This window comes from Calonectris borealis, chromosome W, assembly GCF_964195595.1.
Source record: "Calonectris borealis chromosome W, bCalBor7.hap1.2, whole genome shotgun sequence".
In the NCBI taxonomy this organism is placed as follows: domain Eukaryota; kingdom Metazoa; phylum Chordata; class Aves; order Procellariiformes; family Procellariidae; genus Calonectris; species Calonectris borealis.
In genome coordinates, this window is record NC_134351.1 from 22,102,335 (window position 1) to 22,174,423 (window position 72,089).

Genomic DNA, 72,089 nt, shown 5'->3' on the forward strand with positions numbered 1-72,089 from the left:
GCTTGTTAATTTGAGCTGACTTCCTAAGGAAGTCGGGCTTATCTGATAATGCTTATCTGTCCTCTTACCCCTGCAATAACCTTTGAACATGCTGCCCAGGTTCAGTTCACTCAGAACAATGAGGTGAGGTCTCAGCATACTATGTCCTTACAAGCTTGATGAAACTCCGCAGCTGAATGGAGAGACCCGACTGGGGAAATGGCTGCAGAGTGAAGTCAACCTTTACTTGACTGCAATCCAGGCCTCTCTAGCGTGCCTTCTCTGATGTCTAATAAGGCTTAGAGGGTAAGCTTCAATCTGTAAAAACATTTGGCTAATATGTAACAACAATAAATCATGAACAGGCTTGCAGATATCCAAAAACATATTTAATCTATTTTTGGTAGTATTAGGATTCACTGTGTTTCTCAGAAGAGTTTGTTTTCTATTGTTACCATCTGGAGAGCAGTGCTGTATTCCTAGTAGTGATGGATGTGCTAGTATTTAACCATGTGCTTGGTGGCTAATTGATATGGTCAAGGACTTCCAAACTCGGGAGTTAGACAGCCAATTTTCCTTTGAAAGTGTCTTTATTCTTCTGAAAAACTCACGCTGGGAACGTCAAATGCAACAGCTGGTTTGGGGATCACTCTCACATGTTGTACGCTGGGCAATGTGTGGCAAATGACTCCAGTAGGACTAACAGTTTCCAAATTAGCCTATGGATTAATTGAAAACAGGAATAATTCAGTGAGAACAAAAGGCAAAGTGTGTAAAATGTATATTTAGCTTGAAAAAACCAAAAAAATGTCATCTAATAAGTTCATTTTTCCTTGTGGTAAAAATAAATCATTGATTCCTACAGCGCCTCTTTGCTTTGTTCTGCCCTTTCAGTCCACTGCTCTGCCTGACTGCTCTGCCTCTTCAGTATCACTGCGCTTCTTTTTTCTCTCCAGCCTGGCTGTCCCAGCAGGAAAATTCTTCCCAAGTCTCTCTATAAGCCACCTGGTTTGTTCTTGTTTGGTGTTTTTTTGTTGACATGAGTAACCTGAAGGAGTCCTACATTGTACTTCCCAAATCCTTCTCAAGATTGTATCCATTGCTATGATTAAACTATTTGACATCTGCTTCTTCTGTATATTTTCATTATGTTCTAAAGGCAGATCTTAAGGGTCTCCGTTTCTGTATATGTATGTGCGCTGTGTTGTGCTGTCCAATGGATACTAAATGCTTTTGTAAAATCGCCCTTGAATTGTGATGCTTGTTCATGGATTTCTTAAGCAAATGGCTTCAAACCTTTCTGATCCCTGTCCTGTATGTAGTTGTCATGCATCACCACCACCCCACCCCCCCCAGTCAGGAAATCCTTTTCAAAGAGTTTTCTCTCATCTCCTTGCCAGGTGAGGGTGCTTCTCATTCTAATCGCTACCTGGAAGTACCCACCAGCTCTCCCAGTCTGCGGCTTGCTTATTTGTATTTCCATAGTGTTTAACAGTCCTGGGATCGGAAGAAAGGAAGATCTGGAAATACTGGAAAGCAGGTGCAGCTGCACATTGGCCTTAGACTCTGAGCCAGGTGAAATGTTTACTGCTCCAGCTGGGGTGCACCTCTACTCTTGTTGGTAACATTTCTTGCCAAAATGCTTGCCTTTGTAGATGGTGCTTGTGACCAGGAGCTTTCAAATTCGGGAGTGTCGGTCCTTGTGTTGAGCTTGTGTGTTGCATCCTGACATTTCACTTCACCTTGCAGCACAGAAGCAGCCTGGGGTGGCCGCAAGGTAACTGCGGTGGCTTCTCAGCATCTCAGAGGTGATGCTGCTGTTTGGTGGCTAGAGGAAGCAGTGAGGAGGGAGTTTTGCTCCTCATGCTTGGCAGGAAAAAACCCAACAAAACAAAGTTTGTCTCAAAGGACTGAAAATGTGGCCTTGTGCACTCCTGCACATTTACTGTATAATATCTTAACACCCTGTCTTTGTTTCCTTTTCCTCCGCTGCAGATTAGGAGGGTGCATTGGTGCAGATAGGCAACTTTTGTATTATTATTTTATCAGCTTTCAGAAAGAGAAATAGCAGATTCTTAAATTAATTCCTCAGAACTGGGGAAAGCCAGATTCCCAAATGGGATTCAGCCTTCATTTATAAACAAGTTTTAGTGATTCATGTCCTGCAAATCAACGTGGAATACTGCCATGTTATAAAACAGAGGGAAAGCCTGCATTTAGATTACTAAAGAGAGATTTTTGTCTCAACTTTGGGAATTTTTTTAAGGAGGTGGAAGAATGTACTCTATTGAAAAACAGCCAAGCCCCCTCAAATAAATCATGTTAATTCTACTTCCTTTTTTTTTATTACTCAGCTAGCTTTAAAGTCAAAGACCGAAGGCTGTGGGATCAGCAAAGCTGTTCTAAAGAAAGCCAGTTTATCTTCTGTTTCTGTGTTCATTGTCTTTACTGTCAGCTGTATTGGCAATTTGCTTGGTTTCCCAGAAATGTGTACTTCTGGCATGGTCTTTCAGATAGGGGAATTTTTTTGAACCTTTCTGTTGGCAATAATAGGCCGTGTAATTTGATATATGCATTTTTATCTGGATATAGGAGTGTTTTCTTTCACTTTGAAGGTTAAATTAGTATCTTTGGACAGAGTGTTCTCCACCTGCAAAGCAGAATAGTTTTTCTTCTATCAATAAGGTTTTGATCTTGGCACATACTTAGCACCTGCATTTCTGCCTGGCTGTATTTGGGATGATGGCTGTTCAATATTGCTGAAAATACAGTCTGCCATCAGTCTCTACAATTTTTTGGTGTTGTGCTATATAATCATTTTCCTTGAGAACTTTTAATGTTCCATTTGGTGGTAAATTATTGTGATGATACCTTTAACTGTGGAGGAAAAACAAATAAATTTTAACTTGAGAAAATTTATTGACAAACAGATTTCTTCTATTATGTTAAATACATATGTTTTTAATGGTTTCATGGTTTCATCTAGTATGCTCCGCTTACAGTTTCCCTAAATCTTTTGTCTAAGCTGACTTTTTAACCTTTTCTTTTTAGGTATCTGCTTGTGGAACACAAAAATAGGCATGAAAAGTGTGGCCACTGATCCTCAATGCATAGATTTTTTTTTTTTAAACCAAATCTGGAGGGTTGTGATTGGCAGATCAGACTGCTGGCAGAAAGCAGGCCAGAAAGATTTTTGATTTTTTTTTTTAATCTGGTTTGTTTGTTTTCAAAGTGATTTCCAAGCACTTGACAATGAAATGCATTTGGAGACCAGAAAACTCAAAAGTAGAACAGAGCTTTGGAGAACTTCTATGCTTAGAGAATTGAGCTGTTACAATTGACTAAGAAAATACTTTTTTTTCTTTTTTCTTTAAAGAGAATCAAGCATTTGGTCAGCTATGCTTTAAAAAAGATACGCAAAACCAGTTAAGCCAAGAAATACATAATACAGAACACAGTCAGTAGGAGAGATACTGGTTATCTTCTGTTTTTCCCTTTGAGAGCTGGTGCTGCGCTTGTTTTCTCAGCTTGTCACAGAACCTTTACCTTCTTTACAGCTGACAAGGTTTTGAAGGAAAGTTGTCCATAGATATTTTCCCAGGCGAACATTATTGACTTCGGAGTACTTTTCCTCTCTTATCTGTCTGATCCACCAGTAGGTGCACTATATGCCTCAAAATATCTTTAAAAGTCATTTAAAAGTCCACAGTTTGTATTGAGCTGTTTTAAATAAGGGCCACCATCCATTGGCTTCAGTAATTAAGAATCTGAATCTAATTGTTCCTTTGTTAGCTTATCTGCATAAAAAGCAATTTAAAATTACTTCTTTCTGACCACAGGCACAAGGGTCAGTTCCTCTGCACAACATAAAGCCCTGAGCAGAAGTCAAGACATCTCCATGTACTGTAGCTTCCAACAGTTATTGTGGAATCCTGCTTTTAGCAGCTGCTCTTAAATATGGGCAATTATATACTGAAGCCTGCCATGCCTTTGCTGTTGGTATGGCATGAATTTGCATGTGAATACTTTTTTGGATACACACATGATGTTGTTCCTTAGCATAGATTTATGGGAGGCTTTTTCCTTATTTTAAAATTTCAAAAGTGAAAGACCTTTTCAGGCAAGGTCTATAAGATGAATTTGCTGTGCAAATATACTCATGCTAAGTCAGGAGGTTTGCAGTCCATTTGAGGATGAGATTGGAGTCTGAAGTACTAGATAAACAGCTACGTGGCAGCTTTATACAGTAGTATCCAGGGCTGGATCACAAGCTGAAATTGAGTCAACAAGGACTGAATGTTGAGAGAAAAGCAAATATGGCATGGGCTGTGTAAACACATACTATGCATAGGTTTGCCTTAGAAAAGTTCCTTCATTGTGCTTGATAATGCTCAAGCCTCAGGGGGCAGAAATATTTCAAAGTTGACAATACAGCAGATTTGGTCCACAGAAAAATGTTCCAGGAATGATCAGAAATCTAGAAGCTGGGACTGGGAAATAGTGAAAAAAAATTGGAGGTTTTTAAGGGAGGAGATAGTAGAGACCTGGTATCAGTCATCTTCTATGTAAAAGGTTGCTGCAAGGCAGATGATAAACTGTGCTTTGTCTGCTGGAGATAGGACAAAGTAATGTGCTTAAAAGGGAGCAAGAGATAGTTGTGTAGCACATTGGGAGCACTAATGATAGTGCTGATGGTTTTTAAGATGGACTTCTGTTAAAAATGGTTTAGTTACAGTTGCTCTTTCTGGTGGAGAGACTGGGCTGACCCCCTTCATCTCATTTTTTAAAAATAAAGACTTACAATGTAAAGACATTTATACTTAGCAGCAACTGCTCCTGTTGCATTCCAGCCAGCCCTGGTCAAGGTTTTGCCTTCCTCTGACAACGTTGAGCTCTCTTGTCCTAAATAAATGTCTCTAACTCCTGTATTGTCCTATGCCATTTTAAGAGTACATCTGCCTAGAGGATAACATGCTTTTCATATCTCTCCGGAGTAAGGAAAAACCTCCATGTCTCGTTTGAATTAGTCTTGAACTGATGGAAGGCAGCTTTCATCCAAAGAAAGTGAACTTCCTATTTTAAAATTACTTCAATTATTTTGTAACTTTATAATTAAAACAAGCCTATAAATGGAGGTCTTTTCTCCTGATTAATGGCTTTGAATTGCCAATTTTTCAGCAAGCTATAAAATGTGTATGAGAAGACAAGAGCCAGGGAGTCTACGCTTCTTACGAAAGATTGTGGTTTACAAGACACTCATCATGCTCTGCATGAAAGTACATAGATTCCCTTCGGTGCCTGACTCTGAAACAGAAACTAAAACTGTGCTCGAGTTAGGAGAATTTGGTATGACTTGAATTTCTTGTAATTCACTGCTATAATGTTACTCTTAAAACTTCTGCAGTAGGGGGACTACTCAGTAAACTATGTATTGAAAGAGCGTGCAGAAAATCGGAAGATTTTCTTGAACCACGCACACATGTAGTTGCTGAATCTGCCTCAGAAACCTGGCATGACCAAACAGGTTTTGCACAATCCTGTACAGATAATGTGTTTAGAAAGTGAGAGGTTTGGGATTTAATTAACTTCACAATGCAGTTTTCTCTCCTTCAAGTGGCATCAGTGCTTTCCCTTTTTTCTATTCTTTCCTTGGCTTTTGCTAGCTAACAGGGGACTGTCAACTAATTTTGATGTAAAACTTGAGTTTTGATTATGGGCTTTTCTGCAAACCAGAAATGGCCTTTGAAGAAATACCTGAAGTACTCACAAACAGTTATAATTTACATGTACATATCAAATGGAAATCGGTCATTTTGTTCATGTAAACCCCAGGTCTGCCTGAGTGGTCTTCATGTTTTTGATGAAGTGAGAGGTTTGTGAGCAAAATTTAAACCTGGAGCTGACATCTTGGTTTTTCATTAGTAACATGGACAAATATAATATGAAGCCCCTGAGAGATGCCAAAATGCAGTGGGGGACTTCTGGCACTGAGTTTATTATAAGTGCTGGTAGGTTCTTGATTCATCTTTACCTGAACGTGGATTTGTCAACCCTCACTCTTGATTTGGCCTTTAACAAGTTACATGGCATGGTTATTACAGTTTAGGAATAAATAAAAAGAAGAACTGAATGTGTCTGGGGGTAGTATAGTTTAAATTAGTATGTGTTTAGCAAGGTCTTCAGGTGGCTTGAGAACATGGTGAAAATAAAATAATTGTTAAGTTTTAAGGGTGTTTCTTCCCTCCAGATGTAACACTGACCTTTACCATAACATCTCTCTCAGCTCCTGTGCTGCCTGGGCCTTTCCCTCAGTCTGATTATTGCAGACCAAGAGAAAGGAGAGAAGTGGCCCCTTGTGAACAGCTCTGGATTATTTGACATAGTGCCGATACATTTCTCCTTGCACAGTGCAGACAGTTTGGTGAGGGATAGAAGAGCATTTGTGGCATTTCCAGCTGTCCCCTGAGGGAGACTTCCTAAAAAAAAAAAATATATATATATGGTTGTATTGCAAGGATGAGGGAGCATCCTCCTGGTAGTGCAGAGGACTTCAGTGAAGGGAGGCTTCTTTTAAAATTACAGAGGCTTTTAGACAAAGTCTGTTATTCTGACAATGATGTACATCTAGCTTTGGAAGAGACTTCTAAGACAAGGTCAGGAGCCTTTCCACTTGAGACTTTTAAAAGAAGTAGCCTGGACAAAATGTGAGTTTTAGAAAACTGCTCTGTAGGAGACGCTGGCTCAGCTATGTTCTTAACGTGAAAATGGCCCTTGCTACATGGGAGTTGTGGTCTCTGGGAGGGTGCTCAAGTCTTCAGAGCTTTCAGGTGGCAGGGAAACAATGCATCGGGGATTGGCTGGGCTTTAGGATAAGCTTTCCTGCAGTTTTCTTTCTGAGAACAAAAACTGATGGTGGCTGATGTGTGGGTGGAACTGAATGTGTTCCCCAGATCCCACTGAACAGTTGAGCTTCTCTTTGGAAAACATGCGACCCATTAATCTTCAAAGAACACATTAAACATAATATTCTAGATAATGTTTACCCTAAGGTAAATATTTACAGCAACAAGTATCTTTGGGTAGAGAAATGGCTCTCTTTTTTTTTCTTTTTTTCCTCCAGAAATTATTATTTGACACTGGATTGAACCAGTGATCCTGGGTGATCAGATCTGGTTCTGCAGTGTCTCGGGCATCCCATAACTTTGAGTAGCAACAATATGAAGAGTGAGCAGATGGGAGAGGAAAACAGATGGGCTCTCCTGTCCCCTTAAACCCATATCCGAAGCAGGGGACATTTCCATTCATGGTATACAGGACCATTTGTGAATGTGACATTTCATCTAAATTGAAGAGACCTCTTCTAGGGGAATACCCTGCCATGTCTATTCTGTTCTGGCCTCAGGTAGTCCTGAAGGAGGCCTGTGGACAGTTGAATTTTACATGTGTCTGATTCTTGAGGTTATCTTTGAAATGCCTCGCTGAAAACATATGCATGTGGTTGGGACAGTGAAAAAGGTTTGCTTGTCAAACAAAGAAAGGAAAGGAGTTGCTATGCCTGGGAGCAGCACTGAAGAAGAAAAGTAGATGGAACAAAAAGTGGCATTTGTGGAGCACCAGCTCTGGAATTTCAAAGTCTTTTTTGTTTTTGTTTTTAATTTTAGAACTGACCAGCTTGTTGGAAGATGACATTTATTCCTGCTTGAAGCTGCTGTTCTGAAAACAAACAGTAGAAGAATGTGGAAGAATTCAAGCCTCTGCTGCCTTTTTGCACTAGCTATTTTATGTTTAAGAAGCTTAATATATAGCCAAGAGATAGGTGAGTTTATTGCAATGTAATTCGCTAATTACTTTTTCTTTGTAGCTTCTGTACTGACACCATTTAATTACATTCCTTTCCTACCATATGTATGTTCAAAAACCATCACCTCTGTGGTCCCACACCATCCTAGGGATGGAGGTACTACCAGGCCTCATCTCTGCTTTCCAGCACCCAGTGGCATCTTGTAAACCAGTGCAAAGTTGGGTGTTAAATTCTCCATAATGCAACTGTGATAGTCTGCATATGCGGTTGGTGTAAATGTCCGCATTGAGACCTTCTTGCTGTATATGTCGTCTGTCTGTGACAATTTCACACGTTATCATTAATTGCCCTTCTGTCATTAATTGCCCTCCATGTGGGACAACAGAGGAGAGCAAAAATGCTCATTAAGTTTATCATCAAAGCTTGCGGTTTTGCCATTGGCCCAAAGCCTGCTTATTAGGCAAGGCTAGGAACGGGTATTGTGGAAAAAGACAGCTGCCTGTGTCGTTGTACACAAGTATAAACCCAGATTTTAGGTACTTCTAGAAATCTGGCAGTCTGTGGCTGTCTATAATCAGGCACACAAATCATTCAACGGTTTTAAAATATTGGCCAGACATGTGTGCAGTAAAAATGTAAAAAGAATGGCTATATATGTGAACAATAGCAGTTGTTTTACAGTTGGTCATTTTTGACCTGCAGTTTGTGGCTGTATTTCTTATATGATTTCAGGTTCTCTGGGGTACCCCCAGAATTTGAAATGTGTAACACACAATTTACGTAAAATGGCCTGTACTTGGGATGTCTCTTCTAAAGGAAGACATGGACAAACTGACTTTTGCTACACTACCAAGTAAGTCCCCTGTATACCTGGTTGAAAACTACTGAACTGTGATGAAAGTATAGTTATTCCTCAGTCACTGCCCATGGAATTTGTGATGCTGTTGTTTCCCAGCATCTCCCCATCCGTTTTCCTTGGGTGGTGCTCCCTCCAGGCACTGTTAACTCAGGCAATGGTGGGGTTTCTGGCAAAGTCTTGTTTCATGCTAACAATTCTCCTGCTAAAATCTCCTGCTTGCTCTCTTCAAAGGACTGGAAGATGCTCTCATTTACTCAGACTTCTCTGTGTGTCTGCCTAGCCCTTGCTCACAGTTTTCATAAGGGACATCTTCATACCAGGTTCAATCCAAAAGGAAATGATAGTTGGAAGAAGCAAATCCTGATGTTATGGGCCAAAGCGGTAGAATATATGACATAAGTGTTGAGATTCACATGTGGAAAAGCATGAAAAATCTCTTGGTGGCTGTCTTATAACCTTTATGAATTTAAAGCTGTCTGGAGAGCATTGTATTAGAGGAAACGTGAAAATGATTCCACAATTACAATAGCCTTTCTGAAGCAAATGGAAGTTGAAAATTTCATGAAACGTTAAAAAAACCTTAAATCTTAAGTATGTTTTTCATTAATGAGAACTACATGTGCAATTCCCCATGCTGTGGATCTGCCAAATACTTATCATGTGCTAGGGATGAGTTCAAATCCTTTTTGCATCTTGATCCTGCTCCCAATCCAGATATTTGTACTGTCTTTTTTCCTGTAAATTCTGCAGGCAGCCCAGACTTGTCCTTGGGATGCCAGGGCTTGGCTGCACTTCTTCCACCTACATGCTTGATTTTCTGTGTCTAGTTATTCCTCCTGCATTGTCAGCTATCATTTCTATTAAAAAAACCCAACATATATATGTGACATTGCAGCCAGAGTTCAGGAGTGCAGAGTTCATGAGGTACTGCCCTCTAAACAAGAACAGCCTTGTAGCTGCTGCTGTTTCTCCTTAGCAAAGCAGAACAGGCTTGGGTCCCTGAAGCAGAGAGGCTGAGGGCTGAGCTTAGTACAGACCTCCCTGAGGGAAAGAGATTTTGTTTTTCAGTTGCCCAAACATCCTCTAATAATATCTCAGTACAGGAGAGGAATAGTCTTTCTGAGCACTCAAGTCTCAGCTGGCCTTCACTAGCCCAGAGTCTTTTGCATGAATCTTAAAAGTTCAACCCAAGCTCTTGACTCCAGCCAATGGGAGCTCCAGGGTCCTGTTCCTGTTCATAAATAACAGTCCCTCAGCAGGAAGTCTGGCATTGTTCTCTTTGCTTTCCTTCCTCCCATCATTCCACCAAGAGGAAGATCTGGATTTTTCCAAACTTTTTTCCTTTCTAGTTGCATATCAATGATAATGAGCAAAGGGACTTGACCCATCCATTATTGTTACCTCCAGACAAAGGCCAGATCACATTGTGCTGAGCACTGCACAAACATTATGCGCAGACTGTATTTCCATCTGGGATCTTAGCAATTTTCTCCCCTGCCCTCTGCTCTTTCCCTACGAGCTGAGCAGCAGAAAGGAGCTAAAAGATTTGTTCTGAGATGGGGACACAGATGGGTGAACCTGCTATTTGCGCTCATATGCCATCACTTTAGGAAGAAATGGAGGGAGAGGGAGTCAGGAAACATAAAGGGAGGGGGAGGTACTGTTGGGTTTTGGGTTTTTTTGGATTTTGCTTATTTTGAAATACTAATTCGTGGTGACTGGAGGTTTCAGAAATGTGTCTTTTCATTAAAAAGTCAGTTTTTCACTTTGAGGTGTTCTCTTAACAACTGGGTAGCTGCATTATACAACTAGTGCATAGTCTACCACTATGATAAAAGTGACTTGAAAGACGAGGGAATGCCTGTTAATCTGATACTAACCAAAGCCCATGCAAGTCTTACTCCTTCACAGACTTGATATGGAGCGCTCTGTTATATTACAGAGAATTTGTGCTTTATTAGTGTCCTAGGAATAGGACTTAACTTGTCTTAGCTTCCTATCAGTTGAAATACCTGCTTTATCCTCTCTGTCTTTTCAGTGACCTCCCCCCTCCAGTGTGTTTTAAAACTAGGGAGAAAAGGGTCGAGATTCCAGTCCCAGAGAGCTCTACCACGGTGACAATAACCACAAACAGCATTTCTGCTGTTTTTGCTACCAAAGAATTTGAAATTCACAAGAAAGACATCTGTAAGTATCAGGTTTTATGTGTGTACATAAGGCCTTTATACTATGATTAACAATGCTCCAGAAGTGTATATGCTTGCAGTTTTCTTTGGCAGTGTTCCTGTATGTAAAATGTTGATGTTCTGAGTCCATATGAATCTACCATACATAATAGGTTGGTTTTTTCTCCCCCTTCAGGGGAAAGAAAACCCCTCTATCCATAGATCATAGCAGAGAAATCAAGGGCAGAATGTGAGGAGGAAAACAAAGTACAACACCATTACATCCCCCTAATCACTCTTAGCCTTTGTTTTCCTAATTGTAAATTAGGAAGGATTTGTAAACAAGTTCTTAATCTACATACTGAAGTACCTGCATGGGGCGTAAAGTGCATTTGCTCAGACTTGACTTGGGAAAGGCAGAATAAACTTCCTAGTGCCTGTTCTCCCATCTTAAATGCTGAACCGCTACAGAATTAAGTAGTTTATTCCTGCGATTTCACAACATTTTAAAGGCAGTTATATCATATGTCACTCCTGACAGGATCATATTTTCTTAATATATGCCCAACAATCAATTCTGTTCAAATGTATATGAAACTGAGCAAAATACGTTTATGCTTGGGAGGTAGGCTGCATCATATTGTAGTCATAGATAAATTAGACTTTTTCCCACTTCCTTCCTTCCAAAGGAGGAAGTTGTAAGCTGAAGATGGCATTGACACCATCTGCCACGCTTGCTCATAATTTAGTCTTTGGTTTCGGTTTGCCTGCTTATTCCTTTAGTGCAGTCAAAATCTAGAGTTAGTAGCACTTCTTATCCATGGCTCAGTTTTCTCTTCACTTGAGAGCAGCTCAGGAACTTTAACAAAACACATCTCAAAAATACGTGGGAAACACACTGGGTTCTCCAGCATCTTGCTGACTCCAGGCAGGATGGGTCTCTCAGGTTCCTCACAGGTTATCCCGGGTAGTGTGTTGACTGTGCTGAACACTTTGCAGTCTCTCAGAGCCTTGTCCAGGACCGAAGTTGGATAAATCACACATTTTAAAAACAGGATTTATCCTGCACCAGGCCCAATTCCACTTGAACTGCCATAACCTTTGCCTGCTTCTCAGCCTCTTGCTCCTCTTGCTTCACCACCACCACCCATTCATAGAAGAGATGCTTCTGTTTAATCTCCCTGTCCTGTCCCCATCACCATGTCATGCCTTTAATATTTCTTGTAGCTTAAAATCACATTCCTCATGATCCTCTTCAGAGCCTCATGTGAGCTTCTTCTACCCCGTGCTTCTGCTCTCCTTTCTCCCTACTCTCGCTTTTGTGTGAGTCCTCTCTTCCCTGCTGGTCTCCAAAACCTACTTCTTCCTTTGGGGGAAGACTCCCTAGATGTGTTCTCGTGTACACTTCGAAGACTGTCACCCTGTTTCCTTTATCTCTGTGGCATTGAATGAAGGTTGTGAAAGATATGGTCTTCCTTACTATGCATTACGAAGAGTCATATTCATGATCAGTTACTCACACATCTGCACGCTGAGATGTTAGAAGAAAATACTACATGGTGACTCATCAGCACCTGTGCTTTCCTGGGAACTTTCATGCTCAAGTAATGACAGAGCCCATCTTGTTCTAATTACAGAGGTTGAGTTACATGTTTGTATGGCTACTAGCCAGTTCAGAGCAGAGAGATGTGGCTGTTAAACACCTGTAGGGCTGGTGTTGCTGACTAATGACTTGAATATAGGCTTTTTTTCCCCTCTCTTTTTCAAGCATTTGTTCCTCTCACTCCACACATTCTTAGTTTAACACCTGACTTTTCAACTTCCACATTAAATCTGAAGTGGAGTGATAATGGATCAGTCTTCCCATATGGACTGGATGCTTTTTGGCAGATTGAGATACTCCGTAAAGAAGCAATGGAAAAAGTCACACAAGTAAGTCCTTTTCTTCCTTTATGAAAAATATATATACGATTTTTGCCCCCGCTGATATTCTGGAAGGTCATTTGAAGAAAGATGAGAATAATGCAGATTGTAGAGCTTTACAGAACCTGAGTGTAGTCATACTGCTGGTAGGTAACTTCTTGTTAAGTTTCAAAGTTATGAAGACAATGGATGTTATACTGTCAGTACTTATTCACAATCACAGCATTTTTATTTTTATTTTTTTTTTAATCTAGTACAGGTTTTTTAAATTAGAACTTGCTTATGAATTTGGCAGATATTTTACACCATTATCTCTGCTTTACTTCTCCAACGGTGTCTCAAGTCTTGGTGGTCTTTGAATGTTCAGTTTGCTTTTTTTTTTGCAACCACAGTTTTTCCAGGCCAATTTGTAGCTCTGTTCTATAATTTTTAGGAATGAAGAAAAGATAAAATGTGCAGCCTGGGACTAATATTTAGAAGGGTTTCATTTTGGAAAAGTTGGAACATTTCCCTGCCTGGGAGAGGCCTGGGATACTGGGATGCAATATATACCGTTTCAAATGCTTGGCGAGCTTCCTGCTCTCCCTCAAATGTCTGCCCTCTAATATTTCTGGCTGGCAGTCTACCTGGCTGGTGGGCTGTTTAGCATCTTAGGCTTTTGTCCAAGTAAATTCACAACGCAACTGAAAGTTAGATGGGATACTCCAACCATCTATCAGGATTTTATGATTTACTTCACTTAATTTGCCATTCTGTTGATACCTGGGATATTATATGTCATTGCTAACAGGTGTTCGTAAACTCTCTCTTGGTTGTTTTTTTGGGAAAACTTTGTAGGTGACTTACTATTCAAAACTGACTCATGAAGACATCATTCTTTCTTGGAACTGGACATCAGATATGCCTTTGGAGTGTACATCACACTATGTGAAGATTCGCTGTTACATTAATGTAACACAGTTTGTTGGCCACAAGGATTGGAGTGACTGGAGCCCAGTAGAAGAGATCCCTGGTATGTTTGTTCCCTCGCCACCACGTGGACTTTGATCGCTTTATGAAAAGTAAGCCAAAGCCAGAGGAAAAGTGTTAGGCAGTGATGGCCTGCTGCTTTTGGGGGTGTTTTGATTAGAGAAATAATGCAATCATTAGTTAATGAAACCTAGTAAGCATTGATTTATATGCACTGGAGTGCTCCTGAGTCACATTTTAGCTGATCAGCACCAATTATATATTTATAGCAAATTGTTCATGTGGGTTTGTTTGGTTTTGTTTTCTGTTCTTCCTTCTCTGCTAGGAAAAGATACCGAGTCCAATGGGAGTGGGGTGTTTCCTCAGGACACTGTGGTGGCAGTAGGTTCAGATGTGACAATTTGTTGTATCCATGAAGAAGGACAGCAGATACAATGGATTACTTATGGATCAGAAATATACCCAATGATACATCTGAGCAGTCGGAGCAGTGCAATCAGAGTGCTAAATGCCAGTGCTTCAGATACCAGCGGGACAAATGTAGTGTGCATACTGTCCGAAGATGAGATGGATGGAACTGTCTTGTTTGTAGGATGTATGTATAATTATGTTTCCTAACCTTAGGAAAATCAAAATGATTTTGAGACTCTTGGGGTTCTTCTAGGAAACAGATACTATTGTGGCTTTTTTTTTCCTGGCCTTTGGTTTCTGAGGATGAACTGGGATTTTAATTGTTTGACTGATTTCACCATGGAAACTCCAGCACATGGAGAAGACACCAGGGCTGGGAGGATGAGGAGGTACCCATGTAAGCACCTCTTCTCTTAGAACCTGGCCCAGTGCTGCTCTCCTTGATCTCTTTTCCTAAGGCACTTCTTCATGATCTGGAATACTTAGTAGTTTATTGCCATATGAAGATTCGTCCTCAGTCTCTATCACTTTAGGTTTACATCTACTCCAGTTTGGTCCTTGACAAGGCAAGAGTAAGAGCAAGAATTGTAAGTGAAAACATTCATTTACCAACCAGTCAAATGAAGACAATAAAACAGTTAGACTTGCAGCAACAACAGATGCTCATCCAGGGCAGTAGCTCCCTGGGAGCTAATTACAGCAAAGGAACCCAGCTGACAATTCATCTTTCCTGGAAAATCTTCTAAACATTCTTTTAATATTTTCTTTAAAGATACTAAGTCATTGTGTATCTTCTCTGTGTAACCATGCCAGCCTCAGAAATCTCTTCCAGATACAGATACCTCTTAAAACAAACTATTGAAAGTACCTGGTTCTTCTTTCCCATAATTGGTCACTTCAGAGCTTTGTGTGTTTTTCCCACAGGGGTTTTGAGAGTTATCATATTCCAATAGCTGCCCATTAGAATCCTGTTTCCCATTACAAATGCCTGCCTTTGAACTTAGAGTCCTTGGGGTTGAGGGAAAGGAGAGGAGAGACTGGACTCATTTTGAAAGTGTGTTCCCAACCCCAGCTTGTGCCTCCTGTCATTGATTTTGTGTATTAAGTGTGTGATAGCAAATGCAAAACAGAATCCAACCCTTTATGACTTCTCAGTGAGATGCCGTTTTTACATTATTTGTGCAGTATTTGCTGTTATGGGAGAATCTTCCAGGTAAATAAGTCAGTGGTTCATGAATGAAGGCTGTGATAATCCCATAGGTTTTTCCCATACAGTGGTTTTTGAAGAGCTGGGATGTGGTGAAGTCTGTTTCCTGCCAGTGTTTCTTCTTGTGGTACCTACTTAGTGGGAAGGGGACTTGTCAGGATGCTCTTGCTGATGGAGAGACATTTTGGGAAGAAAAGATAGAGGAAGTAAATGTGTATGTGCACCACCTTGGTTAAGCCTAGGTCTGGCAAAAGAAGTGTTCTTTTTGGCCCGCTGCTCATAATCTGAACTAAGCCTGCCACTGTGGCCTCTTGTATTAGTGCCCCTTCTCTAGGGCAGCTACATGGATATTATTGTGCTACCTTTTGGGGAAAAGTGTATGAGACTTGAAATAAGTGCTCTGCTTAGTCTCACGTTAGCATGGTTACCCTCTCTGTTGGGAGCACTGTCCATCTTCTCCAGGAAGGCATTCAACACCGCTCTAGTATGGGAGCAAAGAACAAGATTTAAAAGAAAAAGATGGGCACTTCCAAAGCAACAGTGAAGAGGACAAGCCATTCGGGGCTTGCTTTAACTTTCAAATTCAGGGTGGAATTCATGCTAAAGGGAATATCTCCTTGACATGACTTGCTTGGAGAATTCAAAGCAGTGGTGGGGCTGGCATGTAATAAAATGTGACGCACAGCTGACAGCATTCCTACATTGCTCAGCAGCTAAACTGACACTCAGAATTTTGGAAAAGTCTTGGCAGAGTTTCAGTGAAACACTTCCAGGTCAGAGCCTGGAGCTTGTGAACATATTTGCATGTGATTTACCAGATTACCCACCCACTTAGAAGCTTAGAGTCAAGTGTCAGTCAGATGGGGCTGATAATAATTATCCATCTGTTTTATTGGGATTTTTTTGAAGCATATTATTTATATGGTTGGAGCATAACTATTACCATGTATTTGTGAGGCACACAATCTAGACCCAGCAGAAACAAATGGTGATGCTTTCAGGAAGCTAGCAGCCCAACTGTCACACTAGGATGGCAAAACATCAGCTGTTTTGGTTTCCTTTCATGCTACAGATGCCCCTGATATTCCCCAAAACCTCAGCTGTGAAACGTCCAACTTCCTGATAATAAAATGCACCTGGAAACCAGGCAGACCCAGTGGACTATATGGAAAACGAAGAACAAAGTACAGTTTATTTGAAAGGTAAAACAATTCAGCACTAAAAGGAGTAAAAAGGTAGAACTGGAGTATATCCATTGCTGCCTGTGACTTACTGCACCATGCCTGCTTAAATGAGATAGTCTCCATTTTTTAGAGCCTAAAATACTTTTCAAGAGTTCGTGGAAGTTGGAACTAAACTCCAAAAACAAAACTGGAGAACCCTAGTCTAGTTCTGCAAAATTGCAATGGGAATTAAGGGTAGCTTTCCCCAAAGACTTATGCCGTATGGACTTATGACAAAATAAAGGGCTAAGTGTGTCAGACTGCTGCCAACATGTGGATAGGAATATGAGAATACAGGGAGATGGTGGGAGTCATTCACCAATATTTTTTTTTTATATGCAACCTGTGTCAGCTCATCTGTCAGACATTTACTGAGCTTCTGCTATGCAGGATGACAGAAACTCACTGAGGAACAATTGTAAGACAGGCCATGGGGCATCACCCAAATGCTACTAGGGAAAATAGTAATAAGCCTATACCCATTCTCCTCCCAGCATCAAGAACTAGATAGTGTAGAGCAGGCAAAGTGCATGTTACCTGGAAAACATTGAAAGGGACAAATAACGCTGGCATCATCCACAGAAAGAAGTGAAGGCTGATATTCTTCTAGTTTGTCTTACATTCTAGGCTGTGCAAAGCCTTAAAAGCAAAGAATCATTGTTTTGGAATAGCACTTGCAAATGGGATTCCTTGGTGGTTGCGATCAGAAGTTGGTGAGGAGTTAAAATTCCCATGGCGAGGAGGCTTCCCCGTCATGCCAAAGGAGCAGTCAGAGAAGGGAGCCAGGAGAGGCCCGAGTCACACAAACTGATGGGAAGTAGAGTCTCATGGTGGCTTTGAAGCAAGTCAGAGGGAATGAGGATAGAGTTATGGTCACATGTGTCGTCCAGGATGCTAGTGCTAAAAAAAGTCAGTGGGTAGGGTGCAAAGAGGTGGACAAAACAAAGCAGGTATTCAAAGGAAAGGAGCTCCAGTCACTGGCTGCCCATATTCAGCTCATAAACGAGGATGTAGTTCAGACTTGTTTCGCTCAGCTCAAAGCTGTAAAGAGATGAATGTGATGCATTTCAGGGTAAATATTCTCATCCTTGTTCTCAGCCCACACTGAGCTATTGAAATGGAGAGTATGGTGTGGAGAGAGCTCAGAGCTCAGCTAGAACACAATAAAAATGCCCGAAGGAAGAAATTAAACTTGTGCTACTGAATAAGAGGTTTATGCAGATTGTAATTAAAGCAACTTCTACATATGTACATACATACAGATATACACTTTGGATTTTACCCCTAAAGATGTAACTCTGGTCTTGGCTGTTACCAGACTGCCTCTCCTGCTTTTGATTTAAAAACGGCTAGGACTAGTGGATGTATCCCAGGTAACAAACCTTAGTACTGATTTGGCAGGGTTGATAGAAAGACGTAATGCATGTCGCATCTCCCTAGTTCAGAAAGCAATTAAGAACATTCTTTAAATGCAAATGTATGCTGATCTGAACAAAGATACTTTAAATAAGAATCTTAGTTGTGACTTGTGAGGTGGTTTTACAGGACCTACCTCTTTTCCAGGCTTTTGAGAAGATGGAAATGTTATGCTAGTGGAAGAGAAGAGTTTCACGTGAGAACAGGGCAAGTCATGACTGATGCCACTTTAACCTACGTTGTGGTGTTAGATATGCCTCTGCGATCAAATCATTCTGTAAGCCATGTGTCAGTGAACCCATCGTTCTTTACTGTGTTTTCAGTCTAGACTTCTGACTGTTGCTAGAAATTATCTTATTAAAAAATTAAGTTGTGTCATCCCCACTTTTTACTTTGTAGAATATCTGGTAAAAATGTTTCATGTGAAGTAAATGAAATGAACAGAGAGCGTGTCTGTGGCTTTCCAGTACTGGATGATCAAAAAACCTATGATTTCATATTAGGCGTCTCCAATCCTATCGGGCAAACAGAGTCATTGCTTCTGGTTGATTTAAATCAGAGAGGTAAGCACTTAAGAATTACAAAGGCAAAAAGATATGTTTACTGCATGCTAACCATTTGTTTGCTTTGGGTTTGGAAGAACTCTGACATGGTATGCTTGTCATTATTTTGCTTTATTGTCACCAGTGTTTTGCCATGTTTGATAATTTGAACTTAAAAAGAAGAAAAGAAAGCTTAGGACATGTCCTGAGGCAAAGATTAGGTGTACAGGGAAATGCCAGTTCTCCACAGCAGTGCTACCAGATTGGATACACTGCTGTGTGGATAAATGCTACTTGCAATCTAATAATTAGCCAGCTGCTGTTTATATATTACTTCATATTCTATTATGCATCAATAATTAAAATTTAGGTGTAACTTTATGAACTGTGAATGACCCTGTATTTCAGTGCCTGCTTATAGGGCAAAATATTATGCAGGTTTACAACAGCAGGATTTGGAGCATAAAAAAAGTAGCACTAAAAGGTAAAAGGTAATAGCAGGAGTATTACCTGCTATTGGTAAGAGCCATGATCATCTGCTGTCATGGTTTGTAGAAAGAAATAACTTCTTTCGTTAGACCTTCAGTATAAACAAGGAAAGGGAGAAGATGACCACCTTTCTGGTGCTGTCTTCCCCGTCCTTTTCCATCTGCCTCCACAACCACAGCTGAAGATTCAGGGGTTCCTAATGGTTACAGCATTCTGCTGTTCTCTCTGAAAAACTGAATTTGAAATTTAAGATGGTGCGGTTTTTTTGTCCATGTTCCAGTTCAACTAGCCTGAGATTAGAATTGTCAGAGTAAATTGACAGGTCCTAGAAAAGCATAATTTGTTTCTGTTAATTATAAACTGGGCTGGTTTTCACCCAGTTGATACGACTGCTATTTCCTATTTGTTTCCTTTCCTTTCTTTCCCTCACTGTCCACTTAATTCCCAACATAGAGTACATATTTCCTTAAGGGTAACCGGACCATTTCCAACAGTACAGATTTTTTTTCTCTCATAGCTACGAATAGTAGTACTGAATATCATTGAAAAGTTCCATGAAGGGAGTTTTGGGGGGAGAGAGGTCATTCAGGAGTCCTACCCTGTCCTAGTCTGCAGATTTTAAGTTCTAACTTACAAAGTTCCCAGAAGGTGAAAAAGTTGGGTGAATTTCATCCGTTGCTGTGGTCCTCTGAAATAGCCCATATTTCACTTTTTTGATAAAGTCAGTAGGAAGGGAAATGTTTTTCTGTGTCTCCAACTCCTCATCACACATGCCAGTTTACTCAGCCTTAAGTAAATCTGTTCCCATGTTTAATAGCTGAGAAGAGCATCAGGAATGAGACTGCTTGCAGGTGCCTTCCCAGCACCAGCTGTCCTAGTTGCTGATTGGATCATTTATTTATCCATCTGATTTTCTTTGATCTTTTAAAATCAGATTTTTCTGAACTAAAATGAATGTTTTTTTTTCTTAGAACTGAGGGTTTTTTCTTTATTTTTTAAGTTCATCCAAAAACTCCAGAAAAGTTAACTGTTTCTGGGAACAGCTCTACAAGTGTCCGTCTGCGTTGGTTTATAAATGGCAGCTTTGCTGAGATCAGGCTTCTGTGTCAAATTGAAATTAGCAGTGGTCACTCTGAGCAAAAACTGGTAAGTGTTGCTTTTCATGGAATTTTTTTTGGCTCAAATGTTGATCTTTTTCACTGAACTAATCACATTTCAAATTATTTTCTCTTTAAGAGCTTCATTCTGATCATCTTATTAAATGATTAATGTGGTAATGACTAGAAGTTCATCTACTAAAATCAGAAAAAGTTCTGCTCATCTCTGTTGTTACCTGCTTTTTTTTTTTTGTTAGTTTTAAACATTTTAGTGGAAAGTCAAATCACCCACCATATTATTTGGAACTTGGAGAAGGTGCATAGTGCTTTATGCTGACCCTTTAGGTAACAGTCCTTGTGCTTTGTTCTTCCTCATGCAAACTGTATGAACACACGCTTGTTCCAGGACATACTGCTGCCCTGCAGACTTCCACGGTGGTTGTTGTGGATTGCCTCTTACAGTCTGTAGTTGAGTCGTCCCCCCAAAGAACAGTTCATTTGTTTGCTGTCAGCAATTGACGTGCATGTGGCTGTAATAGGGAGCTGCTAAACCTGCTTGTATGTCAGTGATGTAGACACAGGATAGGGAAGGATTCTCCCTCCCACTGGGCGTGTCAGTAGGTAATCCCTAGTGAAGACCTCTGCAGCTGGAGAGAAGGTGGTATTTCTGGGTGGAGTTCAGATTTTCCAGCATTCAGGCTTCCAGCTGCTGCCCGGCTTTGGTGCTCTGCATCACTGACTGGAGCTGCATATTTACTCTGCTGACTGTCAGAGGAGCTTAGGATACTAATTTAGACACCAGCATCAGATACTGAGTGTAGGTGGTGTGAATATATACTCTTCTTCCGTATTGCCTAACTTAGTGTGGGGGTGATCTGTGTCACTGGGGAAGCCTAATGGCAGAACTGCATGTTCAGTTGGCCTGAGGTTTACCCCCAAATTCTGTGTTTGCGCGTTCAGATGGAGTATCTCCGACTAGCTCAGGTAGGCACATGCTGAATTACCAGGTCTTGGTGCACAGAGCCTGAATTTGTAATTTGAGCACATTAACCTCAGAGGCTGCTTTTCACAATGCTTGTTCCTCAGTTTAATTTTTAGCAGGGGTGTTCTATTACCCAGTTGCATTTAGTTGCATGTTGGGCACTTGAATAAAGTCCCTCAAGCCACAGAAGTGATGCAGCTAAGATTGAACATAATCATTATATACATTGTCCCTAAAATAATAGGGTGGTAGTAATGCATGCTCTATAAGAGTATTTTTAAAATACTTTCAAAGCACTTGCAGAGTGTGGAAGCTTTAAGCTTTTATATTTTATCTGTAATGACATGTGTTAAGTAATACCCAGAGATTAGGTACTGCAAAGAAAACCATAGATATCTTGGGAATTAACAGGAGAAGGAACTGGCTTTTAGATGTAAATAACAGCTCTGACAGATGAGCTGTGTTGGATTTTGGTGTAGTAGTCTGAGATACCCTCAACCACAGTTGTCTGCATTTCTCTGCTCCCAACAGTTACTGCTTCTGGAGCAGTCAGCAGGGGAAACAAACACCCCCAGCTCAATTAGCTTAAACTGCTAAAAAAGTAGATTTGCACAGTTCTGTCTATCCAGAGTTACACTGCTCGAAGCCTGGGGCACACACTTGCTTGTGAACTCTGCTACCGGGTCAGTAATCTGGGGCAGTGGGAGATGATAAGGTCTTACGCTGCTACAGCAGTTTGATTCACTGCACTTGTATCAGAGCCCTCAGTTACAGATACTTTGAAACACAGCAAACAGCTTGGTAGAAGCTTTTACAGCAGTTATGTTGTCTCTGGTTGCTTAATAAAAAACTTCCAAGAGTTTTCTGTAATAAACAAAAGTAGCTGTGAAATTGTTATGGGGTTTTACATGGCATTTTGAGGATGTTTTCAGAAGCTTTTCCATCTGTATGAAAGATTTTTGGCTTTTTTGATATTTTTCAAGTTGTCATTTGGCTTTAGAAAAGCACAATTAGTTGCAGCTTAAAGTCACTTGGAGTCCAGGTTTTGGCAGCTGTGATGCACGTGTTATAATTAGATTCATTAAAAAATATTCCCAGGCTTAGGGTTTCTTTAAGTAGTCATGAAACTGAAATACTCCCTAGATTCGCACCGTTTTAATAACAGGAGAGACTAGTCCTGTAATAAGAGCTGTGAACAGAGATCACCTGGGTAAGACTTGGATACCATCTTTTGAAGGAAAAAGGACTGCCTAGGAAGAAGACTTCATGATAAGCATCTTGTTCAGATGGACTGTGCATGTGTCTTAGGAAAAAGGCCTTTGTCCACCCAGTTTGATGTGCATGTGCACAGTGGAAGTGCAGGTTCTGAATACCAGAGGTGAAATCCTGGCCTGCCTCGTGTGAGCAGAAGTTTTGCTGCTCATGGGAGAGAGGGGGACTAGATGGGATAGATGGGAAGCAGCAGTCTGCTACTGTGTGCAGAGTGCATCCTGTTGAAGGCTCATCAGTGTTTTATCTCTCCTTTTCATGCTTTACATCTCAAAGGTGCTACCTACTGTGATATTTCAATTTCTGTGCTATATATGACTTTATTTTGGCAGACCTCTGAAAATTTTTCCTTTGTTTAGGGTGACTGCATATGAAATATTTTCCTTTTTCATTAATTTCTTTGTAGGGCTTGACTGCAGCTTTTTTTCACACTGTCAGTATTCTTGGGGAAAAATATCACCTTTTTTAGGTGTTGACTTTCAGCATAATCTATGAGCAAAAAATATATAAGTATCATGTCAAATTCCATACATTTTTAACAGCACAATGTCTCCATGCCTGGTGGAAAATTCTCAACTTACACAGCTCAGCTGAACGCATTGCATCCATATACCAAATATCAGTTCAGGGTGCGTTGTTCGGCTGCTGACCACTTCTGGAGATGGAGTGGCTGGAGCAGGATAGAGGAGCACACAACACTGGAAGCCCGTAAGTTTATTTAATTCTTTGATGATAAAATGTTGAACTTGTGAAGCCATATATTTTAAAATTAGCCATCTAAAAAGCTAACTTTTTGATAGATAGTAAATTGTCTACTATGCAACTTGGGAAAAAAAAAATCTCCTTTTTTTTTTTTTTTTTTTTCTTCTTAGCTCCTGCAAGAGGACCAGATATCTGGAGAGAGAGAAGTCCTTCTGGAAAAAGTCTAAAAATCTTCTGGAAGGTAGATAGGACACTTAAAGTTTTAAAATATTATGTAATCTAACTCTATGAAAAAACTTTTTTTTTTTACACATTTATAAATGAGTGAAGTTTACAGTCAATAAATCGGATTGCTTTTCTTAACTTTTTATAGAACCACCCATTGAGACAAATATTTTTCCCCAAATTAGAATATTATTAAAGTTTTATAATTTAATCATTGCATTGAGAAGCATTTCACATGAAGAATTAAATTTTTAATACATTCCAGCTGAAAATTAAACATTTACAAACTTATGTGTTAATTCTCAAAGTCACACTTGAGTAACTGTCTTTTCTGCCTTGTAGTCCTATACATTCATCAGACTAGATCAGGACATTAAATTCATATTATCCTATGTCTTCTTTTGTTTATTTCATTTTTATTTTAATGCGCTCTTTGTCCGTTCATAGCCCTTATCCCTTTCTGAAGCCAATGGAAAAATAGTGTCTCATGAAGTGTCCTGCTACCTGCTAGAGACACCACTGGAGTATAAAGAAGTCACTGAACCCTCAAACAGTACTGAGATAAAACTTGGAAAAAATGACTGTGTAATTACCGTTGTAGCCAAAAACCATGCAGGTTTGTCTCCTCCTTCAAGGATAACGAGTGTGGAACTTCTAAGTGGTGAGTGCTCCCAGTAGAGAGCTAAATACCTTCAAAGCTTGGAGAATATCTGGGCGAGTTTTTTTATTGAAAAATAAGATGATACATGCTTTTTTTGTTTGTGTTTGGTTTCTGTTTTTTTCCCCACCCAAATCTACTGGGTGGGGGAAGAAAAAAATTGCTGCTTTGCTTTTAGGGTAGCATCTTGCCAATTAATTGTGCTCTCTGCATAAAAGGAGGGTGATAGTGTGCAGTCTCTGCAACTATGTTGCACTTTTCTGGAGAACTCCCAGGAACAACAAGGATGAGGCTTCAAAGCATTAGTGTTGATCTCTGATGTTTAGGGAGCTCAGTTTATTTCTATGTGTTCTTGTTGAGACGTTGAAAAGTGTTACATGTTAAAGAGAATCAGAATAAAGGTTTGGGAGTGTTGTGTGGCTTTTTAAGAGGAGAATTGTCAGTTCAATGCCTCTGAGCTCTGCAGGAGAATGTTAATTGGGCTGGTTGGTAAAGCATTGGCATCCTTGTACTAGGAGCTGGGGTCTGAAAAGGAGGTAGGACTTTAGTTTCCCAATTAAAACACTATCATTCTTGCTGTGGGCTTTTGTAAAGGGAAAATAGCTGAGCCAGATAATGATTTTCTGCTCCTAACACTGAGCTTGGGGAGAAGATAATATTGCATGTGGCTATTGAGAGTCCATGCTTCCCTGCACGCCAGGAAGAGTGTAATCTCCCAAAGCCCAAACCTTCAGCTCCAGATCTGGCTGATGCTCTGCAGGGAGAACAGATTTACACAGCAAGGCCCCTCTGCTTGTTTGCCAGGAGCATGTATGGTGCTGCTTATCCTTCCCCACCCAGAGAACAGGTATCACAGTTGCCCATCTTGCAATTCAGGTTCTGATAAGACAGTGCCAACTCTCACAGGAAGAAACATGCTTTGACTGAGATTCACTTTGAGAGAAAAACCGAGTTTGATTCTATGCAAAGGAAAACCATTGCTCTAATGTTTCTTGTGCTTCTCCAAAACACCAATACCTAAAATATATTCTTAATCTGCTCCTTGGAGGGAAAAGTAATTGTACGGGACAGTTGAATGAATGAAAATGCTTTTATAGCTCTCCTTCAGCAGTAAGAGAACTAGACTCTGGGAGTCGGGGAGGTCTCTGCAACAGGTTTGTGGTGTGGGACAGCTGATAGCAGCTGGAGCTTTGTGTTCATTTATAGCTTTCTCTCGGATGTCTGAGGTTCCCTTTGGTGTTACCCAACTTGTACTTGTTGAAAATTTGCTCCCAAGTTGGTATAGGAATTATCTGAGTCACTGACTGGAGTCATGAAAGATGACTCATTCACTGAACTGGATGACATTTCTGCCCAAACATCTTTTCTGGCTGCTTCCTGTGTACAGTCTGTAAGTGCTTTTAATGTCCATAAGAGAGCAGTAGCTCTGAAGCTTGAGATCTGCTGTGAAAACACAAACAAAGGGTACTCTGCCTTAATTAATTTGTCACTGTCTCTGAAAAGTGCTCTGCAGAGAGTCGGGGCATATAATCTGGCTGTTACAGGCTCCCCTACCACAGTACTGTAGTGCTACTAGTTATTTCTGCTACTCTAGGTTGCAGCTATAAATACACCAAAATGAGCAGTACTGCCCTGGGTGAATTTCTAGTCATCTAGCTCAGGAAATAAAAATGAGTGTGGTGTAGTTAAGCATTTTTTAGAGAGTATGTGCTCACTGTCAGTAAAAAGCCTTTCCTGTAAATAGGAAAAGTAAAGCAGTCTAATTAGAAATATGCTCTCTTCCAGCATCATAGAAGTGTGGTTTCACTAGATGCGTAATAGTTTTTTAGGGAAAAGTATTGAAAGACTTCTGGAGTTGACTTGTCTTTCTAATCATGTGTGTCTGTCTTGCCATGAGCAAGCTAGAAAAGGATTGTACACTTGGCTATATGTTAAGATTATTTGGAAATAGACAGTCCTTCAACATTCATGGCACGTCTGTGAAAGTAAAGTTTTCACAATATTGCATCTTAAGAACTGCCCTTGCCCTTCAGCCTTCCATAGTTTATGGCTTTAATAATATGAAATAATAGACTCAATAGGGAGCATAAAGGAGAACACTGAAAAAGGAAAAACTGAAACCCTGAGATTTCTTTTTGCAGATCTGTCGTGGGGCCACAGCTGTAATGGTGGCCTTTGGAAAACATCCCTTAGCTCTGCGGGGTCCCATGTGACAGACAGCTGTGGAGGAAAGCTGCAGGAATCAGAAATCATTCCCAGATCTGATCACTTCAAGGACATATAAACCTTTGATAATCAGAAACAAAAAAATAGACTAAAGGAAAAGCAGGTGTCGTGGTTTAACCCCAGCCAGCAACTAAACACCACGCAGGCACTCGCTCACCCCCCGCCTCTGGTACGATGGGGGAGAGAATTGGGAGGGCACAAGTAGAAAAACTCGCAGGTTGAGATAAAAACAGTTTAATAATGGAAATAAAACAAAGTAGATCAGTAATAATAACAATGATAACAACAACAACAAGAGAATATAAAAAGCAGGCAATGCACAATGCAACTACTCACCGACCGCTGACCGCGTGTCACGAACGAGGGACGAGCCCCCCGCTCCTGGTTTTTATACTGAGCATGATGTCACATGGTATAGAATACCCCATTGACCGGCTGGGTCAATCGCCCCAGCTATGTTCCTCCCGCCCAGCTTCCCCTGCACTTGGCAGGGCATGGGAGGCCGAAAAGTGCCCGGTGCAGCACCACCCAGCAACAACCAAAACATCAATTGGCCATCAACGCTCCTCTCATACCAGACCCAAAAACACAGCAACTCCCTGCAAGCTACTGGAAAGAAAGTTAACTCTGTCCCAGCCAGAACCAGGACAGTATCCATCCCTTATTCTATACCATCTACGTCATGCCCAGGTCTCACATTTCCCAATACATTACAATTAATCACCACCACTTTTCCTGCCTTTTGATATACACACACAGATATCATTCCCTTAGTCTATGGTCCATCCCTTTAAAAAGTCCATTGAGTTCATTTAGTCCGTGACTTTGGGCTCCATCTCTCATAACAGTCTTTCAGGGCAGGAGAGGTGGTGAGTGGTGTTGGACTGTTGCATGCTGAGGCCAGTTCTGGTTCCATTATCGCAGCGCTCGTCTGGTTCTATCATCGTTGCGCTTTGCTCGGTTTCATCAGACTTCATTCTTCATTAATCTGGGTGATTCTTACTGTGATACTGTTGATATGACATATAGCAACCATAGAAGTGATGACATACAGTATTATATAGCAATTAACATAACACAATCCAGTTCATTGGCTATTTCCACCCAAAATCAAATCCCCTTGAGGTACACACCGGACTTGCCCATCCTTTCGCATTACCCACCAAGTGCACCCAGGTCCTTGAGCAAAAGCAATCCCACGAATGGGTTTTCCCTTGCCAGAGGCAGGAGTAACCCAGACTGTCTTCCCCAGCATATTTCTTATGTGCACGACAGGGACTTTATCTCCATCTACAGTACGTAAGGGTTTGGATTGGGCAGGGCCAGCTTGAGTGACAGATCCCCTGGTGTTGACTAACCAGGTGGCTTTTGCTAAATGTGTATCCCAATGCTTGAATGTCCCACCACCCATTGCTCTCAGCGTAGTCTTTAGCAGTCCATTGTATCGTTCGATTTTCCCGGAGGCTGGTGCATGATAGGGGATGTGATAGACCCACTCAATGCCATGCTCTTTGGCCCAGGTGTCTATGAGGGTGTTTCGGAAGTGAGTCCCGTTGTCTGACTCAATTCTTTCTGGGGTGCCATGTCGCCATAGGACTTGCTTTTCAAGGCCCAGGATGGTGTTCTGGGCAGTGGCATGGGGCACAGGATATGTTTCCAGCCATCCGGTGGTTGCTTCCACCATGGTGACCACGTGGCGCTTGCCTTGGCGGGTTTGTGGGAGTGTGATAAAATCAATCTGCCAGGCCTCCCCATATTTATATTTCAACCATCGTCCTCCATACCAGAGAGGCTTTACTCGCTTGGCTTGCTTGATGGCAGCGCATGTTTCACATTCATGGATAACCTGTGCAATAGCGTCCATGGTCAAGTCCACCCCTTGATCATGAGCCCATCTGTATGTTGCATCTCTTCCTTGATGGCCTGAGGTGTCATGGGCCCACCAGGCTAAAAGTAATTCACCCTTATGTTGCCAGTCCAGATCCACCTGAGCCACTTCAGTCTTAGCAGCCTGGCCCACCTGCTGTTTGTTTTGATGTTCTTCAGTGGCCTGACTCTTGGGTACATGAGCATCTACGTGACATACTTTTACAACCTGGTTCTCTACCCGGGCAGCAATATCTTGACACAGTGAGGCAGCCCAGATGGGTTTACCTCTGCGCTGCCAATTGTTCTGCTTCCGCTGCTGCAACCACCCCCACAGGGCATTTGCCACCATCCATGAGTCAGTATAGAGATAAAGCACTGGCCATTTTTCTCGTTAAGCAATGTCCAAGGCCAGCTGGATGGCTTTCACCTCTGCAAACTGGCTTGATTCACCTTCTCCTTCAGCAGTTTCTGCAACTTGTCGTATAGGACTCCATACAGCAGCTTTCCACCTCCGATGCTTTCCCACAAGGCGACAGGACCCATCAGTGAACAGGGCATATTGCTTCTCATTTTCTGGTAGTTTCTTATACAGTGGGGCTTCTTCAGCACGTGTCACCTCTTCCTCTGGGGATATTCCAAAATCTTTGCCTTCTGACCGACTGGGGTTTCCTATTCGGGCCCGTTGTGTGATCAGTGCGACCCACTTACTCCACGTAGCATCGGTTGCATGATGTGTAGAGGGGACCCTCCCTTTGAACATCCAGCCCAGCACTGGCAGTCGGGGTGCCAGGAGGAGCTGTGCTTCAGTACCAACCACTTCCGCAGCAGCTCGAACCCCTTTGTATGCTGCCAATATCTCCTTCTCAGTTGGAGTGTAGTGGGCCTCGGATCCTCTGTATCCCCGACTCCAAAACCCTAAGGGTCGACCTCGAGTCTCCCCTGGTGCTTTCTGCCAGAGGCTCCAGGTAGGGCCATTCTCCCTGGCTGCGGTGTAGAGCACATTCCATACATCTTTTCCTGCCCGGACTGGCCCAAGGGCTACTGCCTGAACTATCTCCCTTTTGATTTGTTTAAAGGCTTGTTGTTGCTCAGGGCCCCATTTGAAGTCGTTCCTTCTTCCAGGTCACTTGATAGAGAGGGCTTACGATCTGACTGTAATTTGGAATATGCATTCTCCAAAAGCCCACAACACCTAAGAAAGTTTGTGTTTCCTTTTTGCTAGTTGGTGGGGACATGGCTGTTATTTTGTTGATCACATCCATTGGGATCTGACGACGTCCATCCTGCCATTTTATTCCCAAAAACTGGATCTCCTGTGCAGGTCCCTTGACCTTACTTTGTTTTATGGCAAAACCAGCCTTCAGAAGGATTTGGACTATTTTCTTCCCTTTCTCAAAAACTTCTTCTGCTGTGTTGCCCCATACGATGATGTCATCCATGTATTGCAGGTGTTCTGGAGCCTCACCCTGTTCCAGTGCGGTGTGGATCAGTCCATGGCAAATGGTAGGGCTGTGTTTCCACCCCTGGGGCAGTCGGTTCCAGGTGTACTGGACGCCCCTCCAAGTGAAAGCAAACTGTGGCCTCCATTCTGCTGCCAAAGGGATTGAGAAGAACGCATTAACGATATCAATTTTGGCATACCACTTGGCTGCCTTTGACTCCAGTTCGTATTGGAGTTCTAGCATGTCCGTCATAGCAGCACTCAGTGGCGGCGTGACTTCATTCAGGCCACGGTAGTCTACTGTTAGTCTCCACTCTCCATTGGACTTTCGCACTGGCCATATGGGACTGTTAAAGGGTGAGCGAGTCTTGCTGATCTCTCCTTGGCTCTCCAGTCGACGAATCAGCTTATGGATGGGAATCAGGGAGTCTCGGTTGGTGCGATATTGCTGCTGGTGCACTGTTGTGGTAGCAATTGGCACCTGTTGTTCTTGGACCTTCAACAATCCCACAACAGAAGGGTCCTCTGAGAGACCGGCCAACGTAGACAGCTGTTTAATTTCCTCCATATCCAAGGCTCCAGGGCAGCTCTACCAAAAGCCCACCGGTACCCTTTTGGGTCCTTGAAATACCCTCTCCTGAGGTAGTCTATGCCAAGGATGCACAGAGCCTCTGGGCCAGTCACAATGGGGTGCTTCTGCCACTCATTCCCGGTTGGGCTCACTTCGGCCTCCAATACAGTTAACTCTTGGGATCCCCCTGTCACTCCAGAAATACAAATGGGTTCTGCCCCTTTATAGCTTGATGGCATCAGGGTACACTGTGCACCGGTGTCTACGAGAGCCTTATACTCCTGTGGGTCTGATGTGCCAGGCCATCGAATCCACACAGTCCAGTAAACCCGGTTGTCCCTTTCCTCCACCTGGCTGGAGGCAGGGCCCCACTAGTCCTGGTCATCATATTCGCTACTCACTTCTTGTAAGTACAAATCAGAAGTCCTTTCATTAAGTTCAGGAATAAGATCATCCTTTCTACTCTGTCTGGGGAACTGCTCACTGGAGACTGGAGCAGCAGTTTTCCTGGGAGAACCCCCTTGTGTGATTCTTTTTCCTTGCAACACACATACCCGTGCCTCTAGGGTCAAGGTAGATTTTCCACCCCACTTCCTCATGTCCTCTCCGTGGTCACACAGGTAAAACCACAGGGTCGCCCGGGGTGTGTACCCACGATATCTCCTCTCTTGAGCAGAGGGACACTGACTCCTAATGGCTGAGATACTGGTCCGTGCAGGTGGGGAGTAAGACATATCCTCTTTGAGTTGCTGGACCTCCCGAGACAGTTTCTCCATAGCAGAGACGCAGGCCCATAGGGAGGAAGAGAGACTTTTTTCATATTGATGGACTTGGCCAGCCAATTCATCCACTGTTTGTTCCTCTCCATCTTTCCAGGTCATTATTGGCAATGAGTTTGCATACGACGCTGGTGCGCTCCGTACAAACTTCCGCCACATGGGTCGGGTGCATTTGACTTCATCTGGGTCTTTGGATAACTGCTCGTTGTTCGGGTCATCATAAATCACCTCCAGCATGGCTAATTCCCTCAGGTACTGGATACCTTTCTCCATGGTGGTCCACTTGCCTGGGTGACATATAACATCTTCCTTGAAGGGATACCTTTCCTTCACACCTGACAGTAGTCACCTCCAGAGGCTGAGGGCTTGTGTCCCTTTTCCAATCGCTTTGTCAATGCCCCCTTCCCTAGAAAGGGATCCCAGGTGCTTGGCTTCCCTACCCTCTAATTCCAGGCTACTGGCCCCCTTATCCCAGCATCAGAGCAGCCAGGTTACATTGTGCTCACCTGGAGGAGGACTAAAATCTTTTCGCATATCTCACAGCTCACCCAGGGATAGGGATCAGGTGGTTACCATCTCATTTATGGGTTCTGCCTCTTCCTCCTCCTGTTCTCCTGATGGCCCTGGTGCATCTTCATCCCTTACTAAACGAGCTGATTTTCTTGCGTATTTTCTTTTTTGTATAGGGGCGACTGATACTGGCATGGGTTGGTTCCCTGTCGCAGGGAGTGGAGTAGCCGCCGTGCCTGCCGTGGGGGTTGGGGTAGTCGCAGTGCCTGCCGTAGGGGGTGGTGTGACAGCATACTTTTTCCAGATATTCTACTAATTTTTCAGGGTTCTGCACTTGTTCAGGGGTGAAGTTCCAGAACACTGGGGGTGCCCACCGTCCTAGGCATTTGCCCATGCTATCCCACTCACCCTGCCACTCAACTATCCAGCCTTGGGGCAGATCTCTGGATCATATTCTTAAATTGCTTATTAACCTTGGACAAAACCAAAACAATATTCCCAAGGAGTACCAATAGATGTATCTTAACTACCCAGGGATGTTCAAGGTACTGGCAAGTTATCTTAATGAAGGAGATGATATCCTAGAGGAAGGTAGCGAGGGTGCCATTCTCTATTTCCTCCATAAAAAATCTCTCGGAGGAAAAGGTATAATTGCTAATGGTCTCCATGAGGTGGTACCCGAAATGCAGAAACGGCTTCATTACAAATCCCAAATACCAAATAACCCCCAATGCCAGCGTTTTAGTAACAAATCTCCCAGGTAAAACATCACTAATCACTGCAGAGCACAGCAGACTACAAAACCCAACTCCAATCTTTAACAGGCACAGCAAAAACAAGAGCATGGTGCAGAGCAGATAAATTAATAGCGAGAACGGATGAATCAATATTGTGACCAGCAACTGTTAACAGATATAAACTCCTTAATACGCTCTAGTTAATCTGTTGTTATCTCAACCCTTTGTGCCCCACGTTTGGCACCAAAAAGGACTGTCGTGGTTTAACCCCAGCCAGAAACTAAACACCACACAGCCGCTCGCTCACCCCCCGCCTCTGGTAGGATGGGGGAGAGAATCGGGAGGGCACAAGTAGGAAAACTCGTGGGTTGAGATAAAAACAGTTTAATAATGGAAATAAAACAAAGTAGATCAGTAATAATAATGATAACAACAACAATAGCAGAATATACAATGCAGGCGATGCACAATGCAACTGCTCACCACTCACTGACCACGTGACACGAGGGGTGCGAGCCTCCCCCCCTCCTGGTTTTTATACTGAGCATGACATCACATGGTATAGAATACCCCATTGGCCAGCTGGGTCAACCACCCCGGCTATGCTTCCCCCGGCCCAGCTTCCCCTGCACTTGGCAGAGCATGGGAGGCCGAAAAAAAGTCCCTGGTGCAAGCACCACCCAGCAACAACCAAAGCATCAGTGGGCCATCAATGCTCCTCTCATACCAAACCCAAAACCACAGCACCTCCCCCCAGCTACTGGGAAGAAAGTTAACTCTGTCCCAGCAGGAACCAGGACAGCAGGGTTTTTTTATTTACGCTTGGTAGACTGGAGCCTCCGTAAAGTTCACCAGGGACTTGACTTTTGCTGTTGATTCTCAGTGAAAAATCGTTGTCTGTGGTTGGGCGTGTGGCAGCAAGACACTGAAAGAAACACAAAGCCAACTGTTTGATGAAATGACATCAGGAATTTAGAGCTGGAGGCTCCTGCCAAATTGGTGTCAAGTCAGATTTGAACCTGACATCTTCTGTAAATCCTTACCTTGAAAAAGTGCTTTTTAGCCAGTCCTGAACTGCAGCACTTCTCATCATCATGCTTAAGGCTGGCTGAGGGATTTGCTGCAGGCTTCGTCTGATTTCCAGCACTTCAGAAAGCACAGTTGAGTGCACCGCTTCAAATTTCACAGTACCAGGAGTGCGTCTCTCATTCTTAGAAATTACTGCAGTTTATAAAACTTTTGTGCTGTGGCTGGAAGGCTTTGGACTACAGATAAGTGTCTGCTCTCTGATGGATTTTTGTGTTGTCTTTGTTGCAGACAATGTCAAAACAGATCGGGCTGTGGCAATGGAGAATGGAATTTATATTTCTTGGAATTCTTACCCCAACATGACCTGTGGCTACACAGTAAAATGGTGTCATTCTTCTGGGTCTGAACCCTGTAGTGTGGACTGGCAGAAATTTCCTTCAAATACAACAGATGCAGTGATAAAATCTGGTAAGTCAGAAATCGTTTTTTGTGAGTCTTTCTGGTTGAGAGCCTGAGCAGTGAGTGGAATGAGAGCAGCACAAATGCTATAGATCAAGGATTGTTGCATTGCTGTGTTCTTGTATATATAAATGAACCCCTTCTTGGTACTGTGTTTGTTTTAATTTCTTACACAGCCTTGCCAAATCCAAATATCAGTCTTGACTTAACTGTTATCATCCTAAGTTTATTAACTGTTTTGAAATTACCTCTTCTAGCTACACCCAACAACTTCCTAACTCAGCCTAATGCATAACAGTTAATCTAGGGTTTGGGGTTTTATTTGGATTCTAAACATAAACAGCGCTGCTCAGGATGGGGGGAAGACTAATCCATTGATTTTACATGAGGCAGATTTTTTTTAAGTATGACCTCCATGTGTTGGCTTGCTGTTAGCAATTGAAATCTCCTGGAACAGGGCACATTCCAGGTCTCTAGGTGCTGGTGGGCAGATCAGGGAAATGAAACTCAGCTGTGGTGGGACTAGTAGGAGCAGAAAAGGAAAGAGAGGACTGAAGAAAGATGTAGGATTTTTCTCTGCTCTCTAAAAGGGTATATATTTTCTTTTTATAAGAGTTTAGTATATGAAGTCTCCATTAGAGAAAACAAATTGGAGCTGTGTACACAGGAAAGTTGGGGGGGGGAGTGACCTGGAAGGGGGCAATAGGCTTTCCTGCCTGTAATTACAACACTGTGTCCATGTTGTTTTCATTTGTGCTGGCTAGAGCTTGCTTTTTCGAAGAAGACAATGCTGTGTCTGTTCTAGGATGCACTGCTCTAGTCCTGAGCTCTTTTCTGGGATGCTTCTTGCAGCATGTTGTGGGAGTTACCAGGTTGCTAGGGCTTGGCTCAAGCTGGCAAATTCACCTCTGGGCTTAGTCCTGCCAGGAGAATCTCTCAGGCTGGACCTGAACTTTTGCAAAACCCACTTGACTTCTGTAGAGGTTCACAGTAGCATCTTGTTTAGAAAAAATCTTGAAAGTAGTGTACACTCCTGACTTGAGGAAATCCCAGAAAGTGGTAAATTATTTACACATTGTAGTATCGAACAACACCTATGCCTCCATCAAAAGCATGCGAAATGGAAATTTGATGACTATCTGTGTTTTGTAGAGTCAGTTCAGGCCTGGAATTCATTGCTTAAGTGCTTCAGTATCACTTTTGAGAGTTCTCTGAATTTCTTTTGTACTGTTGCTGTAATAAGCCTGGGTATTTCAAAATGCATTTGTATTTCTGAGGAAGAGGCAGGATCTACATAGCTGCCATGGGAGGAAAGGAAGGGGATTGTTTCTTGTAACTTCAGTTTGTGTTTCCTCATGGAAAGAGCAATTTATGCAATTTGAGTAGCCTGTTTTGAATCCTAATTGTTTAGAACCAAAATTTCTCCGGGAGCTAGATTTGCTTACTACTTCTAAACCGCATCTGGTGGCATAGCTTTTGTAGGAATTACAAGTAGGGATAGTATTTATACCTAACGCTGTGGTCTAAGACTTTGTAACTTTTTAATACGTATTTATATAAGTCTACATCATGTGAAAGCTAAAAGCATCACTCTTCATAAGTGAAATATTCTTACAGCAATTTTCTCTTGCAGCTCTGTTTAGACCTGGCGTGAGATACAACTTTTCACTATATGGCTGCAAATCCAGTGGATATCAGCTATTGAAAAACATAACTGGGTATATGAAAGAGCTGCGTAAGTGCACTTTATCATTCAGGATCTTTACAAAGTGAATTTAGACTGTGTCTATTTTTAGCTCAGTGTTGGCAGAAGAAGACTGAGACCAGAATCCCCATGCAATACTACTGACTTCTGCTTGTTCTCTGTATATAATTGTAATACATTTCTCCAGCCACTTCCAGTTCCCAGCATGCAGTAACCCTGTGTCCTCCAGCTTGTGTGGAGGCACAGGGTGCCACAGAAGTTTGCTCTCAAGACAGTGGTCTTCAGAGTTGAAGGCACAGGCATAATTTGAACCACAGGGATGGGGTCACTTCCACAGGAGAGGAGGCAACTTTTTTTGATTTGTCAAGTCAAAGTAAACTTCTGAGCACACTTGGTACAGCTCAGCAAATATAAAAGATGTCCACAACATTCCTGTTTAAAAGCACTTCTTAGACCAGAACTACATCCTAGAGTACAAACCACTTTGAGAAGTGCACTTGCATTCCCTCCTGTACCAAGTTCACCCCATCCAGCTAACTGCGGTTTGACCCAGGGCTGAGCTTTGCTTTCCTGGAGATACATTAGTGGCTGAATGCTTTCTGTTCCCAGGAATCTGAACATGGCTTTACCCTTTAACATCACAACTCTTGTGTGAAGAGTATTGTAACTACAGTACCCATATCACTTTGAAGTTTAATGTGTTTTCTGCTAGAATAGTTTGCTTGGAAAACTGAGCTGCTGACATAATCTGAGCCCTTGGAAATACCGTTGTTTATTTCATAGCTAAGGTTGAAGGTGAGGTTAAGGCAATTTTACCAGGAAACTCAACTTTCAGTCATTTGCATCTCTGTAAAAATCCTGAACAGTTTCCCAGAAGGTTTTTCTATATGTGTTCTCAACAGATTGGAAGCTTTCAGGGTAAAAAGATAAAGACTTTGGGGGAATAAAAATGCATTGGACGTGCAGAAGAAACTTTTTAGGAACAGAGAAATGTATTCACTTTGCACAAGAGCATAGATTTATTCTAAAACTTCAAATATGCCCTTGGACAGATAACCATCAAGACAAAATAGATGCATTCTTTCATGAGTTCAGCACTGGTAGATAGTTACAGATCAATGCCAAATGTCAGACTAAGTCCTGTTACGTGACCTTACACAATATCTGCTGTAACGCTTTCAAGTGGGGTCCACGTATTGGAATAAGGACTTGTGATGCCTGCTAAGACTATTTCTTTTAAGCTGAGATAGATTTCTGTGATAGGAATGTGGAGTTTGTTTAATTTGAAGAGAAGCTATGCAATCACAGAGTTAAAGCCTTTAAAAGCTAAGCAATTTGTATGCTCTGAATGTTTATGCAATCTTTTGGGGTTTGTTGCAGGAAGAAGGGTATTTACATCTATGGGTCTGTAAGAAGGCTGCCCAAGGAGAGATTTTTCTTTCAGCTTCTGTTAGTAGATAATACTGCAGTAATTAATAGCAATGAGACTGACATACTTGTATCTTTGTAATATCACCTGCTCAGTCTTTTCACATGTTCTTGAGAGTGAGGGAAACGTATTCAGGAAAAAGTTGAACATGCTAGCCCTGAAATAAAACTGATGAAACACTTAAGAGGATTCAGCATTTAATGATAGGGTGGTTTCTTACTAGCTTTCTCCTTCATAATTCTCCCTACAGCTCCAAAACGTGCACCAAATTTTACTGTAGAAGAAACTTCTTCAGATTCTATACTGGTAAAATGGGAAGACATTCCTATTGAAGATTGTCAGGGTTTTTTAGAGGGATATCGGCTTTCCTTTGCAAAAGGTGAAAAAGATGCTTTAAAGCCTAGACTTTCAGAATCAGGTAAATAAAATCTATAGATTGCAATTTTCTTGCTCAAGCTTTTTTTTTTTTTAAAAAAAAAATAATTTAATTTCACTTTAAAAAAAGGTGGTTTTATCATAATTCAGTTGCATTACTTCGCTGGCATAATTGGCCCCTGATATGTGACAAAGGCATTTGAAATAATCAGCTCCTTGTGTGGGTAGCACAGTTGTTTTTTAATATAAGGCAAAAGTCGGAGAAAACCCTGACTCAGTGAGTCCATAAAGCTGTGCAGTGACTAAGTGGCAATGTGACACACTGCCCTGTGTACAGATATCCTGGGTAGATGAGACATGGGGGAGGTTATGAGGCTATATTTAATCTGGTATATTCTTCCAGTACCCATCTTGTAAGGACATCTCTGTACAGAACTGAAGCCTGACTCACATTAACATAAGAGGACACAGGAGTGTAAAAAAAAAAAAAAAAAACACCAAAACAAACAAAAAACCCCAACCAAAACCAAAAAAAAAAATGAAGCCAATCTGCAGCAACAACACACTCCTGTGCTGTTTGGTGCTGTGTAAGCAAGCAGCATTGCTAGGATTCTTTATTTCAGTTTTCCTTTACACAGACTGTTCTTCAGGTTTAATATGCTGATTTCAAGAAAGTCTTGCTAAAGCTGAGGCTGTCTTTGTGAATCCTGTCTTACAAGGTATGCTTTTCTTACTGCTTCCAAACAAACAGGGAATCCAGAACTTAAAGTTAAGAATATCACTGACTTAACAAAAAATTCTTTGAAAATACTTGATCTTCAAGGCAAAACAAGTTACCAACTGGACCTACAAGCCTATACTGCTGGTGGGTTGAGCCCTCCAAACAGCCTCTATGTGGTGACAAAGGAGGACTGTAAGTTGAATAACCCTGTTCATTAATATTCTTTAGCACAGGGCCTGTACAATGTATATAAAGCTGAGCTTATTTTGTTTTTTTTCTGGTCCCTTTAGGTAGTTTGGGCCTACAGTCTAATTTTTAATTTATTTAGTTACTTATTTTTAAATACAAAAATTGGTACAGCTCAGGGTGAGGAAAAGATCCTTTCCTATTACAGCTACCTTGTAGTTCATGGTAATGTATGCAAGAAAAATAACTTCTAAACTACTACTAAATATAGTGGAGTCTGAACTTAGTCTTCTCAAGCAGCTAGTTGTTTTTGTCAAGTTTCCCATGATGAATATCTGCTAATACATGATGGGAAGACAGACATCGTGGAAATATTTACCAATTTCAGAATTATAAACAGATACCTCTCTGCTTTGAATTCAGTTTTATCAATCCCCATACAGAAACAAATCCAGAAAGACAGTTAAAAAAAAAAGAGATTGACTTTGGGGAATGAGGGGGGAAAAAAAGAGTATTTCATATGGAAGAAAGACTAAACACTGGTGTGCAACTAAAATACACAAATAAATCAAACTTGAGGCACTTAACATCAATGGAGGAAGATAGTGGGAATGTATCAGAGAGAAACCCTGGGGATTAGAAGCACTGTAAACCATATAAAAGACAGTGCAGTTTGTGCAATGAGTTGTTGGCCTATAAGAGCCATTACCAGAGATTTGGCCAGCTCAAGTAACCTGAAAGTGCAATTCCAGTGCTTACTGAGAACAGAAATTACAGTGGCAATCAGTCTTGTGTTGCACATGAAGCCTTTCACAATTAAGCAGTCAGAGAGAAGTATCTGCTGATTCCTGTAGTTATCACTGAATCAGCTCTGTTTATGGATGGACTTTTGCCCTTCCAGCAAAGGGGAAGTGTATGGTACAGGTCACTGTTTGCAGACCACTGTTAGATGAGTTTGATGAAATGGTCTCTAATCTGTGAGAATGTTAGAAAAGGCATAAAACTTGCTGGTAACTTTGGATATATATTTACTGTCTTTTCTTTTTTTGTCCCCCAGCTGTAGGATTAATCATTGCAATTCTCATCCCCGTGGCAGTGGTTGTGCTGCTTGGAGTGGTGGCCAGCATCTTCTGCTACCAAAAGAGGGAATGGTAAATGCATTCAGTTCTGATCTTTTCCTGGATGTGTTTGCTTCAGTGCTAGAGTTTTCCGTGTTTTTAGTTACTCTTTCTTTTTTCCAAGTACCTAAAAATTTCAGTGGGCTTTTACAGACCTTTGTGTAAAGGTAGGTGGCAAAAACACATTGTAGAAGGTGAGGGAGAAATTGAGTTGGAGAGAGGTCAGAGTGAGGAATGCAAAAAGGTTTTGCAGGAGCCTGTCTCCCAGTGAGAACCATTTATAAATAGTTCCCAAATGGAAATAAGCTGGCAACATTATAATTTGTGAGCCATCCACAAACACTCAGGTAGACATCCAATCTTCAACCTCTTGTAAACATGGCATATCAAGTTCCCCAGTTTAAAAATAAAAATTGGGTTTGCTGTTTTTTCCATTAAATACTCAGTGAAAGTGTAACACACTAAATCTTTGTGCCAGATGTCTTCAGTATTCTGAATTAAAGGGAAATGTCCTGACTCCTTTAGTGTATTGGCAATCTGTTTCAGGGCTTGGTAACTTTTAAAAGTTCATTCTTTCCTCTTTAAAGGATTAAAGAAACGTTTTATCCAGAGATCCCAAATCCTGAGAACAGTAAGGCACTGCAGTTTCAGAAGAACATCTGTGAGGTAACCCTAATTTTAAATCTAGTATTTTAAACTTCTAAAAGGTATTGTGAGTAAAGAAGTCTTTTGTAAACTTTGAGTCTTCTGCTCCAGTTGTAAAAAAAACTCAAACCTCCGTGGCAGGGGGGAACAGGACAAGCTACTGAGTAACTTTTGTCAGGTGCTATCTAGAGCTGTCATGTTGTTAATGTAGTTACTTGCAAAGTTTGAACTAGGAAAGGACTGCTGCATTTCTCTCCTCCTGCACTAATGAGAAGTCTCAGTACGTGATAACGATGTGGGAGTAATGTACCCATCTTTGTCATAGTTAGAAGTAGTGTGGAGAAGCGTACGTGCCACATCCCCAACCTTCTGGTAGACATAGTAGCTGGAACTGAGCGTAACATTTAAATAACCTTCTGGAATGGGTTATACAAAGCTGAGATTTGGGGAAAGAGTTCTCAAACGCTTACTGCAAGATCTGGAATCTCTTTAAGTTGGCTGAAATGCTTTTAATGTTAACAGGAATATGTGATGAGCCAGAAAATGAGAATCAAAATGCTTTTTTAATATTGTACTAATGGCAGCGGGATGAATACAAGCCAACATACTGATTTAATTTGGGCAAGTTGTTGCTTTCAGGATTTCCAAGTCTTTGGCTTAGTCTCTCCCCCTTCTCCTTTTTCTGACTTCAGGGGAATAAGACACTTAAAACACTGGAAATGAACCCCTGTACCCCCAATAGTGTTGAAGTGGTGCAAACACGGTCTGCAGCTCCCAAAACTGAAGACACAGAAATGATGTCCCTGGCAGCAGACACCACTGTGCTGGAAGATGGCTCTGACTCAGAAATAGAGAACCACGTGGTTGTGTCCTACTGCCCCCCTATCATTGAAGAGGAGATCTCAAATCCCCCTATGGATGAACCTGTGGGGTCATCTCAGGTGGTTTACATTGACATCCAGTCAATGTATCAACCTCAAATTAAACCAGAGGAGGAGCCAGAAGCAGACTTAGTGACTACAGCAGGCTATAAGCCACAAATGCAGCTGCCTATCAGTGCTCTGAAAAGAGAGAGTCGCTCACCTGCAGAGGAAGAATTGGATAAAACTGCAGGTTACAGACCCCAAGCAAACACAAATGCCTGGAACGTGGACACTCCAGACTCTCCTGGATCAGTTGAAAGCAACAATGAAAATGCATCTTTTGGGAGCCCATGCTCCATTAATTCCCGACAGTTTCTGCTTCCCCCAAAAAATGATGAAGATTCTCCCAAACCCTGTAACATAGGGTGGTCCTTTACACACTTTTTTCAGAACAAACCAAATGATTAACAGTGAGTCCTCATTGCACCTGAACCTGCCTTCTAAATAAGCTCTTATTCCTGATGTTGTAAAGAAAGGAGGAAGAAAATTGCAAAAGGCATGAATTATTCTTGGAGACAGTCAGCAGAGGTTCTAGCGAGCTGAATGTTACCATGTTTAAGTTAGTGAAAGTGTTAATGTTCCATTTTAATAGAGGCCAAGAGGCCAAATTTATAGCAATTTAGTTATTACTCTATTAAAATATATTGGATATAAGAGGTATTGAGTTTAGAGCTCCTGATAATCATAGTCGAAGAACTCCGCCTAGCTTCACATAGTGTTCCAAGATTAATATGGTCTCATACAACTTATAACTTGGAAAGATTGCTTTGCTTTGTTGTAGTTGTTCTCAACTGTGCATACTCAAATGATGCAGACCCAACAGGTTTCCTCACTGAAGGTTTCATTTATCATAAACCTCAGCCTAACACATGGAAACAATGTGGTTGGAAACTCTTTGAGATCTTTTATCTAGTCATAAACTAAGAACAAATCAGAGTGCTACTTTTTTTTCTTTTTTTTTGTCATTGTTTAACACTTCTGAAGCAATGGCCATTCACATCTGTTGCTTTTTAACTAAACACTAGTTTCTGTACCTACTGCACAATGTTTATTCAATGTTTGACTCAGGGGTACAAACTTGGGGGAAAAAAAGTGTAACACTGATTTAAACCTCAATGAGAACTGCATAAAGTTTAAAACTTTTTTTTTAAAAAACCTTAGAATGCTCTATATTTTTCTATCCTTTGGTTAAGGAGTTAATCTTTCCTAATGTATTGCACTAATGCATTTTGTATTTTATAGCTTCAGCTCCAAATCTCCTGCTTCAAAGTGGTACAGTACTCCATTCGCCCCACAGTGTTCAGCAGTCTTTGCATTATACAGTAATGTAAGCCATGGGGAAATCTCTGTCTACTAACATTAGCTGTCCAAGCAGTTTGGCATGAGAAATTAGAGGTAGTAGTACTAGCTCCTTGAGAACAAATTGCTCTTTGGATGGTCTTTGTTGTATTAACTTTGCCACCTGCTGCCTGGCTGTTCTCCAGTGTCTACCCAACGGGACCTTCTCTACAAATCCTGCCTGGGAGTACAAGGTGGGATTTCTCCAGTGGCAGGAAGAAACCCGAGGAGGTTTTAGTGCCGCTAATTCTACCTCTCCTTTACCAGACATGTGATGCAAAGATAGCTTTAATGATGTACATTTGTGTGCTTAAAGTGTTCAGAACAATCATCTTTGAAAATGTTTGTTTTCACATATGCATCTCTAGGCAGCTGTAATTGTAACATTTCACTGTGTAAACTTCAGACTGTGGCACACATGAATTCCACTAGTTTACAGGAAAAAGTGCTTTCTAACTTACCTGTTCCTTACTGTAAAACACAGTGGTGAGAGGTCAGATGTTAAAATGCTTGATCAAAAAGGGTCTCCATAAAGTCCTAACTGAATCTTTTTTTTTTTAGATTTCGATTTTCCTAACTAGTTTGTGGCTTTTTGAATAAATAAGATGGGGGAGTAGATTTCTAAACAAGATCCCGAAACAGATAAGGAGGCTGAATTGGCTAAGCTGCTAGTTGTAAAGGTGTGAGAGCAGACCAGGAGGATGGCTAGCTTGGCAGACATTTGGTCTCCAAACCATGTGACCTGGCTATCAAAATAAAACCAAGCATTAGGTTAAACCTAATTGCAGCAACGGATGGTGCGGTTTCAGATGTTGGTATGTCTCTGCCATCTCCATAGAATGAAAATAGAGAGGGATTTCAAAACTGACAAAAAGGCAAAACACTAAATAGCATCCAAATCATCATCAGTAACAATTGCCTGTGTGTGCCTCCTGGAAGACTGAAATATGAAGACAGTAAAAATAGATCTGTCTACAGACCTGACAGAGGTCTGTCTGAAAGAACAGAAAGTGCAGATAGGATTCTGCTTTTGAGGTTGAATCTTGGAATTAGCAGAGCTGCGAGTGAAAAGACAGGCAGGCAGTGCAAAGAGCTGGTGTCCATCTGTCACCAGACATCACCGCAAGAGAAAGTTTCATGCCTAATCTATTACTGCCTATTATTCAGAACACTAAACTAATACATAAAAGGAAGCAGTTCTGCTCTTTGTGCTTGATAGCTGGGAGGTGGCTAAATCCATAGTAACAACCCTTTCTCATAATATCTTTTAGAGCAGATTTCTTTTCACTAGTGCAGATTTGGCTTAACGTGTTTATCTCCTAAGATGAATCTTAGATTGTGCTGCCATATGCTTTTAGTTGAAAGCAGAAGATGTCAAGGACAGAGTGCATGGGTAGTGGTTTGGGTTTTTTTTGGTTTTGTTTTGATTTGGTTTTTTTTATGGAGCAGTTTCTCAATGCAGAGGAGCAATCAGTATTGTATGATGATCCAAACAAACAAACAAAAAAACCTTCTGTAGCAGAAAAGCTGATCATGAAGAATAACTGTGTTCTCATATGGCTATGTATTGCAAGAAGCAAAACCAAACTGAAGTTTGAGAGTACTAGCAGTTTTTAACTCGGCAGACTGGAAGCCAGGGCAACTGCAGAAAACACACAGAGCTCGCAAGGAGCAGCCTAACACCCTTCACAGTGCTCCCATGGTGAATCACTTAAACACAAGCATCACATACTCAGGTTTTCCTTTGTGCTGCTCTTCCTATTCAGTAAAGGCAACAGCATTTTAAATTGCTTCATTTCTTAGTGATTAAGTAGGGGAAAGGTTCACAAATACAGGGTCTGCCTCAATGTTATCAAAGCACTCTCATCTAATTATCCATCTTTTCTTTTTTTTTTTTTTTTTAAACTTTGAATATGTATTTTATTTGACTGGTTTTCTGACTTCCAGGATGTAGGGCAGAAGAGTCCTGTTAATAGCAATGGCTTACCATATGCATCATCTTATATCGGTAGCACTAGAGTGGGGCGAATAGGGGAGAGACACAGGCTTGTGCAGCATATGTAGCATCGTTTACTGTTGCTTAACGGTTATGAACCAGTAAGCAGTTGTCATTCCAGCACTTGAAAGCTCAGTTGCTTCACCTCTGTGGTTTCCTTTGAGCCTATTCAGTGCTGCCAGTGAGGACTCCTTTCAAATGCCTATCTTAAATCTTCAGCAAAGAATCCAAATACCAGATGGGTAGTGAGAGGGTGTGTGTTAATTTAGTGACCATGTGAAGACACCCCTAGGTGCATGGAGCAGAAGAATGAGTGGCAAGGACTGTCAGGGAACGGATTTGCTTTCTGAGCCTAAGTGACATGTTAAACCAGTGAAGCATCTTTAGGAATGTCTTCCATACCAAATTCACTTTCAAAGCACAGTGCTATTTAGCTTCTAAATGCATTGATAACAATTGTAAGACTAAAACTTTGGGCTTCAGAGGGGATCATACTCCTTGTACTAGTGCCTTCGGGCTTCCTGGTGAGCCTCTTCAATCAAATTAGATATGAGTGGAATCCCTTCCCCTTGTTTCTGAAAATGTCTTAGGAAACGTAAAGTACTGCATTTCCTAACAACCATTTTCTGAAAGATCTTATTACTTTCTTGAACATCTATTTTGGTTTAGTTCTTTTGGCTTTTTGCTTTTTTTCTAGAAAAATAGAAAGTTCAGCTTTTTTTTGAACAAACAAAACAAAACAAAAACTTCCAGAAGGGATATGACCAGAAGGGATTGTGTCCAAAACACTGTTACTCCTAACTCAGTGCTTCAATCTTCCAGTTGGATCAGTGTTCAGAGATGCACGGTGTTAATGCCAAGCAATTTCTGAAGCAAATCATCAGTGCTGCTGCTTTTTATTTTTGAGCCATGCCTGTCATATGTGACAATTTGTTTTTTGTAATGGGTTTTTGTACTGTTCACTTTATGCGTGGAACATCAGTCATGTTTGATGGAACATCATGCACTCTCCTATTTGACACATTCATTATTTTTGTTGTTCTGACATGTGGGGGGATCTGGGATCTCGGTTTTGTGTGTTAAATTTTGGGATGGTAGATCTGCATGTGATATACCTCACAGAACTACTAGTTAATATATTAACAAAATAGTAAGCTAATATTACAGGCAGGCAGTGAATTACCTCCCCTGCTATGTGGTGGCTGCATATGCAGACTTAGGACCCAATGACTGACATTTGCTGTGGTAGCTGTCTTTATTATCTGTAGTTGCTGCTTTCATGGGTAAACCATTTCCAAAGGGAACCAGTAGCCATGTTGTCCATCACAGCATAACTGGCAAATGCGGTGCGTTTCTTCATCTTTGGTTTATGTGGGGGACCAGAGCTTTCCTCTGCTGGGAACACGGCAGCAGCAAGCTCCTGCTGACCTCGAGTTTTAGGCTGCTCTGAAGAGGCACATTGAAGCCACCTTTTCTTTTCTTTTTTTTTTTTTATTTTTTTTAATAAGTTCAGCTGGGTAAAGCTTAGGGCTGTGGTGTTCCCTGTGATGTTGTCCTCCAGGACACTCAGTTGAACATGAATAGTAGCAAAAATGAAGGCAATTGGATGCGTTGGAGGGAGAAGGTGTTTGGATATCCCTCTGAAAAAGCAATGAGAAATCATGTGCTCTATTTTTAGACAATTATTGCTTTGTAAAAAGAATATTTGTACCTATGAGTAGATAGAAATATAATAAAAGAATTTTAAATACATAGGAAAAATGTGAGTAACATTTGAAGAATCAGATTGCTAACAAGGCACCATGTACCATAAATCTATCAAGAGCTTTCCATGTAAATAGCATCCTCTGTTCCGCCACAGACTTTGATGAAGACTTCAGTGCAAATGGCATTAATATTTCTAATACTAAGAAAAGTCCTAACCCCTTATGCACATATGTGCTTACATCATTATGTACCTAGGTGCATATTGCAGAGGAAGTTGGCTTGCAATTCCAAAAGCGATTTTTTCGGAGCCCTGTACTTGAATATATGCCTTCTGAGACGCAGTTTTGTCTAGAGGAAACAGCTGCTGTCTGCGCTCCTCCTGACACACTACATAGAGTTTGTGCTGCTGTGCATTAAGCGGTGCCCTGTGTGGCTGATGCTCAGAGATGATGTTGGCAGTTTGCAAGATTTGTTGTTGGCTTTTTCTTTGCCTTTTCCTTAGCAAGCCTGGAAACACAGTCCCAGACCCCAAATGTCAGACACCGATTCAGAAATGTTGTAGTGTTTAAAAACTAATTTCCTCATGCTTAGGCCTGTCTTAAATTTTTAAATATCTTCTTAGAAGCTGGAAAACAGTTTCTTCCATAACAATTTTCTTTCTCCTCCTCCCCCATTTATATAACTCTGGATTTTCCCCAGTGTTTCTAAGATAGCCAGTTTGTTTCCTTTTTGCGTGTTATGCAAACAAACCTCAGATGATATTGGCAGGGGTTTCTGTAACTTTACAAGTTGTCCCAGGGTGCATAACAACACTTTTTCCCCACAAAAATGTCTATTAATTCCTTTTGCTTTTACAACAAAAAAGTCTCCAGAGAACTTTTGTATTGCGGAGGGCAGGGGCTCAGCATCCCAGTGCAGGTGAGCTGGTCTAATGGCAGGGTGCTGCATGAGAGGATGGGGTTAATCCCTCTCCAGTCTCACCCTCTCCTTGTGCCAGCGCTGCCCAGGTGACTTTGTGGTGCGCCAGAGCAGATGGCATCCTTATTTTTTAATGTGTTACCCAAAAGAATCTCTAGGTAGGTTTTTGGATGGTCCCAAATCTGCACTTCAGCTGTTGTTACATGAAAGCAAGCTCCAGTGGAAGTGTATGCACAACTTCATGAGCATGCTGACTGCCACAAGGTTCAATACCTTTGCAACTCATTTGGTCTTATGTTGTGCAAAATGTAGTACCCAGAGAGTAAAACATACTGAGAGATTGAGCAAAAAAAAATGAAATGAGAAAAACTCAAATAAGAAATAGCTCAAAAAGGGCAAAGTAAAATAGAAACTGGTAAGGTCTCACACGTTTAAGTAGTAATAAAACAGAAAAAAATATTTGAACATCACTTTGACAATGTTTCCTTAATGTGGTTTAAGAATAGCTTAGGATGAACAACATTTTTTGCTTCATAGCATGTCAGAAAAGTTTGTAAAGCAGGGGATAGCCAAAAAAGAAGATAACTGAATCGACTCATGTCTGAAATCCTACCCGAAGGTAACAGTAATTTGAACTTTGATCCTGTTGTGGTGCACAGAGCAGCGGAGCTGGTGGAGTCATACAGGTCACCTGAAAAAAAAACAAACCACATTGTACTATAATACTGTAACTTTTAAAATATATACTGTGAACAGGTTCAATGGTTTTTTAGCTCTTTTTATACCATATTTTTTACAGCATAATTTGTTTAGAGATAAAATCATAGAATAGAATCATAGAATCATTAAGGTTGGAAAAGACCTCTAAGATCATCGAGTCCAACCATCAACCCAACACCACCATACCCACTACACCATGTCCCTAAGCGCCTCATCTACACGTCTTTTAAATACTTCCAGGGATGGTGACTCAACCACTTCCCTGGGCAGCCTGTTCCAATGTTTAACCACTCTTTCAGTAAAGAAATTTTTCCTAATGTCCAGCCTAAACCTCCCTTGGCGCAACTTGAGGCCATTTCCTCTCGTCCTATCGCTTGTTACTTGGGAGAAGAGACCAACACTCACCTCACTACAACCTCCTTCCAGGTAGTTGTAGAGAGTGATAAGGTGTTCCCTCAGCCTCCTCTTCTCCAGACTAAACAGTCCCAGTTCCCTCAGCTGCTCCTCATAAGACTTGTGCTCCAGGCCCTTCACCAGCTTCGTTGCCCTTCTCTGGACACGCTCCAGCACCTCCGTGTCCTTCTTGTAGTGAGGGGCCCAAAACGGAACACAGTATTCAAGGTGCGGCCTCACCAGTGCCGAGTACAGGGGCACGATCACCTCCCTACTCCTGCTGGCCACACTATTCCTAATACAGGCCAGGATGCTGTTGGCCTTCTTGGCCACCTGGGCACACTGCCGGCTCATGTTCAGCTGGCTGTCAACCAGCACCCCCAGGTCCTTTTCCTCCGGGCGGCTTTCCAGCCACTCTTCCCCAAGCCTGTAGCGTTGCCTGGGGTTGTTGTGGCCCAAGTGCAGGACCCGGCACTTGGCCTTGTTGAACCTCATACAATTGGCCTCAGCCCATCGATCCAGCCTGTCCAGGTCCCTCTGCAGAGCCTTCCTACCCTCGAGCAGATCAACACTCCCACCCAACTTGGTGTCGTCTGCAAACTTACTGAGGGTGCACTTGATCCCCTCATCCAGATCATTGATAAAGATATTGAACAGGACCGGCCCCAAAACTGAGCCCTGGGGAACATTGCTCGTGACCGGCCGCCAACTGGATTTAACTCCGTTCACCACAACTCTCTGGGCTCGGCCGTCCAGCCAGTTTTTTACCCAGCGAAGAGTACACCTGTCTAAGCCGTGAGCCGCCAGCTTCTCTAGGAGAATGCCGTGGGAGACAGTGTCAAAGGCTTTACTGAAGTCCAGGTAGACCACATCCACAGCCTTTCCCTCATCCACTAGGCGGGTCACCTGGTCATAGAAGGAGATCAGGCTGGTCAAGCAGGACCTGCCTTCCATGAACCCGTGCTGGCTGGGCCTGATCCCCTGGTTGTCCCGGACATGCCTTGTGAGCACCCTCAAAACGAACCGCTCCATGATCTTCCCCGGCACCGAGGTCAGGCTGACCGGCCTGTAGTTCCCCGGATCCTCCTTCCGGCCCTTCTTGTAGATGGGCATCACATTGGCAAGCCTCCAGTCGTCCGGGACCTCCCCTGTTAACCAGGACTGCTGGTAAATGATGGAGAGTGGCTTGGCAAGCTCCTCCGCCAGCTCCCTCAGTACCCTCGGGTGGATCCCATCCGGCCCCATAGACTTGTGAGCATCCAGGTGGCATAGCAGGTCATTAACTTCTTCCTCTTGGATTATAGAGGGTTTACCCTGCTCTCCATCCCTGTCTTCCAGCTCAGGGGGCTGAATACCCTGAGGATAACTGCTCTGACTATTAAAGACTGAGGCAAAGAAGGCATTAAGTACTTCAGCCTTTTCCTCGTCCTCGGTGGCAATGTTCCCCCCCGCACCCAATAAAGGATGGAGATTCTCCTTAGCTCTCTTTTTGTCGTTAATATATTTGTAAAAACATTTTTTGTTGTCTCTTATGACAGTGGCCAGATTGCATTCTAGCTGGGCTTTTGCCTTTCTAATTTTCTCTCTGCATGACCTAACGAGATCCCTGTACTCTTCTTGAGTTGCCTGCCCCTTCTTCCACAAGTGATAAACTCTCCTTTTTTAACTGAGTCCCAGCCAGAGCTTCCCGTACAGCCAGGCCGGTCATGTTGCCCGCCAGTTCTTCTTGCGGCACATGGGGACAGCCTGCCCCTGCGCCTTTAAGACTTCCTTCTTGAAGAATGTCCAGCCTTCCTGGACCCCTTTGCCCTTCAGGACTGTCTCCCAAGGGACCCTCTCGACCAGTGTCCTGAGCAGGCCAAAGTCCGCCCTCCGGAAGTCCATGGTAGCGGTTTTGCTGGCCCCCCTCCTTACTTCACCAAGTATTGAGAATTCTATCATTTCATGGTTGCTAAGCCCAAGACGGCCTCCGACCACCACCAGTCCTTCTCTGTTTGTGAACAGCAGGTCAAGCGAGGCACCTCCCCTAGTGGGCTCCCTTACCAGCTGCGTCAGGAAGTTATCTTCCACACACTCCAGGAACCTCCTCGACTGTTTCCTCTCTGCCGTGTGGTATTTCCAGCAGATGTCCGGAAAGTTGAAGTCCCCCACGAGAACAAGGGCTAGCGATTGTGAGACTTCTGACAGCCGCTTGTAGAATATTTCGTCTGCCTCTTCATCCTGGTTGGGTGGTCTATAACAGACTCCCAGCAGGATATCTGCCTTGTTGGCCTTCCCCCTCATCCTTACCCACAAGCACTCGACCTCATCATCACTATCACTGAGCTCTAGACAGTCGAAGCACTCCCTAACATACAGGGCTACCCCACCGCCTCTCCTTCCTCGCCTGTCCCTTCTGAAGAGCTTATAGCCATCCATTGCAGCACTCCAGTTGTGAGACTCATCCCACCATGTTTCCGTGATGGCGACTAAGTCATAGCTATCCTGCTGCACAATGGCTTCCAGCTCCTCCTGTTTGCCGCCCATGCTGCGTGCATTGGTGTAGATGCACTTGAGCTGGGCTACCAATTTCTCCCCCGACATTGGCTCTTCTCTAGTGAGCCTGGTTTTATCCCCTTCCCCCTTCGAATCTAGTTTAAAGCCCTCTCGATGAGCCCCGCCAACTCATACGCGAGAATCCTTTTCCCCCTGTGAGACAGCTGAACTCCATCTGTCCCCAGCAGGCCCGGTGCCATGTAAACCTCCCCGTGGTCAAAAAAGTCAAGATTCCGCTGATGGCACCAGCCCCTGAGCCACGTGTTAATCAGGTGTGTTTTCCTGTTCCCTTCAGTATTCCTCCCTGCCACTGAAGGGATTGAGGAAAACATTACCTGTGCTCCTGATCCTTCCACCAGTCGCCCCAGCGCCCTGAAGTCCCTTTTGATCGCTTTGGGACTTCTCTCTGCAACCTGCTCACTGCCAGCCTGTATAACCAATAGCGGGTAGTAATCGGAGGGCCGTACCAGACCAGGGAGTTTCCTAGTAATGTCCTTAACCCGGGCCCCAGGGAGGCAGCAGACTTCCCTGTGGGATGGGTCTGGCCGGCATATTGGGCCCTCTGTCCCCCTCAGAAGGGAATCACCTACGACAATTACCCTCCTTTTTTTCTTAGCAGAGGCAGTCATAATGCGTGGGGCTGACTGACTCACCCTGGGCAACCCCCTGGATGGGCCTTCATCTACATCCTCGTTTGCCTGGCCCTCAAGTTCCAGGGCCCCGTATCTGTTGTGTAAGGGCAACTGGGAAGGTGAGGGAGGCCGGGAGGGGATTTGCCTGGTGCGCCGAGCAGGGACTTGTGTCCATTCCCCCCCGTCTCCTGGGTCCCCTCCTTCTGCCTGGTGGCAAGAGGGCAAGGGGATCCTCTGCTTCTTGTGGAGCCTCCATCTGCTGCCCTTGCCTCAGGGATGGTAGGGTGTGGCTCCACCAATCTATCTCCCTCTCACACTCCCTGATGCTCCTTAACCTCTCCACTTCCTCCTTCAGCTCTGCCACCAGGCTGAGCAGATCATCCACCTGGTCACACCACACACAGGCGTTGTCCCTGCTGCACTCCGGTACAAGTGACAGGCTCAGGCACTCCCTGCAGCCGGAGACCTGGACAGATGTATGTTTGTGTGTGGACTCTGTCTGGGTCACCACATTCCTTCTGGCAATGGCTTTCGGCCGAGTGGAAACCATAGCTAGGTTCTCTTCTGGGAGGGCGATTACCACTAGTTGAGTTAGCCTCTAGAGCCTGGAGTGGGGCTGCGCCCTGCCCACTTGCCTTCCCTGCGCGAACTGCCGCGCAAACTGCCGCACCGCGCTCCCTGGGGGCTGCTCTTGTATGTGAAGGGGTTTGGCCGCCGTCCCTCCTGTCCCCGCCCACGCTGAGTCAGAGCTGCCGCTCGTCAGGAGCTCACTCCTCCGGCTCGGGGGAGGGGCTGGGGCACCCTCTCGCTCCCTGCGCTTTTGCCTTCGCGTTTTTTGCCGTGGTTTTGCCGCTTCAGGAAGGGTCCCCCGGCGCGATCCTCCGCTCCGGAGCCCTTCGCCTCGGTGGCTGTTTTTATGTTCTGTTTTTACAAAGATTTTAATGGACTTTTGTTTAATACTAGTGATAATATCGTTTGCCAATTTGAAATGGTCATCTACAGAAATTAGTTTTGAGAATAAATCAATAAATCAAACTGACAAAATAGTCATCCTAACACACTAAATCTAATCAGTTATTTAACATATTTCTGTTGCTGAATGATACTGAAGTTTTCCTGTTATTGAAAAAATATTTCTTTCACAACTTAAGCAAAATCATCACAAGGCACTTTAATGAAGTTGTAGCATACCGAGTAAATTTTCTTGTTGATACACTTTGTTGAATCAATATTTTATTAGCTAAGCAATTAAACAAATGCATGCTTGAAAAAGGAAGCACGGGATCATGTTGGGGAAATAATATTCCAGTGTGGCAGATGACATTTAAGACTAACCTAACACTAAGATACCAACTTTGCATACATTTTAAACCTAGTTTGCTTGGCTGTTGTAACTCCTGTTGTATTGCTTGGGTGTCTAAAAATACGCATGTATTTAACAATTTTACCATAGTATTGCCATGGAATTTAATAAATATATTTTCTTACACTCTTACATGTTTTGATATTCCTTGCTTGCATGTTTATTTTTAAGTAAGAGGTAAATTCTGCTCATGCTCCAGTACAAAGAGAGTTATTTTAACTTTGTGCCAGAGTAAATAACCACAGGATCTGGCAAGCATAGCCTTGGCTTCTTGATCGGCAGAGCGGGTAGTAACACGGGTATTCTCTGAGCAGCTTCTCCGAAGCACAGCATGCTGTAGTTCACTGAAGCCCTCCTGGTTCCTGCCATGCGATGTGATGATAGGAAGAAGGCCGGTTGACTTACCCATGTCATCCCCAGCATATGGCTCTAACACAGATGGGGTTTTGAGATGTGATTTCCTTGCAGGCTTGGGCTGAGGGCTTGCAGAGATGAGCAGCCGGAGGCTCTCTGTGGTGGACGGGTCTGTGTGGTAGACATCCCTATTCCAGGATGAAGGACATAGCGTCAGGAAGAAGGGCCCCAGGCTGCGCACTGTCAGGTTGGTTTGGGTGGCGTAGGACACTTTCTCAGTGTGTTTTAGTGGAATGGAGATGATCAACTTCTATGGTGGCTGTAACATGGGCCTTATGTTTGAGGCCGTTTACATCACAGCACTTATTTGTTGTCCTAGTGACAGCCAAGGAATTTTGTGCTGAGCTAACCACAGTGTCTGAACTAGGGAGTAACCCACGGGCTTAGCAGTGTGCAGACAGACAGGTGCCACATCATACCACATCATGTGAAGCCATTGTTGCATGGCAGCACTATGCTCTCTCCATCTCCTTGGAGGCAGTCTCAAAAGTCAGAGAGTCAATTCCTCGTCTCACAATAACAGGTTGGTGCAGCTTATTGGGATAACACCAGCTAGCCAGGATGTGTGAGCTCCACTGAGCACTGGGGAGGTGCGGGATCAAGGGAACTAAGTCCTTTAAGCAGTACAAAGATTGCAACATGAAGAGCTGTGGAAATGAGGAAAGTCTTTGATTGTTCCAAAGGTGAAACCCCAATAGCTGCTCTCTCAAGCCCTGCGACTGCTTTGGCCAGTGCAGGAATACCAGGGATGAGTTCAAGACAGGTCTCGCTCCATCATCTGGACCTCAGGTTTAAAAGAAGTGGAAAGATGATGGTTTTGCAATATCTTCTGAAGAGTTTAGCAGTTGTTCAGATATAGCTCGTTCAAACCTTGGTAAAACCAGCCTGTTGGGATTGGTATTTAACACAGCTCAGGGACAGCTGGGGCTCACCATGCGGTGGCACGGAGGTGCTCATGTGATGGCAGCACCTGAGGAACATGGAAGTAGCAGGTTTCTTCGCAGGGACAGAGCTGTGCTAAGTCCACAGAGAATGCAGACCGGTTAGCCTGGGCTGTGCTTTGCCACTGCAGAGTGAATGTGCGAGAGCAGCTGAGAGCTTTGGCCCTTGGAGACGTGAGCTGGGTCTGACCCCTCTGCGGACACCACTGTCTCTGCCCTAGCACAGGATGCTCAGGTGCGGCGAATGGCCCTGCCACGTGCCTTGCCCCACACACGGTCTGGGTGCGGGTTACACAGGTGCGTGGCCTCACACCTGTGTGGATTTACCCCCAGGGTGGGGGCATTTGTTTTCTAGTTACTATGCCAGCACAGAAATCAGTTACTGACGATATCCTGCCGTGTTGCATTTACAAAATACAGCCACTATAGATGAAATACCTCAAGCCAGTTGGGAGCTGGAGCTTTTAATTTTGAGTGCATTTATGTGGTACCTGGGAACTATGAATACAGGTACTTCTACAAAGTAATTAAAATCACAGAGCCAAGAGGAGTCTCGCGTAGTGTTGCGGCCTTTCGAAGAAAACTTGTGCTACAAAGACACACTGACCGAGTTTGAAGGTTGGATAATGACAGTGTGTTTGGACTACCCTGTTTTTCACCATCAGGACAAAGGTGGAGAGAGGGACTCAGTCAGTATTTCCTGGCCTTGGTCCAGCATGTATTGTTATCTTCTGCTTAACTCTCTTTCCTCTGTGCTGTCGACACTGTCTGCTCCTAAAGCGACACTGACTGTAGCATTAGCATCCAGTGTTTCCTCGCATTTGCAACTGCAAAAAGTTATTCTCAACACATAAATAAAGGTTACAGAGTCGCTGTGTATGAGGCATTTGTTAGTGCTTAAAAAAACCCACTGTGTTTTGGTAAGAGCAATCAGAAGTTCAAATGAAAACTGCCTAAAAATGATGATAAATTGGTGATTTCATTTTTGAATTCTGCTTTGTTGACACCAACATTAAAAGCTGTAGTGAGGAAAAAAATGGAAACAAGAGAAATTGTAAAGAAAATATTACATATCGCCTCTCTGGTGTCTTGAAAAGACAGGAAAAATGAGGAAAATCCTAACGTGTCCAGAAAAAATGACCACGTACACTGTCACTATTGCCACTAGAAACTATCTGAGGGTCTGCAAACCAAAAAAAAGGTTGAAAATCCTCTGGTTTGTGAGCCTGAACTTGGGGTGTCTGTGCTCAGCAGCCCCATTTCTTTCACGCTGTCCCCATACGTCAGGTTTTGTGGCCTTCTAACCTATACAGCAATTTCTGTGACCTTCCCGCTTGTGTTTCTGATGTCTCACAGTAACGTACACCACTGGAAAACAAAACCTGTGGGGACGATGTTGAAAGAACTGCCACTGTTGCTTTCTTAGAAAGGGTCCTGGTTTCGGCTGGGATAGAGCTAATTTTCTTTCTAGTAGCTGGTATAGTGCTGTGTTTTGGATTTAGTATGAGAAGAATGTTGATAACACACTGATGTTTGAGTTGTTGCTAAGTAGTGCTTAGGCTAGTCAAGGACTTTTCAGCTTCCCATGCTCTACGAGGTGCACAAGAAGCTGGGAGGGAGCATAGCCAGGACAGCTAACCCAAACTGGCCAAAGGAGTATTCCATACCATATGACATCATGCTCAGTATATAAACTAGGGGGAGTTGGCCGGGGGTCAGCGATTGCTGCTTGGGGACTGGCTGGGCAGGTGGTGAGTGGTTGCATCACTTGTTTTTCCTGGGTTTTGTTCCTCTCTCTTGTTGTTTTCCTCTTCATTACAATTTATTATTGTTGTTGTTGTTGTTGTTATTGTTGTCGTCGTCATTATTATGACTATTATTTTTTTTTTTTTTTATTTCAAGTATTAAACTGTTCTTATCTCAACCCACAAGTTTTCTTACTTCTGCCCTCTGCCCTTCCAATTCTCTCCCCCATCCCCCGGGGGGGGTGGGGAGGGGCGGTGAGCAAACGGCTGTGTGGTGCTTAGTTGCTGACTGGGTTTAAACCACAACAGTCCTTTTTGGCGCCCAATCTGGGGCACGAAGGGTTGAGATAACAACACATCTGACCAGAGCGTGTTAAAATAAATTTGCTATAAGCATTTAATAGTCGCTGGTCACAATGTTGTTTTATTTCTTCGCATGGTTGCGTTATGTAAATCCTTACTTGCAGTATGTATTCCCTGCGGCGCTGTTTATCACTTCTGGGAGATGGGTCAGGATTATCACTTTGCTGTACTGTGTAACATCGGCTTCTGATACGATAATATTATTGGTAAAAAGACTGATTTGGTATCTGTATTCGGTGTTATAATTTACCTGTCCAATTGAGTGACAGAGAGTAGTCAATTAGAAATTTTTTTGATTTATTAAAGCAAGCGACAAGTAAGCAAAACAGCGCTGGGCGGCCGGGGAGTCTCCTGCTCCACCAACGGCCGGCAGCTTAACAGTCTTTCAGTCCTCTCTTTATACTTTTCGTCTCCTTGTCGGTTGTCAGTTTCTCCAATCATAATCCGTTTTCACTCGCGTTTTCTTTCGAATCTTCCAATTGCAATCTACTCCGCCTCCCTCCACCTCAGGTCCTGTCTTGTTGCCAGGCAGGTTCTGTCTTGTTTCCAGCCCCTCCACCTCAGGTCCTGTCTTGTTGCCAGGCAGGTTCTGTCTTGTTTCCAGACATGTCCAGGGATGTTCTTTCTTGTGGCCAGGGGTATTCAAGGTGTTAAGCAACGATTTCTTATCACGCCGTTCCATCTTACTACACAGCTCCTTTATTCTTAGCATTACCATCCAAACTTTAATGCTCTAAGAAAACTTTAGTGAACTTTAGCAAACATGGTTATGCAAGATTCAAGATAGATTGCAGCCAGCTCAAAGGATATTATGTTACTCTGCGGTTTAATTAACTTTTTGCTAACACATATCACAGGACTTAATTGCATCTGACACAAAGTTTGATGAACAAAACAGTTCACAGTTTATCACATTCGGTATTGCTGTCATCTCCGTACCTCGGGCGCCATCTCTCGGAAACTATTAATAATGACACTCTTCACCTTTTCTCCACGGAGAACCAATCTATTGGGGAAGACAGAGGGGGATGCTTTTCCCCGTTCTTTCACCTTCCCTTTCTCCTTCAGGCTGGTTACACCAGCTCTCGAGAATTTTGAATATCCTTGGAATGTTCAAGCCATCATCCTCCTATTGCTATGTCTCCTGAATGTGTTTCAGGTCTTGTTTAGGGTTAAACAACTATTTAATAAAATCACCCAGAGATCTGCCCTGAGGCTGGATCGTCATGGGTGGCACGGCATGTGGGAGAATACAGGCAAGTATCTAGAGAACTTCTCATGCCCAATGGTCTGGAACTTCACTCCCGAACAACTACAGGATCCTGATGAAGTGATAGAATGCTTGGAAAAAAAGGCCGTCGTTATTCCAAAGAGGCACAACTTATCGCACTGTGCTGGGCCCTGGCTAGTACCTACCAAACACTGCTTGGTATTATGCAGCACCATCAGGGAGAAGAGAAGGAAAACAAACCAACAGGCACTGCGGTTGCTCCAACCCCCGTGACAGGCAATAAAGCTAAACCAGAGAACCAACCCGTGCTGGTATCAGTCACCCCTATACACAAGAAGAAGTATTGGAAGAGAAAGTCAGCTCGTTTAGCAAGGGATGAAGAAGCTTCTTCTAAGAGGGAGCAGGAGGAAGAAGTGGACGAGGTAGACTACTCCGTAGCAGGGCCATCACAAGGACAGGAGGAGGAACAGAGGCGGCTGCTCCTCAGGGAGGAGGAATTGTAAGAACTCATAAAGGAGGCGGTAACCAGCCGATCCCTATCCCTGGGTGAGCTGTGAGATATGCGAAAAGATTTCAGCTGTCATCCAGGCGAGCACATTGTCACCTGGCTGCTCCGATGCTGGGATAACGGGGCCAGTAGCCTGGAATTAGAGGGTAGGGAAGCCAAGCAGCTGGGATCCCTTTCTGGGGAAGGGGGCACTGAGAAAGCGATTGGACAAGGGGCACAAGTCCTCAGCCTCTGGAGGCGACTCCTGTCAGGCGTGAAGGAAAGGTATCCCTTCAAGGAAGATGTTATATGCCACCCAGGCAAGTGGACCACAATGGAGAGAGGTATCCAGTACCTGAGGGTACTGGATTAGCCATGCTGGAGGTGATTTATGATGACCTGAACAACGAGCAGTTATCCAAAGATCCACATGAAGTCCAGTGCACGCGACCCATGTGGCAGAAGTTTGTACGGAGCGCACCAGCGTCTCATGCCAACTCATTGGCAATAATGACCTGGAAAGACGGAGAGGAACAAACGGTGGATGAATTGCCTGGCCAACTCCGGCAATAGGAAGAAAGTGTCTCTTCCTCCCTTGTCTTGGCTATGTAGATACTGTCCCAGAAGGTCCAGCAACTTGAAGAGGATAGGTCCAACTCTCCACCTGTATGGACCAGTATCTCAGCCATTAGGAGTCAGCGTTTTTCTGCTCAAGAGAGACGATACAGAAGGAACACACACCATGGGGAACCCTGTGGTTTTACCTGCATGACCACGGAGAGGACATGAGGCAATGGGATGGAAAATCTACCTCGACTCTAGAGGGACGGGTACATGAGCTGCAAGGAAAAACAATGACACAAGGGGGTTCTCTCAAGAAAAATGCTGATCCTGTTTCCAGTGGGCAGTTCCCCAGACAGAGAAGAAGGGCTGATCTTACTCCTGATCTTAATGAAGGGACTTCTGATTCATACTTACAAGAAGTGGGTAGTGAATAGGATGACCAGGACTAGTGGGGCCCTGCCTCCAGCCAGGTGGAGGAAAGGGACAACTGGGTTTACTGGACTGTGTGGATTCGATGGCCTGGCACATCAGACCCACAGGAGTATAAGGCTCTCGTAGACACCGGGGCACAGTGTACCCTGATGCCATCAAACTATAAAGGGGCAGAACCCATTTGTATTTCTGGAGTGACAGGGGGATCCCAAGAGTTAACTGTATTGGAGGCCGAAGTGAGCCTGACCGGGAATGAGTGGCAGAAGCACCCCATTGTGACTGGCCCAGAGGCTCCGTGCATCCTTGGCATAGACTACCTCAGGAGAGGGTATTTCAAGGACCCAAAAGGGTACCGGTGGGCTTTTGGTATAGCTGCCCTGGAGATGGAGGAAATTAAACAGCTGTCCACCTTGCCCGGTCTCTCGGAGGACCCTTCTGTTGTGGGGTTGCTGAGGGTTGAAGAACAACAGGTACCAATCGCTACCACAACAGTGCACCAGCAGCAATATCGCACCAACCGAGACTCCCTGATTCCCATCCATAAGCTAATTCGTCGACTGGAGAGCCAAGGAGTGATCAGCAAGACTCACTCACCGTTTAACAATCCCATATGGCCAGTGCGAAAGTCTAATGGAGAGTGGAGACTAACAGTAGACTGTCGTGGCCTGAACGAAGGCATGCCGCCATTGAGTGCTGCTGTGCTGGACATGCTAGAACTCCAATACGAAGTGGAGTCAAAGGCAGCCAAGTGGTATGCCAAAAGTGATATCGCTAATGCGTTCTTCTCAATCCCTTTGGCAGCAGAGTGCAGGCCACAGTTTGCTTTCACTTGGAGGGGCGTCCAGTACACCTGGAACCGACTGCCTCAGGGGTGGAAACACAGCCCTACCATTTGCCATGGACTGATCCACACCGCACTGGAACAGGGTGAGGCTCCAGAACACCTGCAATACATTGATGACATCATCATATGGGGCAACACAGCAGAAGAAGTTTTTGAGAAAGGGAAGAAAATAATTCAAATCCTTCTGAAGGCCGATTTTGCCATAAAACAAAGTAAGGTCAAGGGACCTGCACAGGATATTCAGTTTTTAGGAATAAAATGGCAAGATGGACGTCGTCAGATCCCAATGGATGTGATCAACAAAATAACAGCCATGTCCCCACCAACTAGCAAAAGGGAAACACAAGTTTTCTTAGGCGTTGTGGGCTTTTGGAGAATGCATATTCCAGATTACAGTCAAATCGTAAGCCCTCTCTATCAAGTGACCTGGAAGAAGAATGATTTCAAATGGGGCCCTGAGCAACGACAAGCCTTTGAACAAATTAAACAGGAGATAGTTCAGGCAGTAGCCCTTGGGCCAGTCTGGGCAGGACAAGATGTTAAGAATGTGCTCTACACCGCAGCCGGGGAGAATGGCCCTACCTGGAGCCTCTGGCAGAAAGCACCAGGGGAGACTCGAGGTCGACCCTTAGGGTTCTGGAGTCGGGGATACAGAGGATCCGAGGCCCACTACACTCCAACTGAGAAGGAGATATTGGCAGCATATGAAGGGATTCGAGCTGCTTCGGAAGTGGTTGGTACTGAAGCACAGCTCCTCCTGGCACCCCGACTGCCGGTGCTGGGCTGGATGTTCAAAGGGAGGGTCCCCTCTACACATCATGCAACCGATGCTACGTGGAGTAAGTGGGTCGCACTGATCACACAACGGGCCCAAATAGGAAACCCCAGTCGCCCAGGAATCTTGGAAGTGATCACGGACTGGCCAGAAGGCAAAGATTTTGGAATTTCCCCTGAGGAGGACGTGACACGTGCTGAAGAGGCCCCACTGTATAATAAACTACCAGAAAATGAGAAGCAATATGCCCTGTTCACTGATGGGTCCTGTCGCCTTGTGGGAAAGCATCGGAGGTGGAAGGCTGCTGTATGGAGTCCTATACGACAAGTTGCAGAAACTGCTGAAGGAGAAGGTGAATCGAGCCAGTATGACAGAGGTGAAAGCCATCCAGCTGGCCTTGGATATTGCTGAATGAGGAAAATGGCCAGTGCTTTATCTCTGTACTGACTCATGGATGGTGGCAAATGCCCTGTGGGGGTGGTTGCAGCAATGGAAGCAGAACAACTGGCAGCGCAGAGGTAAACCCATCTGGGCTGCCGCACTGTGGCAAGATATTGCTGCCCAGGTAGAGAACCTGCTTGTAAAAGTACGTCACGTAGATGCTCACATACCCAAGAGTCGGGCCACTGAAGAACATGAAAACAACCAGCAGGTGGACCAGGCTGCTAAGATTGAAGTGGCTCAGGTGGATCTGGACTGGCAACATAAGGGTGAATTATTTATAGCCTGGTGGGCCCATGACGCCTCAGGCCATCAAGGAAGAGATGCAACATATAGATGGGCTCGTGATCGAGGGGTGGTTTTAACCATGGATGCTATTGCACAGGTTATCCATGATTGATTATATCACACTCCCACAAACCCGCCACGGCAAGTGCTATGTGCTCACCATGGTGGAATCAACCACTGGATGGCTAGAAACATACCCTGTGCCCCATGCCACTGCCCGGAACACCATCCTGGGCCTTGAAAAGCAAGTCCTATGGCGACATGGCACCCCAGAAAGAACTGAGACAGACAACGGGACTCATTTCTAAAACACCCTCATAGACACCTGGGCCAAAGAGCATGGCATTGAGTGGGTATATCACATCCCCTATCATGCACCAGCCTCCGGGAAAATCAAACGATACAATGGACTGCTAAAGACTGCACTGAGAGCAATGGGTGGTGGGACATTGAAGCATCGGGATACATATTTAGCAAAAGCCACCTGGTTAGTCAACACCAGGGGATCTTTCAATCGAGCTGGCCCTGCCCCATCAAAACCCTTACGTACTGTAGATGGAGATAAAGTCCCTGTCGTGCACATAAGAAATATGCTGGGGAAGACAGTCTGGGTTACTCCTGCCTCTGGTAAAGGAAAACCCATCCGTGGGATTGCTTTTGCTCAAGGACCTGGGTGCACTTGGTGGGTAATGCGAAGGAATGGGGAAGTCCGGTGTGTACCTCAAGGGGATTTGATTTTGGGTGAAAATAGCCAATGAACCGAATTGTATGATGTTAATTGCTATATGATATTGTATATCATTATTTCTATGGTTGCTATCAATGGTATAGCAGTGAAAATCACCCAGATTAATGAATAATGAACTAACTCCGATGAAACCGAGCGAAGTGCAACGATGATAGAACCGGACGAGCGCAGCAATACTGGAATCAGAACTGGCTTCTGGATGCCACAATCCAACACCACACACCATCTCTCCTGCCCTGAAAGACTGTTATGACAGATGGAGCCCAAAGTCATGGACTAAATGAACTCAGTGGACATTTTAGAGGGATGGCCCATAGACTAAGTGAATGATATCTGTGTGTGTGTATATATATACACCCACATATAAAAAGACAAGAAAGGTGGTGGTGATTAATTGGAATGTATTAGAAAATGTGAGATCTAAGCATGATGTAGATGGTTTAGAATAAGGGGTGGACACTGTCCTGGTTTCGGCTGGGATGGAGTTAAATTTCTTCCTAGTGCTGTGTTTTGGATTTAGTATGAGAAGAATGTTGATAACACACTGATGTTTTCAGTTGTTGCTAAGTACCCTCCTAGTCATGGACATTCAGCTTAAAAAAAAAAAAATAAAAAACAAAAAAACCCAACAATATTGGGAGGGAGCATAGCCAGGACAGCTGGCCCAGCTGGTCAATGGGGTATTCCATACCATGTGACGTCATGCTGTGTGACGGCTGTGTGGTATTTGGCTGTGTCGTGGTTTAATCTGGCAGGCAGCCAAATACCACGCAGCCACTCGCTCACTCCCCCCGCCCTCTCAGTGGGATGGGGAGAGAATCAGAAGGGTAGGAGTGAGAAAAACTCGTGGGTTGAGATAAAGACAGTTTAATAGAACAGAAAAGGGAAAATAATAATAATAATAATGATAGAATATACAAAATCAGTGATACACAATGCAATTGCTCACCACCCGCGCTGACCGATAACCAAGTAGCTATCGGCACTTCCTGGATCACGCCTACCGTTCATATACTGAGCATGACGTCACATGGTATGGAATACCCCATTAGCCAGCTGGGCTGGCTGTCCTGATTATGTTTCCTCCCATCTTGTGTACCTAGCTCAGTCAGTAGGCATGGGAGCTGTCCTTGGACTAGGAGGGCACTTAGCAACAACTGAAAACATCAGTGTGTTATCAACATTCTCCTCGGACTAAATCCAAAACACAGCACTAGGAAGAAAATTTAACCGTATCCCAGCTGAAACCAGGACAGGCTGCCTGCCAGGTTAAACCACGACACATAGGCAACTATAATCCCCTATGAAGGTAGCACTCTTTTATTAGTGTTTTGCCCAAGTATTTATATTTGCCTACTCGAAACACACAAAGGTACGGTCAGGTAGGACCAGCACGAAACCTCTCTACTAGTCCTAGTTTTCAAATCCCAGTGACTCAGCGTGGTTTACGCGGGCATCAGGTCTAACCAGGGGAGAGCAACAGTTCGCTGTTCTACTCCATCTTACAATTAAGTATAAATACCTTTAACACTTCCCACAGCTTGGACAGAAGATATAAAACACAGCAATACCAGCAGAAACTCTGTTGAATCCTTGGCCAACGATCCATTACAGTATTGTCCTGGTTTCGGCTGGGATAGGGTTAAATTTCTTCCTAGTGCTGTGTTTTGGATTTAGTATGAGAAGAATGTTGATAACACACTGATGTTTTCAGTTGTTGCTAAGTACCCTCCTAGTCCAAGGACAGCTCCCATGCCTACTGACTGAGCTAGGTACACAAGATGGGAGGGAACATAATCAGGACAGCCAGCCCAGCTGGCTAATGGGGTATTCCATACCATGTGACGTCATGCTCAGTATATGAAGGGTAGGCGTGATCCAGGAAGTACCGATCGCTACTTGGTTATCGGTCAGCGCGGGTGGTGAGCAATTGCATTGTGCATCACTCATTTTGTATATTTTATCATTATCATTATCATTATTATTTTCCCTTTTTTTTTCCCTGTTCTATTAAACTGTCTTTATCTCAACCCACGAGTTTTTCTCACTCTCACCCTTCCGATTCTCTCCCCGTTCCGCTGGGGGTGGGGGGAGTGAGTGAGCGGCTGCGTGGTATTTGGCTGCCTGCCAGGTTAAACCACGACAGTCCTTTTTGGCGCCCAACGTGGGGCTCGAAGGGTTGAGATAACGACACATCTGACCCGAACGGGTTAAAACAAATTTGTTATAAGCATTCATTATATCAGTTTAGTACTCGATGTTCACAATGTTGATTTATTTGCTCTCAGAGTTTTTGGATCTGTTCTTGCAGTTGTGGTATATAGCACCTTACTGGCTGTCTATACTGCTGATTATCAGTTTTTATGTGGGGTTGGTCATCTCTGGGAAATGGATTAAGGTCATTGCTTTGCTATACTGTGTGACCTGGCTTTATGTTATGATAAAATTATTGGTCACGAGCCTGTACTCAGCACTGCCATCATTCCTGTTTTTTGGGAGCTATCTTTTGGAAAGTATTAATAATTACACTTCTTACGTCTTCACCTCAGAGGATGAATTTAGGGGGGAGACAGGATGGGACACTTTCTCCCACTTGTTCACCTTCCCCTCCATATCTTCAGAAACTCCTTTTTCTTCTATCCTCTTCATGAAGACGTCTACAATATTCCCTGAGAATTTTGAATATCCTTGGGATGTTCAAACAAGCATGATCATATTGCTATGTCTCCTGAATGTGATTCAGGCCTTGTTTAGAGTTAAACAACTATTCAGGAATACTGTCCAGAGATCAACCCCAGCAACAGATACAGTGACTACTCAAACCCCCATGACAGGCACTGTAGCTCCTTCAACCCGCACGACAACCACTGTGGCTACTCAAACCCCTGCGACAGGCACCGTGGCTACTTCAACCCCCACAACAACCACTATGGCTACTCAGACCCCGGCAACAGTCACTACAGTTACTCCAACCCCCGCAACAGGCACTGCAGCCACTCAAACCCCGGCAACAATCACTACAAATACTCCAACCCCCGCGACAGGCACTGCAGCTACCCAAACCCTCGCGACGGGTACTACAGCTGAACCAGAGGACCAACCGTCGCTGGTATCCGTCGCCCCTGTACAGAAGAAGAAATCTTTGAAGCGGAAGTCAGGTCGTGTAGAAAAGGATGATGGAAAACCAGGGCCATCACGAGGAGGGGAGGAGGAAGAGGAAGAACTCATAAACGAGACGGAAACCACCCGATCCTTATCCCTGAATGAGTTGCGAGATATGCGGAAAGATTTCGGCCGTCGTCCAGGCGAGCATATTGTTACCTGGCTGCTCCGATGCTGGGATAATGGGGCCAGTAGCCTGGAATTAGAGGGGAAGGAGGCCAAACAGCTGGGATCCCTTGCTAGGGAAGCGGGTATTGACAAAGCAATCGGAAAAGGGACACAGGTCCTCAGCCTCTGGAGGCGACTGCTGTCAGGCGTGAAGGAAAGGTATCCCTTCAAGGAAGATGTTATATATCGCCTAGGCAAATGGACCACTATGGAGAGAGGTATCCAGTACCTGAGAGAACTAGGCGTGCTGGAGGTGGTTTATAGTGACCTGGATGACCCCCGAACACCCAAAGATCCAGATGACGTCCAGTGCATGCGACCCATGTGGCGGAAGTTGGTACGGAGCGCACCAGCATCGTATGCCAGTTCATTGGCAGTACTGTGCTGGAAAGAGGAAGAAGCACCAACGGTGGATGAGGTGGTTAACAGACTTCGGGATTTTGAAGAAACTATCTCCTCCTCCCTTGTCTCGGCTGTGGAGAAACTGTCCCGGGAGGTCCAGCAACTCAAAGAGGATATGTCTTATTCTCCACCTGTACGGACCAGTATCTCAGCCATTAGGAGTCAGCGTTTTTCTCCTCAAGAGAGAGGATATAGAAAGTACACACCACGGGGCACCCTGTGGTTTTACCTGCGTGACCACAAAGAGGACATGAGGCAGTGGGATGGAAAACCTACCTTCATCCTAGAGGCACGTGTACGTGAGTTGCAAGGAAAAACAATCACACAAGGGGGTTCTCCCAGGAAAAATGCTGCTCCAGTTGTCAGGAAAAACCTGTCTCACGACGGTCCAGTTTCCTGTGAACAGTTCCCCAGACAGAGTAGAAGGGCTGATCTTACTTTGGATTGTAATTGCAATGAAGAAATTCTTGACTCACATTTGCAAGAAGTGAGAGATGGATACTATGACCAGAACTAGAGGGGCCCTGCCTCCAGCCAGGTGGAGGAAAGGGACAACCGGGTTTACTGGACTGTGTGGATTCGATGGCCTGGCACATCAGACCCACAGGAGTATAAGGCTCTCGTAGACACTGGTGCACAGTGTACCCTGATGCCATCAGGCTATAAAGGGGCAGAACCCATTTGTATTTCTGGAGTGACAGGGGGATCCCAAGAGTTAACTGTATTGGAGGCCGAAGTGAGCCTGACCGGGAATGAGTGGCAGAAGCACCCCATTGTGACTGGCCCAGAGGCTCCGTGCATCCTTGGCATAGACTACCTCAGGAGAGGGTATTTTAAGGACCCAAAAGGGTACCGGTGGGCTTTTGGTATAGCTGCCCTGGAGACGGAGGAAATTAAACAGCTGTCCACCTTGCCTGGTCTCTCGGAGGACCCTTCTGTTGTGGGGTTGTTGAAGGTCCAAGAACAACAGGTACCAATCGCTACCACAACAGTGCACCGGCGGCAATACCGCACCAACCGAGACTCTCTGATCCCCATCCATGAGCTGATTCGTCGACTGGAGAGCCAAGGAGTGATCAGCAAGACTCGCTCACCCTTCAACAGTCCCATATGGCCAGTGCGAAAGTCTAATGGAGAGTGGAGACTAACAGTAGACTACCGTGGTCTGAACGAAGTCACGTCGCCATTGAGTGCTGCCGTGCCGGACATGCTAGAACTTCAATACGAACTGGAGTCAAAGGCAGCCAAGTGGTACACCACAATTGACATTGCTAATGCGTTCTTCTCCATCCCTTTGGCGGCAGAGTGCAGGCCACAGTTTGCTTTCACTTGGAGGGGCGTCCAGTACACCTGGAACCGACTGCCCCAAGGCTGGAAACACAGCCCTACCATTTGCCATGGACTGATCCACACCGCACTGGAACAGGGTGAGGCTCCAGAACACCTGCAGTACATTGACGACATCATCGTATGGGGCAACACAGCAGAAGAAGTTTTTGAGAAAGGGAAGAAAATAATTCAAATCCTTCTGAAATCTGGTTTTGCCATAAAACAAAGTAAGGTCAAGGGACCTGCACAGGAGATCCAGTTTTTAGGAATAAAATGGCAAGATGGACGTCGTCAGATCCCAACAGATGTGATCAATAAAATAACAGCCATGTCTCCACCAACTAACAAAAAGGAAACGCAAGCCTTCTTAGGCGTTGTGGGTTTTTGGAGAATGCATATTCCAAATTACAGTCAGATCGTAAGCCCTCTCTATCAAGTGACCAGGAAGAAGAATGATTTCAAATGGGGCCCTGAGCAACGACAAGCCTTTGAACAAATTAAACAGGAGATAGTTCATGCAGTAGCCCTTGGGCCAGTCCGGGCAGGACAAGATGTAAAGAATGTGCTCTACACCGCAGCCGGGGAGAATGGCCCTACCTGGAGCCTCTGGCAGAAAGCACCAGGGGAGACTCGAGGTCGACCCTTAGGGTTCTGGAGTCAGGGATACAGAGGATCCGAGGCCTGCTACACTCCAACTGAGAAGGAGATATTGGCAGCATATGAAGGGGTTCGAGCTGCTTCAGAAGTGGTTGGTACTGACGCACAGCTCCTCCTGGCACCCCGACTGCCGGTGCTGGGCTGGATGTTCAAAGGGAGGGTCCCCTCTACACATCATGCAACTGATGCTACGTGGAGTAAGTAGGTCGCACTGATCACACAACGAGCCCGAATAGGAAACCCCAGTCGCCCAGGAATCTTGGAGGTGATCACGAACTGGCCAGAAGGCAAAGATTTTGACATATCCACAGAGGAGGAGGTGATACGTGCTGAAGAAGCCCCACTGTATAATAAACTACCAGAAAACGAGAAGCAATATGCCCTGTTCACTGATGGGTCATGTCGCCTTGTGGGAAAACATCGGAGATGGAAAGCTGCTGTATGGAGTCCTATACGCCAAGTTGCAGAAACTGCTGAAGGAGAAGGTGAATCGAGCCACTTTGCAGAGGTGAAAGCCATCCAGCTGGCCTTGGACATTGCTGAACGAGAAAAATGGCCAGTACTTTATCTCTATACTGACTCATGGATGGTGGCAAATGCCCTGTGGGGGTGGCTGCAGCAGTGGAAGCAGAACAACTGGCAGCGCAGAGGTAAACCCATCTGGGCTGCCGCATTGTGGCAAGATATTGCTGCCCGGGTAGAGAACCTGACTGTAAAAGTACGTCACGTAGATGCTCACGTACCCAAGAGTCGGGCCACTGAGGAACATCAAAATAACGAGCAGGTGGACCAGGCTGCTAAGATTGAAGTGGCTCAGGTGGATTTGGACTGGCAACATAAGGGTGAACTATTTATAGCTCGGTGGGCCCATGACGCATCAGGCCATCAAGGAAGAGTTGCAACATATAGATGGGCTCGTGATCGAGGGGTGGACTTAACCATGGACGCTATTGCACAGGTTATCCACGAATGTGAAACGTGCGCTGCAATCAAACAAGCCAAGCGAGTAAAGCCTCTTTGGTATGGAGGACGATGGTTGAAATATAAATATGGGGAGGCCTGGCAGATTGATTATATCACACTCCCACAAACCCGACACGGCAAGCGCTATGTGCTCACCATGGTGGAAGCAACCACAGGATGGCTGGAAACATATCCTGTGCCCCATGCCACTGCCCGGAACACCATCCTGGGCCTTGAAAAGCAAGTCCTGTGGTGACATGGCACCCCAGAAAGAATTGAGTCAGACAACGGGACTCACTTCCGAAACGCCCTCATAGACACCTGGGCCAAAGAGCACGGCATTGAGTGGGTCTATCACATTCCCTACCATGCACCAGCCTCTGGGAAAATCGAACGATACAATGGACTGCTAAAAACTACGCTGAGAGCAATGGGTGGTGGGACATTCAAACATTGGGACACACATTTAGCAAAGGCCACCTGGTTAGTCAATACCAGGGGATCTGCCAATCGAGCTGGCCCTGCCCAATCAAGACTCTTACGTACTGTAGATGGAGATAAAGTCCCTGTCGTGCATATGAGAAATATGCTGGGGAAGACAGTCTGGGTTACCCCTGCCTCTGGCAAGGGAAAACCCATCCATGGGATTGCTTTTGCTCAAGGACCTGGGTACACTTGGTGGGTGATGCGAAAGGATGGGGAGGTCCGGTGTGTACCTCAAGGGGATTTGATTTTGGGTGAAAATAGCCAATGAACTGAATTTTGATGTCAACTGTTATATGATATTGTATGTCATTATTTCTATGATATAGCAGTGGTATAGCAGTGAAAATCACCCAGATTAGTGAAGAATGAACTAACTCCGATGAAACCGAGCAAAGTGCAACGATGATAGAACTGGACGAGCGCAGCAGTACCGAAATGAGAACTGGCTTCAGGATGCAACGGCCCAACACCGCACACCATCTCTTCGGCCCTGAAAGACTGTTATAACAGATGGAGCCCAAAGTCATGGACTAAATGAACTCAGTGGACATTTTAGAGGGATAGTCCATAGACCGAGGGAATGATATCTGTGCGTGCATATATATATATGTGTGTATATATAAAGAAAGATAGTGGTGGTTAATTGAAATTTATTAAAAAAGATGTGAGACCTAAGCACGACGTAAATGGTATGGAATAAGGGGTGGATACTGTCCTGGTTTCGGCTGGGATAGGGTTAAATTTCTTCCTAGTGCTGTGTTTTGGATTTTGTACGAGGAGAATGTTGATAACACACTGATGTTTTCAGTTGTTGCTAAGTGACCTCCTAGTCCAAGGACAGCTCCCGTGCCTACTGACTGAGCTAGGTACACAAGATGGGAGGGAACATAATCAGGACAGCCAGCCCAGCTGGCTAATGGGGTATTCCATACCATGTGACGTCATGCTCAGTATATGAAGGGTAGGCGTGATCCAGGAAGTACCGATCGCTACTTGGTTATCGGTCAGCGCGGGTGGTGAGCAATTGCATTGTGCATCACTCATTTTGTATATTTTATCATTATCATTATCATTATTATTTTCCCTTTTTTTTTCCCTGTTCTATTAAACTGTCTTTATCTCAACCCACGAGTTTTTCTCACTCTCACCCTTCCGATTCTCTCCCCGTCCCGCTGGGGGTGGGGGGAGTGAGTGAGCGGCTGCGTGGTATTTGGCTGCCTGCCAGGTTAAACCACGACAAGTATCAATCAATATCTCACACATTTCATACCAGTATCATTTAAGCTGAGTATTTGTAAGCGGCATGTATAATTTTGGAGAATGAGGCGCAGTCCCTCAACAAGCACTGTGTTTTTTCAGGGCGTGGGGTTACAGCAACCCACCAGCAAGCAGGATGGAGACTGCACCTTCAGCCTCTCACATACCCTCTGAGTGCACTAACCAAAACCCTGTTCTGAAGTAGGAGTGGATACACATGTGCATCCTGCCTTAGCCGTGTCTACACCCTACCGAAGAAACACAGGTAATGATTATTTTGAGAAATCTGCTCCAGGTTCATCAGGGCTGTCCTGGACTGAGGTTCAGAAGGCAGGACCTCCATGCTCTGCACATCCATCAGCAAAAACTTGTATTTTTGGTGGCAGCCAAGGCTGCACAAGTGCAGGGGGGTTGAGAGGCACCTGAACAGCAACCACAGGCAGCAGGAACAGAAGACAGATGACTCGTGCTTTTGGACACTCTTAAAAATGAATTAAGGTTGGATTCACAAAGGAAGCAATGCCCAGGATCCAGTCTAAGCCAAAGGTGCAAGGTGCTTCAGACTGTGAAAGCTTGGACGCCCATTCAGGTTACAACAGGGAGGAGAGCGGCAGCATGCCAGCTGAGCGGCAGCACTGCTGGTGCCCACGAGGCAGGTGCAGTGGTGGGCAGCTTGGCACACTGCTTTTGGGGCTTAGCACAGGTCAGAAGTAGACGAGCAATGAGGAGCTGTGGTCCGAGCAATGCACAGGAACCCATTGAACAGGCAGGCAGTCACAGACCCAAGCTGCAAAGCATTCACTTGCCTTGACTCCCCCTGGAGACCTTGGTATTGCTGCAAATACCATCTTGAAGTCAGGAGCTTAGCACTCTGCACATGCCTAGAAAGCCAAAATTGCAATTCTCCCTCATCCCCACACAGAAGTCAGGATAAATGATGTTGCTCCAGCTATTAGTTAGACCACAATAACATAAACGAAGGGCTTTCTTGCGTAGTTTTTTAATAAAATGTTTTTGTTCTAAGATACTGTCTTTTTTGGAAGAAAAGGCCATTCTATTCATCACGATGTAACCAAAACCACTACTTTTTGCTTTGAAGTTTGTGCCTGTGAGAAATGAAAGAGTGGGTGAAAACAATAATGTCACTCAGCTCTTTTGAACTTAGTTTGCTGTTACATTACAAAATGTTCCCTTAGGAATTTTTGAAGATCAAGCCTGACAGAAAGTAAACATCTCCATCTAGTGGAATAACCCAAAGTGCATTTTTGTTAATGTTTTTCATGCAAGCTGAACACTTTCCTGAATCTAAGGTTTGAACTATTACAGTGGCTCTGAGGAAAGAAGAATGACACATGTCTGGGCAGGTTTTCCTCCTTGGTGGTCTCCATTGCCATTCCAAGGCAGGATTTGTGCAGATGGTGAAATTACCATCAGAGTAGTCAGCATCTAAGAAAGGATTAGACCTTTCCGTATATGAGAACAGTGTTTGTTGTTAGCACTAGAGAGGATAAAATTACAAGGGTTATCAATCCTCATGCTTCAGGACGTAACATAATCACTGGCTGGAGGATGTTGGCAGGAATTCCCCCTTTGTATAGCACCGCATAATTAGGGAGGTGTATGAAGTGTTCAGTGTTGGCCACCATGAGCAACCAGATACCAGGCTGCTATCTATGGATCATAGCTCTGTGCTGGGATAACAGTTACAATGTTCCTAAATAACAAAACAAATTCTTCCTTGGGTATGTGGAATGTGCACAGATGCAAAGGGAGATCTGGCCTCCAGGGTTTCTAGTTCAAGGGATGTGTACAACAGCAGTTGTAGGTGCTAAATCTCTCTTATTTTTGTGATCGACTCCGGATCTCTGGATTGAAATGCAGCCATCGTTACCTTTTTGGCAACGTTGCCCATCAAAGCCTAGAGGACAGTAGCTGTCCTTCTTGGGAACGCAGGTGCCTCCATTTGCACATGGTGAGCTCACACAGGGGTGGGCAGCATTCGCTAGGTTGACTCCAAAAGTGAAATCGTGTTTCACATCAATTGTCCGGTCATTCAAGATAATCTATGTGTTTAAAAAAAAAAAAAAAAAAAAAAGGAAAGAAAGAAAGGGAGGAAAATGCATACTAAAACCTTCCAAATTTTCAGTATT

At 43.9% G+C, this 72,089-nt stretch overlaps 1 protein-coding gene across 1 annotated transcript; it reads left to right on the top strand.

Moving 5' to 3' along the window:
- Positions 1–7,713: 7,713 nt before the first annotated feature.
- Positions 7,714–41,048, top strand: LOC142074893 (leukemia inhibitory factor receptor-like). The gene is given in 19 exon segments (XM_075135855.1): positions 7,714–7,795; positions 8,513–8,644; positions 10,695–10,826; positions 12,573–12,736; positions 13,565–13,739; positions 14,022–14,291; positions 16,387–16,516; positions 18,353–18,516; positions 19,985–20,130; positions 22,875–23,040; positions 23,205–23,275; positions 23,707–23,920; positions 33,368–33,547; positions 35,172–35,273; positions 36,923–37,090; positions 37,799–37,960; positions 39,012–39,105; positions 39,660–39,738; positions 40,410–41,048. Coding segments are annotated over 19 exon segments (3,270 nt in total).
- The last annotated feature ends 31,041 nt before the right edge of the window (positions 41,049–72,089 follow it).